At 40.0% G+C, this 55860-nt stretch overlaps 1 protein-coding gene across 1 annotated transcript; it reads right to left on the reverse strand.

Moving 5' to 3' along the window:
- Window positions 1-13014: 13014 nt before the first annotated feature.
- On the reverse strand, window positions 13015-50028 carry LOC111585651 (cAMP-dependent protein kinase inhibitor beta-like). Its single transcript, XM_023295202.3, has 3 exons — window positions 49809-50028; window positions 15962-16113; window positions 13015-14905 (listed from the first exon to the last, which is right to left on the reverse strand). The coding sequence occupies exons 2-3, from the start codon at window positions 16101-16103 to the stop codon at window positions 14823-14825; spliced, it is 225 nt and encodes a 74-aa protein (XP_023150970.1). The 5' UTR covers window positions 16104-16113; window positions 49809-50028; the 3' UTR covers window positions 13015-14822.
- Between the last annotated feature and the right edge of the window lie 5832 nt (window positions 50029-55860).

Raw genomic sequence — 55860 nt, forward strand, 5'->3', positions numbered from 1 at the left:
TTGTTCTGTTTTGGGTTTCTATAATGAGGCCCACAGATGGTTCTCCCTCCTCCTAATACAGCAGGCAGGGGCAGAACTCAGCGATGACCCTCTTTGTTCCTCCTGCCCAGAGAGAACAACAGTTTGTGACTTTGTAAGGCAGTTTGTCAGGTGTTATGAGGATTCAAACAACAGCACAACGCTGAATAGTGACTGATATTAGCTTTAAATGAGTGGACTAATAATGCATGCTAGTGGCTCAGAGGATATTGGCATTGGCTTTGCTTTGCCTCATCTGCAATTTTGAAAGCAGACATTCAGTGTAACAACTTAGCCATAACACTGCTCTTGATTGTTATTCTGTATAAGTACTCAAATCAAAAACAATATTCCGTGAATTTTCAAAGTATACTCATACACTAGGGCCAGTAATACATTCAAAATTTTGACCATCATTAAGGTTAACCTGTAATGTTTAACATATTTTTGTCTAAACTGCTTAACAATATTGATTCAGCTTGAATTGCTGAATTCAAGCAATTGTAGTTTGTCACTGTAGAATTACATGGTGAAGAAATAATTAGAAGCTTGTCAAACAAACTGCAACTGAGACCACATCAAGAAAGATTTGCCGCACTAAATTCAGAACATGCAAAAATAACTACATATAATAAAGACAATAGATCAAACTTTCTGAGCCCATTATTTGATTTACCTGAATTTTCTCTATGTATGTATGTTCTTTTCCAGGCTAAATTTACCGTGTGTCTGGGAAACCAACTCAGTGTGATATCAAAATGTACGATAAATACATTGATCCACAGGACGAAACACACCATTTTCACAAAAAACAACACATTATTTGAATCTTTCACACAATTTAAACTGGTGAATTTAATAAAATGATCAGCAACGCTTAGTATAATGCCTGCAAACCTAAGGGACACAGCTAGTCAGCATGTAGTGTTGCAGAAATCTGAATTACATCTATAAAACCTATACTGGATGCTTCTGTAGGAGGACTTTCATTAATCTCATTGCTTCAATGCACAGACATGAGAGTGGTATCAGTCAGAAAAACACACTTCCCAACATGTGAACTATTAGTGTATGTCTTCATCAGCCCCAACCATGTATAGAAATGATGTTTTTAATTAATATTTAAAACTGTATAAATTAAGTTTTTTCTTTTTTTGACCATGGTGGATATGTTTGTACTCTGATAAACTCCTGCAGGTTACAGTGCTTATGAGTCAGAATAATATAATTTGGAATATTTTTTGAGGAATGTATCATTCATCTGGTAGGATTTCAGATGATAAGACAATACACACAATAGCTTGAAATAAAAATGTTTGCTCAGAATTTTCCTTGTTATCATTTGTTTTGTTTTTTTACATTACATGAAGCTTTTATTGTTGGACAGGCTGAAGTCTTTTCGAGCTGGTTTCCATTTTAACAGTGCCTCTAAGTGACACTTTTAAAAATTTAACTCCTCAGACCTGGTATATGTCTTTGCTGCAAGTGAGAGCGCAATGCTCCGACTTGAAAATGGGAAGCAATCGAGTCTGAAAATAATCTGAAATGTAGAAGGTAATACTTTGATGTTCTCTTGCGTATTCATGCTTTAGATAAATATTTCATTTCAGCGTTGCCCTCATGTTTCCAGTAATGTACTGTAACCATCTCTGGCACAGCCTATGGTGAAATAAGAGCCCTGCCCACATGGGAGAGCTTGTTTTCAGCACTGTAAAAGCAGTCTGAGCCCTGGAGCCCGCTTAAGGCCACAGGGATGGGGTGATGGGGGTGCAGCAGGCAAGCTGATGGGAGGAGGGTTGAAGGATACAAAGAGTGATGCTGTATAGACAAGGAGCAACCGCTGACTGCAAAGTGATACTGGGTGGGGGCATAGATGGGACTAGTTGGTGCTGAATCAGGGCTTGTTACCATCACAGTGTTCTTGTGGGACTGTGATGTCAGCCCCAGGACACAGAGAGGAGGGGAGGCAAACAAAAGGATGAGAAGGATGAGAGGGAGGTGGAGGTGGTGGGGGATAATCACAGGGGAATTGATAAAGAAGACCGGCAGAGATGATCTGCAGATGGCTGCTGAAAGCTGTAGGCAAACAATGGCTGTCAATGGAGATGTATTAGAGAACTACAAATCTAATTTCTGGGACCTGATACCATTCATTTTAAAAATAAGATATAGAGCTACCACTTTTGACTGCTTATTACCTATTTGCCCAAACTTGCTCCCAAACTGCCTGAGCACTGAAAACTGATTTGTACTGTCAGATCAGTCTGGAGGTATGGAGGTTTGCTGGTGAGTGGTGGTGAGTGGTAATCATAATCCCAATCTGGGCGATTAGTGTTATCCTGATATTATCGTACCAACATCCACTCATACAAGCCAGATGTCTGCATGTTCAGCTCAGTATTATCTCAGACTGTCCAAGCGTTTTAGTGGCCCTTAGCTCTCAGCCCTTAGACACAATGCTGATCCTTTTTGCTTCAGTGTGAGATAACACAAGTCTCATACAGCTGCCTGTAAGCAGTGTAAGAAATACAGTTAGGGTGCATAAATAGGAACCACTGTCCCATCTATGCCCCCACCCAGTATCACTTTGCAGTCAGCAGTTGCTCCTTGTCTATACAGCATCCCTCCCTTCATTATCTCACCTTAGTTGTTGGCTTTGACATCTACCTTCAAGCATGAGCATTTGCAGCTTTTCCATCTGCCTGCATAATCAGAACAGAACAGATATTCAATTCAAAGCTGAAAAACACAAATGCAGGCGTTTCTGTATTCTTGCAGCTTAAAGGAGAACAGATTTTTTTACATCAAAGTCTACTCACAGAAAAGCCTGCATTCCACAGAAGTCAAAGTGCTTCTGTTTCTTCACATTTTTTTTAGTACACCGCATTTTCTTTTCTGAGCATGTTCACTGCACACTGACATACACAAATCATGTTTATTTGCAAAATTAGGGGAGGCTCATACTTCTAGCCCTGATATCTGCTGTTTGAGACTAAGGCTCATGGACCCACAATAGCTGTATTTATAGGAAATAGGTCAGAATTAACTGAAATTCTCCCTTAAGGGAGTCTAGATTTGCCTGATATCTACACGTATCAGCTGTGTGCAGACACACTGTCTTGGTATGCTGGATAATATAGGAACTGAAGTAGACATAGGTGAGGCAGCATTCCATACCATCCATTCATTATCTATACACCACTTCATCAGGGTCGCGGGGGGCAAAGTGGCTCGGTGGTTAACATGTTGGCCTTGCAGCTAGAAGATCCCTGGTTTGCATCCCATGCAGAAAGATCCCGGGCTTCATGGAGTTTGCATGTTCCCCCTGTGAATGCTTCTCCAGCTTCTTCCCACAGTCCAAAAACATGCTGAGGTTAATTGGTGATTCTAAATTGTCCGTAGGTGTGAATATGCTTGTCTCGATGTGTAGCCCTGTGATAGACTGGTGATGTGTCCAGGGTGTCCCCTGCCTTCACTCTAAGTCAGCTGGGATAGACTCCAGCCCACCTGCAACCCTGATGAGGACTGAGCGGTGTATAGACAATAGTTGGATGGATGTTTCATCAATGATTGCAAGTCAATCAAAACAGACTCAAACTAGGACACTATCACCTGCTGGACTGAAGTATTTTCAATTCTCCAAACATAACACTTGTCATTTAGACTGAAAAGCTGTTGTTTGGTCCCATCACCATTTTCCCAAAAGCCCTCTAGTGTATCCACATGGACTGTAGAAAATGACATGTAGGCAGCAATGTTGTCTGTGGAGAGCTCTCTCCTTGCAGCACTGCCAAGCATACCAACGTTGCTAATTTTTTTTCTGGACTTCTGAACATTAGCATTAGTCAATGTGGCCTGAACTTGTTTTGAATTTACTCTGAGTTCCTTTTTGGCCATGTGGACTGTTACACACATTGCTCTAAAAGTAATCTTTGTTGATTGACCCCTGCTGAGGAGGGCAGCAATGGTCTGGAATTTCTTCTATTTGTACTCAGTCTGTCTGACTGTGGATTCACACAGACTCTTCAGTGATGGCTTTAAAAGGGTTCGTAAACTGATAAACATCAACTCCTTTTCTGAGAGCCTTAGAGATCTCCTTTGTTTATGCCACAATACACTTCTACAAACATGTTGGAGATATGATGTTGACATACGCCTGTTGTTTAAATGAAACAGAGGGCTGACCACTCCTGAAACCTAAATTTATTGCTAATCCAAGAGGTTTTTGCGACTCATACAGATGTCATTGGTTCACTTTTTTTTAGTAAATGACTGAAAGTAACATTTTTGTCTCTATTTTTAACAGCTTGTGTGAAAATATAAAGATGTTTCAGGTCACATTTACACAAAAGTATAGAAAATTCTACAGAGGTCACAAGCTTTCAAACACCACTGTATGACATGCATTAATTCAATTCAATTCAATTTTATTTATATAGCGCCAATTACAGTCAAATTGTCTCGAGACGCTTTACAGAACCCATATGCCTGACCCCCAGAGCAAGCCAAAAGGCGACAGTGGCAAGGAAAACACCCTTTTAACAGGGAAAAAAACCTCGAGCAGAACCCGGCTCTAATGTGGGGGGACCCATCTGCCTGCTGGCCGGGCGGGTTGAGAGGGACAGAAGAGGTAGAGAGGTAGAGAGGTAGAGACAGAGGGGTAGAAGTAGAGGGATACAGATAGAGGGGTAGAGATAGAGAGGTGGGGGGTGGGACACAAGGACCATAAAACACAGCCACACATCTGAAGCATCCAGCATCCAGTTCTGGGACCAGGAACACTCGGAGAAAGGACACAGAAAGAAACAGAGTGAATGTAATGCAATAATGGTATATATAGTAAATACATAGGTAGTTAGAGAAGGGCTCAGTGCATCAAGAGAGGTTCCCCAGCAGCCTAGGCCTATAGCAGCATAACTAGGGGCAAACTAAAGGGACGTCAAGAGGGGAAGTCAGTTTTGCAAATGAAAACACCAGCTCACCCCGTCAGGGTCACCCAGTCAGCCCTAACTATAAGCTTTGTCGAAAAGGAAGGTTTTAAGCCTGGTCTTAAAAATAGAGAGGGTATTCGCCTCCCGAACCCAAACTGGGAGCTGGTTCCACAGGAGAGGCGCCTGATAACTGAAGGCTCTGCCTCCCATTCTACTTTTAGAGATTCTAGGAACAACAAGTAAGCCTGCAGTCTGAGAGCGAAGAGTTCTGCTAGGATAATATGGTACTATCAGGTCTTTAAGATATGATGGAGATTGGTTGTTAAGAGCTTTATATGTCAGAAGAAGGATTTTGAATTCTATTCTAGATTTAACAGGGAGCCAATGAAGAGAAACCAATATAGGAGAAATATGATCTCTCTTGCTAAGTCCCGTCAGTACTCTGGCTGCAGCGTTTTGGATCAGCTGTAGATATTTCAGAGAGCTATTGGGACAACCTGATAATAAGGAATTACAGTAGTCAAGCCTAGAAGTAACAAATGCATGGACTAGTTTTTCTGCATCACTCTGAGACAGGATGTTCCTGATTTTCACATATTTCTCATTACATTTTTCACCCAAAATGAAGCAGCTGTTTTGCTGCTATGCATATCATAATGTATGTTGAAAGCCAAATTTCAGCTCAGTGATTTATTACTTGCCTATGTTGCAACATTCAGTTCATTGCAAAGCTAGTTTATACAAGTATGCACATAAGGTTAATACCTTTGCAGCCTGTCATTTATGGCTGTTATTGGATTATAACTGGTCTTGTTGCTTCTGATATGCTGTTAATGAGGAAGTAATTTACTGTGAATCACAATGAAAAGCTCCGTTGTTAAAAGCTATGATTCTGGGGAGTGATGAGGTTGACTCAGTATATTCAGTTCACTCTGAAAACAGATTGATAGAGATTTGTCAGTGCATGTACAAAACACCTCTTCAAAGCAAGGTTTGCTATAAAACATGAGTATGGGCTCCTTTGAGAAGGCACTACAATCAGACTTCAACACCTAAGAAACAAACAATAAGTGCTATGCGGTTTAAGGTTTATATACACTACCGTTCAAAAGTTTAGGGTCACTTAGAAATGTCTTTATTTTTGAAAGAAAAGATTTTTTTCAATGAAGATAACATTAAATGAATCAGAAATCCTGTCTAGACATCGTTAATGTGGTAAATGACTATTTTAGCTGGAAACAGCTGATTTTTAATGGAATATCTACAAAGGGGTGCAGAGGAACATTTCCAGCAACCATCTCTCCTGTGTTCTAATGCTACATTGTGTTAACTAATGGTGTTTGGGGGTGACCCCAAATTTTTGAACGGTAGTGTAGATGTAGTCCCTGCTCCCTAAAAGTCTGAAAAAGGCGATCTGCCGACTATGGCTGATATTTAATTCACTGACCTATTACTGTGAGGAGAAAATATTGAGGAGATGTAACTGTGACAAAGGTAGTCCTCCCTCTGAGTCTGCCACTGAAGATACCCAATTAAGACAGGGCTTCAGCAGAAAGACAGTGGAGAGGTCAAGATTCAGGGGAAATTCAGATGTTTGTAAAGGAAATGTGGGACAAGAGTAGGGAGATGGAGTTTTAGAAAAGGCCAAACATGCCAGACCGCCAGAGATGGCAGCCTGTAATGTTGGTGCAGTGACTTGGTCTCCGTGAGAATGGGGTCAGGCTAATGCTCGTTTCATCTTATTCAGAGAGAGTGATGCCAAGCTGAGCTGTCTGACAGAGAAGGCTAGGAGTTGTGCTGTCCCACTGTGTGTGTGTCTAGGTGTGTGTGTGTGTGTGTGTGTGTGTGTGTGTGTGTGGGTGTGTATGCGATGCCAGGCTTACGCTGCCAGTCTCCGCCCCATCATTGCTTGGGTGATGTCATCTGTCTGAGTGTGTGAGCATGTGTGTGTTTGCAGCCTTGTGACCCATCCCTGGACAAAGAATTAAGTCACCACCATGTTCAGATGCAGCAAAAGGAAGGAAGACGGGAGGCAAATTAAGAAACAAAATCTCATGTGTAAATTATTAGGCTGACCTGAATTTTTGCACATTGGGTTTGCTCAGTTTCATTCCCCCTCTTTTCCTGACAGTCTTGGTATGCTCCATGCAATGAGGACAGGGGATTCAAATGCTGTTTTGGTTGTACTTAATTTGACTGGTGCATAGATTACACAGCAAGAAAGATATAATCGCTCACTGTCAATCTGCTCAATTGTCACCGACCAAAGACGTTGCTTTCTGCCTTTTGTCTTATTGTCAGAAAATCTACTGAAAATACCACAGCGCTGCCAAAATGGTTGCCTCTCATACCAATATATGGTTGTCGGCCCAGAGACATTTTACTTTAACCAGGAAAAAACACTTTTAAAAACGAGTCACGTACATAGTTTTCTTTTTAACCTCTAAAATGAGGAGTCCAAGGACCTTTTCTTGGGTATGTTTAATTCTCCTTACTCACTTTTTTAAGGTTTATAGTTTGTCAACATTCATCATCAGCAGAGAAATGATAAACACATTTAACTGTATTCAATGTCACTCCTACGTTGATGATGTCCTGCTGTATGTCTTTTTGTCAAACCTGCTGAACCTTAATGAATTTTTGTCAATTTTACAAGATTGTCTTAACAAGATAAGTGTCTGGATGTATCCTGCAGTTACATCACCACAAAAGTGAAATTCTTGTCTTTGGACCAAATGTGGCAGTTTTAGACAACACATAGAATCACCAACATTTGCTTCCAGAAAGTTCTGGGTCATTTGTGATTTCCACTCAAAATTTAAGTACACCTTAAGTCAGTTACCCTTTCCTTGTATTGTATCTTTATTGCCATGACAACAAAAGGCTGTTTAAGATATTTAATTGAACCTACTCAAAGATCTTGCCCTAAATCTAACTAAAAGTTTTTATGCCTTAACTTTTGTAAGACATAATGATAAACATTTCCCAAAGCATTGCAGTGTCATTAAAGGGGTATTTTTATTTTAGCTGTGACTTTAAACACTTATCTGTCTGCCAGTCTACTACTATATTTGCAACATATGGCCATTTGGGTTGGAGGATTTGTTGGGCTTAGAGCTGGAAGACAGAGTCAGAGTAGGGATAGCCAAAAGTGTGAACAAACAACTACACAAGCTTGTGATGAATACTAGAAGCATGTCATTGTTTTCTTTTAAGATATGTGAGATGTGGGGCACCCAGGTAGCTCATCAGGTTGAGTAGCTGACCCCTCAACAGGGGCGATTGTCCCCGAAGCAGCAGCCTGGGTTCAGTTCCAGCTCAGGGCCCTTTGCTGCAGGTCTTCTCCCACTTCTTCTCCCTACTTTCCTGTCTGCCTCGCTACACTAACCTGTCTAATAAGGCCAAAAAATATCTTTAAAAAAACAAAAGATATGTGAGAGTTGGTGATGAATGTTAAGAAATGGATTAGGAAATTACTGAACCTATGCTCCTGCGAATTACAAACTCTTTCCTTCCCTTACCTTGTGTTTCTGTTCTCTGTCTCATGTATTACATCTTTTCCTCTTCTCCCCATCTTTCCTCCTGAGGCTTCTATTTGTCGGAAATGGCACGTTGACTTCCACGTGAAAGCTCTTCTGTTTGCTGGGCCGCCTGCCTGCCTGCCTGGCATCCTCTGTGACCTACGTCTGCATGGCCTCAGTGCCAGTCTTATCATCCACCTCCCTCCCATTCTTTCACTCTCTGTGTCTCTTCCTATATGTCTCTCTAACACTTACTGTCTTCTCTGAAGCAGCTTTGTCGCTCTCTCTTTGGCCTGGTCGTGGGGGTTAGCGATGCACAGATGCACATGGAGGCTGTAAGGGTGAGAGTAGTGGAGTATCTTAAAGGCTGGTGCTGCTGTTCATTCATTTAGCTTCGATTGATAACATAGCGTTTGGCTCTAATCTGTCTGTAAGAGAAACCTCAGTGCATTTCTGTGAGGCAATTACATGTCAATTTCCTTGAGGAAAGCCAATAGCTAACCGCTTATGCCGAGCTGTTCAATTATGTAAGAAGACAGAGAGCTTTCCTCTCTGCTGCTCCTCTGTTCTGTGGGATTAGAAACACTGTCTAGTTATTCTGGATTTGTAAAAGTGGGCAGTCTGGTAAAAATAAATTAATGTTGATCATGGAATTCAAGGCTGGCAGTTCACTGCAGTCAAAGCTATTTTTAGCCATTGCTTCCACAATTCATGTCTTCTTGTCATTTCGGTTTTATTTTTATCATAGTGATTAAAAACTATCAGGTCAAATTCACACTGACTTGAGGGTACCAGGGATACATATTCACATGCCTCCTGTCCTCATTTTGCAGCTAAATGTTTCAATTCCTTCTTCTTTCCTCATGTTCTAAAAAAGCATGACTGCATACAATGCAATAAGGTCCAAGCTTCTCTCAAGACTAGGTCGCCCTAGCAACAAGTTACGTAGCAGCAGTCTGGGTGAGGGAGCTACCTCAGAGGAGAGGAGGATGCCTGAGAAGGGAGGTGGAGATGTGTGGGGGAATTTTAGCAAAAACAATTCACAAGTCACAAATAGATAACACATTTCTGTTTTGCTTGATTAAATAACCAAGATTGTGTTAATGTTTCATAAACAGTAGAGCCACTGCTAAGTATTTAATAAATAATGTTTCTCTTACATAATCTGCTCAGATGGACCTAAACATCAGCTAATAAACATTTTATATGACACATTTACTGTGGTTCCGTCTGCACAGAGACAAAGAGCCCAGGGTTGTCTGCATGCATGTTTGGTCTTATCTCCTGTCAGCAGGGAGGCTGGGACTCAGCCAGACAGAAAGTCTGCGTTAACACAATCGGTACATATACAGTCACACACCCTTCACTGTCCATCTCCACAGGTTAGGAGCAGCATTTGAACTGATTAAACCAAAACTAATTGAGAAAGTGTTCATTTTTGCCAAACTCCATCTCTGCTACAGTGTGAGCATCAAGACAACACTGGGTGTGTCCAATTCAAACTCCTCGCCGGATCCAAACCTGAAAGATGCATCCAAGAATGTCCAACCATAACCTTCAAATCATGGTTTTAATTAGTTTATGTATGTAAGATAGAACACTCATGAATTAAAAAAAAAAAATGTCTTTCAGCCATTTTCTTTGTACCAGACATAACAAAGAAATCCTCCCGTAGAGACATGATGTGGGGTGAATGATAATTTAGTGAATGTCTCCATCTGCTGCACAGCCGAAGAAACTGCTGCATTATGTAACATACTGGAGGGATGAGAATAAATGCATGTCTTGCCTTGTGCAACCTTCGAGCGCTCCTTGTATTCTTTTACTTAGCTCTTATGAAAATATATAAAATGATTGGAACTATTTCAAGTGGCTTCAGAGATAGTGATGGACAGCTATGTGTTGGTTAGCAGAAAAAGAACAGGTAGAAGAGCATACAATTTGTAAAACAGTTACAGCTTTTGTTACTGTTTTATATCATAAAGGAACCTTCTGATGCTTGTTGATATGGGTTTGTCTTTTTTGTGGTTATTCTGTAACTGTGTTTTCCAGTTGAGCATGAACTGAGTCAGTGATTGCTGTTCTGTACTTCTCAACCTGGCTGGCCAGCGGCAGATGGATTACCCCATATGAGCTGGGTTCTGCTCAAGGTTTTTTGCCACTGTCGTCTTAGAGCTTGCTCTGGGGGTTCAGGCATATGGGTTCTGTAAAGTGTCTTGAGACAATCTGAATTGTAATTTTGCGGCTATATAAATGAAATTTTATTAAATTGAATTGCTCATTTTAGGGGATGCACAGTGGCTTGGTGGTTTGCAGTTTCACCTTGCAGCTAGAAGATCCCTGGTTTGCCAGTCCAAAAACATGCTCAGGTTAATTAGTGATTCTAAATTGTCCATAGGTGTGAATGCGAGTGTGATTGTTTATCTGTATATGTAGCCCTGTGATAGACTGGTGACCTGTGCAGGGTGTACCCTGCCTTCACCTTGAGTCAGCTGGGATAGACTCCAGCCCCCCATGACCATAATGAGGATTAAGTGGTGTATGGATGGATGGATGGATGGATGGATGGATGGATGGATGGATGGATGGATGGATGGATGGATGGATGGATGAATGTTCATTGTGGGTGCCTGAGGCATGATGGATGTTTACATTCCTGAACTTAAACACAAACTTTTGTTGTTGTTGTTGTTGGCAGTGGTGGTGTTTTTTCAGTTGTTTTTTGTCCTTTTTTTTTGATGGGTAGCACAGATGTGCTCCGAAAATATAACGGTCCATCGTATTTCTCGACTACATTTCCCAGTGTCCTCATTTTGGATGTAGTCTGGAAAACCATGATGCTATTGTTGTGAACTAAATGAAAGCCAGAAGATGTCCCATATAAAATATCTTAAATAAGGGTGAAAAGGTTGACCCACTTTGATGTGATATGTGTAAGATAAAAAGGTCACAGCTAGTCATGTGAAACTGAAGAATGTGCTTTTTCCATAATATGACGGTGTATCCTTCATGTCTGGTATCTACATTCTCTGTCATGATCATGTGTTTTGAGTGTGTTGTTGTGAATCAGGATCCAAAGTGTAAAGCGTTGTATGGCTTACCTTCTTCTGTAAGTGATAGCGTCCACATGAACACTGTTATCGCCCAGATGATAAGCGTGATGGTTATTCCACATTATTTTTGGATATGTGTTCTGTGTTTTTCCTCCCTTTATGAAATTTAATACAGCTGTGTTGGATAAAAGATAATGTCTGCCATTTCTGCTTTTTAACAGTATAAGAATCAGAATAATTAAAGGTATGGATGTTTGGTAATCCAGAGAGCTGCTAATGTCAATTACACACAAATACACCCACTCTGTTTATCTATAGACAATTTAATGTACTATTTCAAGACTATTCTTCACACTGTTCTATTCTTTTACAATTTGTATTGCCTGTTTAGTAAAAATGAACAATTTTGTGAGAAGTTCTTAATATTTCATATAATTAGGTTGTCCCCTCACAGATGTTCCTAAAAATCCTTTGGTAGGCGGGATCCCTGAGCTGATCGGGATCGTCGATGATGATGCAGGTGGCACTTTCATAACCTGTATCCCCTCTGATGACGCAGATGCATCAGAGTTGCTATTCATGGCGGTGATGTAGTTGTGATTATTCCCATACCATCCTAATGTGAAGATGATGAAGAACTTAAGCTGAAGATGAGAGTGTCTTTGGGGAATTTATGGGTGATCCTCCATTCTCTGAGGATCAGGGTGTGTGTTGGTAGTGATGAAGATGAGTGTGATAGTGATGAAGATGTGTTTGGTAGTGATGAAGACGAGTGTGGCAGTGATGAAGATGTGTGTGGTAGTGATGAAGATGTGTTTGGTAGTGATGAAGATGTGTTTGGTAGTGATGGATGGAGGATTGACGGAGAGAGAGGCAGGGACTTTGTAGATTTCCACATTCCAGAAAAAGCAACCATGGATAGTTACATCTAAGCCATTTTAAGGCTGGAAGGGATTATTTTAATGAGAAAAATGATGTTCTAAATGTATAACTTTACAGAGATGAGTTTTTAGGGGTTTAATTACTGACTGAAGGGGACCTTAAAACTGCCATGGATCCAATAGAATTTGTCCTCCTAGGCACTTGACAATTCATTCAGTAACTCTTAGTTATTAAATACATTTAAGCAGTGGTGGTGCAAAAGGTTAAGTCTCTGGACTAGCAGTCCAAACCCTGATGTGGCCACTGTCGGGCCCTTGTGCAAGGCCCTTAACCCTATGTATTATGGCTGACCCTGCGCTCCGACCCTGACTGGTGATATGCGAAAAGCAACATTTCACAGTGCTGTAATGTATTTGTGGCAAATTATTTATTATTATTATTTTCCAGTCTGCATAAGATGGTAGACTGATGTTCCCTGATGCTAGTGTAGGTGGGCAAAATGGTATCACATTCATTCAAATACTGGCCTTGTTTGCAGCATACCGCCTAAAGGCCAAGAATCAGGACTGAGAGGCTTGCATAAAAATGAAATTATCCAACACGATGTGATATATGTAAAGCTTGTGGATTTAATATGGCAATTTTTTACCACCAGATAGAATCAACATAAAGGATTCAATCCAGCTAAGTAAAATATATGCACCACTTAGGAGATCAGGACACTACAAAATACACTTCTGATTCATCAGCCGCTAAAAAGTGTTGATCATACAGCTTCAGATAGACCATGAACACTTTCTTGTTATAGTAGTAGTAGTAGTAGCAGTACAGCATCAAAACAGAGGCTAGGCCGCAGAGCACACTAGGCTTTCCTTGTTGCATTTGTGAAACACATCCACATAAAGACACGGCCACTGGCAACACATCTTCAAATAGAGACAATTACAGAACATCGTTTCTTTGCAAATACAGTCTGGTTCTCATAGGCAGCATGTATGACACACAGGAGTTATACTACAACACAGTATATACACAGTAGCAGTGAGTGGATAGCTGGCAAAGTGTGGACTCTGTTGTTGCTGCTGTTTGTCGCTCTCCATCCTGCGTCCTATTCACAGCTCTGCTTATGTGTTGATGAGTGCGAACAGACTTTTCCCCGTGCAGAGAAGCAGAAGGCAAGCGTGCTGCCATTTTCAGCACTTGAAACACATTGTGGCTGTGGTGGTGTTGCTTGGTGGTTGCTCTTGTGCCCAGGCAGCAGCCATATGCTGCTATCGCTGCAAAAAAACCCAAAAGCTTGAAGTTGACGCAAAACTGAACATTTCTCCAGACAGACTGCAGGACAGTTGTTTTTTTTCTTTCATCTGCAGTCAAAGCAGTAAAGGTGATACTTTCTATAAAAACTGAGGAAATATCAGTAGCCCAAAATTAGGAGATAACAGTATTTCACAGAGAACACAATACACGTTTTCAGCTGTAAACTGCCACCAGGCACATTTTCAGAAGTTTGGAAAATGAAGCAGCCTTAAGCAAAAACATATGAACATCTTTTCTTAGTGTCATAATGAAGCAGTGTGTATAATGTTGGCAGTGGGATACTGTTTTCTAATGGAATGTCTCAAGATATGGACTTCACATTGCATGGATTCCAAATTATCACATTGGACCATATGGATACCTACAAAAGGTTAATGGAATCCCTGGTTGTTGTTATTTAGATCAAAACAGTCTGGTGATGAGGGGTAAAAACTGTACATTTGCAGTGTAGACATACTGTACAATGGCCTCTGAGTTAAAAACATACAGTAGATCGTGCACATTAGGCATGAAACCCTAAATGGGCCAGACAAGACAAAAAGTTCCCAGTTTTTTCAGCTGTGTACCAGTTTACACTGAGCTGGATAAAAAGCTTTGAGCCCCAACAGGTTGCTGTCCAACTCCCACCACTGTCAATGTAAAACAACACACATCACTACAAAACAAAAATCAGGAGGAAATGCAAGGAGATGGAACATGTTCCTGTTTTCTTTAGTTTTAAATAAATCATATAAAAATAGTAGTGTACAGTATACAATCTGTCACGATCCGCTTGATTCTCAGTGGAGTATCCATGGTGAGCATAGAAATCACTTGTACACACACACACACACACACACACACACACACACACACACACACACACACACACACACACACGAAGTGAGATCCTTATTAGATAGTTCTGAGTTCCGAACAGTCCTAAGCTCCTGGCTCCAGTCCTCTGGGAGTCGGTCCCTCCGTGGCACAGCAGCTTCTCAAACAGAGTGACTCTCCACAGATCATCACTCATTCTCCCAGAGGTTGCCCTCTGATCTCATTCCTCATCCTTTCTCTCAGGTTCTCTCTGCAGGTCTCCAAGGAGGTAAATAAACGTGTCCCTACGATCCCTCTTTCCCTTCTGAGCTCTCCGGTGGCCCTGGGGGCTCCTCTCCCGTAGGTGACTGGGCCCCGCCTGGACCATCTGCACACAGACCCAAGATATTACTTTCGAGGGTGAAAAGAAAGATTTACTTTCCACAGCTACTATGGACTAGTGACACTGACATACCTGAAGTCATTTTATAGCTTATTTTGTGTGAAACATTTGCATAGCCTTGATGTAACAACTAAGGTCATGATCATGAATCTAGAGCTGTAGATGGACATGCATAGTATCCAGAACTCAAAACAAGTTGGAGCATGTTTTTTTTTTTTTTTTTAACTCAGTGCTTGTACACGTAAACTGTAATGAAACGCTATATCTGACAACACAGACCTGGATTTCAGGGAGACAGAGAAGATATGCCACCTCAATATGTAGAACAACTACAACATCCACTGAATATACAATGAAGGATTTGATGTTTAAAGTTTCCTGGAGGATGATCCCTACACCTCCCACATCCATGACTGACAATTAAACTGTTAAATAGTCACAAGACAGTTTGCAAGCCAACATTTTCAGTATGTTTATGAGCAATGCCAGATTTGTATTGAGTACATTTTTAGAGGCTGTGGAATATATTGAACCACCAACGTTAATCTGCTTCTTACCTGTGCAGCCCAAAATGCTCAGTGGCTTAAATTTGGCAAGTCTGATAGCAACAATCCTCATAGTCATGATGAATGAATCTGGATGGTTGTGGCATGGAATGGCCAGTTAAAGCCATTTCCCTAGTGGCAATCTTAGCCCAAAGCTGGCCATCTGCTTCTAACTGCAGCTGATTCTCAGGCCAAAACAACCTTCCCTAAGTTCACCCCTAAATCTTTGCCATATCTGGCATCCACAAATGGACCAGAGCCAGGCCCCAGGGTACCAAATACCACAGCCAAGCTTTCAAACACCTCTAGGTGTGAGCCCTGGGTCAGATCTGAACCTGAAATAAAGTCCCCTCATGTTACATTTACATTCTCAACAGCTAAATAAGACCTGTCACACATTTGGAATGTAGCAAAAGAACAGGAGGGAGCTTCCATCACAATATTTTCGATATTTTAGTTGAAAATAGTTTGCCTTGTGCTCAGAGTTGCAGTTTACCTTTGAGGGACAGCTCAGCCAGCTTAAGAGGCAGGTCACCAGGGTTCACACCTGCCGGAGAGCCCAGGATGTCAGGCAGGGCATTTCTCCTCCCCGAGCGACCCGAGGAGGCAAAGTCCAACACTGGTTCCACTTCTGTCATCTCAAGACCCCTTCAAGATAAACAGACGTACAGAATACAATGTTGTAATTTTTCCTACCCTTGAAAATAAACTACATTAAGAAACTAGAAAAGCACTCAGAGAGCACAGAACTCCGTCAAGTCTGCTCATTCCCCCATATACCATTGTCTGAAATACACCATTTTTATTGGAAATGCAGCATCTGTTAATTAGTTACTGATGATCAGAAATCACAACCACATAGAATGTGGTCATTTAATATAGATGTACCCACAAACAAAATGACCTTGCGCTGAGCACAAGCATGTGTTATGCATGTGTACGTTATGTATGGATATTGAATCGCGTGACGGGGCGGCGGGTATTGATGGGATTCAGAAATACCCCCACATGTTAATCAGTTGTTCCTTGTATCATTTCCAATGAACCCAACATCTGGTAACTGGATAAGAAAGTGTCAAAACTTTTTTTTGGAACATTTTTTTCCTGCTTGCCGTAACATTTTCTAATACAATACTTCAAAATGTGCATACAGATACATTATAGAAACATAACTATAACCTATAGCCAGCAGCAAAAGACATGAATGGAATTAACATTTTCAGACAATAAAAATGCAAAAACCAGCCAACATAAACATCATTCAAAGATAAAACAGGTACAATGTAAAATACAAAGAAAAGTGACTAGCATCTAAAATCACAGCTTGTATTATCTGTCTTCTTGTTTGCGCTTCTTGGCTTTAGAGTTTGTTAACATGACAAATTATCTTCTCCTGTTTCTTTTAGTTGGCTCGCTATTACTGACAATTTTGTTGCTAGGAGGACACAGAACTGCAGTAAGGCTGAATATTAGCATTTGAAACACCACAGTGGCACAAATGACCTAGGACTAAACGTCTTTGACTCGTAAACATGGTTTTCTTTTGTCTTCTTTATGGGCAAGATAAAAACGAATTGACAGTGAAGTGACAAATATGCAATGAAACCCTTAATACAATCCTTCGCTGTTTTCACTGCAAATCCTTGAAGCTATTCACAGTGTTTGCTGAAATAACATTGTACTGTAGGACAGTACCTAAGTTCAACTCCAAGAACATTTTAAATGATCTTGCTAGTCTTTTATTCTTCCCTAAGCTGATGTTTACCCTGAAATTTTAATGACTTGAAATGACTGATGTCACATTCTGACTCATACAAAGCCCAACAGTGGACATTTATCTTGACATTTCTCTGAAAACAAATTGTACCTAATCTGTTTAGAGATTGGAGCATCAAGAGAAAAGATTTATCATTGAAGCGGAGGATGTGTCTGTCTGGTCTCATGGCAACCAGCAGCTGGGGAGTCAGCTCTAGGCTACACTGGTGACAGGCTGAATTACATCCCCTGTCTCACACACTCACACAAGCACACACCAGTACAGCACACACAAATACATCAAGTCGCTGTTGCTATGGCAACTATACAGAAAAAGCACCACTGGCAGGTAAACATACGACTGGAATCCATTCTGTCACTATCTGACTTTCTCTTCCCAGTCTCCCTCTTTTGTTGTGCTGCTTTGCTTGAAATAACCATACCATTCTGTCGAGCAAAATTCCATTTCCCATCGTTCTCTTTCAACAAAGGAATGAGTTGATGTGAGTTGATGCATACTTGCAATTATACACACACACAATCTAGATCCTCAGAAAAAGGGGCACAGGTTGGCCATCTGTTAGCCTCAAGCGCTATTGTAGCTGAGCCATTGAGTTCATATGAGCTTTTAATAATTCCATGAGGATGAACATGTTTCCTCCAACACTATCACATAATCTCAGAGAGGACCTGCTCCTTGGTATAATTCCCAGCTGCGGACTTTAAAGCAGGCGTCCCGAAAGCTGGAAAGGAAGTGGAATTCCACTAATTTAGAGGAAGTTTATGTAGCTTGGAAAAATAGTCTAGTAATTTATAAAAAAAAAAAAAAAAAGCTCTTCGTAATGCCAGGACAACATATTATTCATCTTTAATAGAGGAAAACAAGAACAATCCCAGGTTTCTCTTCAGCACTGTAGCCAGGCTGACAAAGAGTCAGAGCTCTGTTGAACATTGTATTCCTTTAGCTCTGAGCAGTAACGACTTCATGAGCTTCTTTACAAATAAAATTATTATGATTAGAGAAAAAATTAATCTGGCCCTTCCTACAAATGTCACAGATGTATCATCGAGTACCGCTTTAGAATGGCTTCTTCAATTCTCTTAAAGTCCAGTTGCATTGATTTAAACAACTTTGGATCACCCTAGTAGTGTTTGGCTATCTGAATAATTAATTTGAGACATCTGACTTTGAAATTTCACAAATATAATGGATGTTGAGTTTTTAAATTTAAAAAATGACACTTTGAACTGTGTGTAGAACACAAGGTGTCCAGGTTTCACTGGAGCTACTTGGAGAGATCGCCCTTGCAGACTGTATAAAGTGCACAGTGTGATCCATGAGCCCTGAGCTCATATAGCACCGCCCATCCCCTGTATGTATCCAACCTCGCCTGGCTTTTGTCATGTCCATCTGACCAATCAGAGCACACTGGGCTTCTCTGGAGGGGCCCTTAAAGAGACAGGAGGCAGCAATATACCATGTCCCAGCAATAATGTGTTGTTGGAACATTAAGGATCTAATATATTCTAGTAGATCCAAAAAATAAACTGTGAACCTATATTTGTACATAACATGGCTCTTTAATACTGGGAGATGCATTGGGAGGATTTAAATAAATTAACTTTGTATTTCCCAAAGATCAAAAAGGTGTCTCAAAACCTTCTTCTGCATTACCAGAATAAACATTCTGTTGAAGTCTTTATTAATTTATTATTTTGTTGACTTTAAAATAATTAAAATGAAACGTATTGAGTCCATAAAAGATGATTAGTCAGAATAAAGTGTGTTCTGAAAGTCTAAGACTACACTGAAAATCTATCATATTTTCATGTCAGTATGAAAACTCAAAGCTTGCTATGTAAAAGAATTGTTTAAGATTCTTCTCTATTTTAGGTCTGCAGACAAACCAAAGCAGTTTACTAGAAGTGACCAAGTTAACTCCTTTTGTACAAAAGGTCAGATTTCCTCGGGTTGTACACACGTGGACAAAATTGCTGGTACCCCTCGGTTAATGAAAGAAAAACCCACAATGGTCACAGAAATCATTTGAATCTGACAAAAGTAATAATAAATAAAAATTCTATGAAAATTAACCAATGAAAATCAGACATTGCTTTTGAACCGTGGTTTAACAGAATTATTTTAAAAAATAAACTCATGAAACAGGCCTGGACAAAAATGATGGTACCCCTAGAAAAGACTGAAAATAATGTGACCATAGGGACATGTTCAATCAAGGTGTGTCCTCTAATTAGCATCACAGGTGTCTACAAACTTGTAATCAGTCAGTCAGCCTATTTATAGGGTTACAAGTAATCACTGTGCTGTTTGGTGACATGGTGTGTACCACACTAAACATGGACCAGAGGAAGCGAAGGAGAGAGTTGTCTCAGGAGATTAGAAAGAAAATTATAGACAAGCATGTTAAAGGTAAAGGCTATAAGACCATCTCTAAGCAACTTGATGTTCCTGTGACTACAGTTGCACATATTATTCAGAAATTTAAGATCCATGGGACTGTAGCCAACCTCCCTGGATGTGGCCACAGGAGGAAAATTGATGACAAATGGAAGAGATGGATAATACGAATGGTAACAAAAGAGCCCAGAACAACCTCTAAAGACATTAAAGGTGAACTCCAAGGTCAAGGTACATCAGTGTCAGATCGCACCATCCGTCGTTGTCTGAGCCAAAGTGGACTTCATGGGAGACGACCAAGGAGGACACCATTGTTGAAAACAAATCATAAAAAAGCCAGACTGGTATTTGCCAAACTGCATGTTGACAAGCCACAAAGCTTCTGGGAGAATGTTCTATGGACAGACGAGACAAAACTGGAACTTTTTGGCAAGGCACATCAGCTCTATGTTCACAGATGCAAAAATGAAGCATATCAAGAAAAGAATACTGTCCCTACTGTGAAACATGGAGGAGGCTCTGTTATGTTCTGGGGCTGCTTTGCTGCATCTGGTACAGGGTGTCTTGAATCTGTGCAGGGTACAATGAAATCTCATGACTATCAAGGTATTCTAGAGAGAAATGTGCTGCCCAGTGTCAGAAAGCTTGGTCTCAGTCGCAGGTCATGGGTCTTGCAACAGGATAATGAGCCAAAACACACAGCTAAAAACACCCAAGAATGGCTAAGAGGAAAACACTGGACTATTCTGAAGTGGCCTTCTATGAGCCCTGATCTAAATCCTATTGAACATCTGTGGAAGGAGCTGAAACATGCCGTCTGGAGAAGGAACCCTTCAAACCTGAGACAACTGGAGCAGTCTGCTCATGAGGAGTGGACCAGAATACCTGCTGAGAGGTGCAGAAGTCTCACTGACAGTTACAGAAATCATTTAATTGCAGTGATTGCCTCAAAAGGTTGTGCAACAAAATATTAAGTTAAGGGTACCATCATTTTTGTCCAGGCCTTTTTCATGAGTTTATTTTTAAAATAATTCTGTTGAACCACGGTTCAAAAGCCATGTCTGATTTTCATTGGTTAATTTTCATAGAATTTTTATTTATTATTACTTTTGTCAGATTCAAATTATTTCTGTGACCATTGTGGGTTTTTCTTTCATTATCCGAGGGGTACCAACAATTTTGTCCATATGTGTATGCTTCCACTGAAGCAGTGTTCAGATGACCCTCAGCTGGATTTGAGAGAATCTACTAGCCATCTTTATATGTTAAAAGCATGTCTGTGCCTTCAGTTTCAAGCACAATATTGCTCACTCCGAGGCACTGTGACAGTATGAAACATGACGTCCAAACTGTCAGCAACTACATTAACACAGTTTCCATATTTTTAGAAAATTTAAGTAATGCAAATTATGTCCATTTTCAGGTACTGCATCAGAAAAGTTAAAGGAAATGACAAAATTAAAAGACCCATCTCCCAAATTTTGCAAAAAGTTTTTAAACTTAAAGAGTTAATATGTTTCATGGGAGATGGAAACATCTCTTTCAAATTTGCTCTGATCATCTGTTTCTGAATCTTTCATTGCTTTTGTGTCTGGACTACATGAAACCTGTCCAATACTAGCAAACATGAAAGAAAAATGGCAGCGTTCCTGTTCGTAAACAATCACTGAGAACTTCTCTTTATTTTTCTCACATTGATGGCCAAAGTTTTGCTTGCAGTTGGCAAACAACTGCTTTTGTTTCTGAATTTTCTACTCTCTTTATTACAGCCATGTTTAAAATAGTTTATACCACCTTCTGATGACACTACACAGCCTAAGTTCACTCAAATTCACCTGACAATTTTATGGAAACAGTTACTGATTTTTTTGCTGTTTACTCGAAAATATTTTGTGGAAACTCGATCAGTTGGAGCCAAAGCAGGATCATACAGGCCAAAACACAACATCAGTAGATCAATACATCCACACCTTGTTCACTGAGAGATGGAAAGGCAACTTCAACACAGATGCAGAATTTGGAGTGATTTGGTGGTAAAGTCATACTAGTGATAGGTGCACTAGTAATCTCAGACACCAGGGACCTGTCACATATCAAAAAATGTATTTAAAAAAGTAGTTTATTGGCAAAAACAAAATGGCAGAAAGTGCCATGTACAAAAATAATTGGTATATGTGGACCAGTAACAAAAGGCCGCAATAATTGCATGAAATAAGCACGTGCACTAAGCGTAAATGCCATGCTTCCATAAAATTTTCTACATTGGTTGCAAGCATTACATCGCCATTACTGCCCACTGTTTGAATTACATGATTTCAATGCAGTGGTTTTCTGCAGTGGTTCCATGCTACCTGACTGAGGAACTGCCACCAAATGTTTGTCTGGATGTACCCAGCTTCGAATATTTACATAACAGTAGTGGTAGGAAACATGTTAAATGGTCCATTAATGTATAGTGCAAAGGGGTCACCTGTTGAATGTCGACTGTCTCAGTGTTACTAAACAGCACAACTTCCCATGAAAATTGAGAGGGTGTGTCTTTAGTGTCTTCTATGATTACTTCACTTTGAGCTCTTCGGATCAAAGTGCTCTCTAGTAAACAAGTCAGTGGCTGCTGTACTAAACTGGGTCTTTCCGTAAAACTGTCTTGTTGGCATCTGGAAGAATCCAGAATATTGTTCCAAATGTCCCTTCTAACATCCAATGTGGCAAAGTTCCTTTGTGTCCTGAATCAGAGATCACAGTTCAGCTGAACGTCTGACAAGAAGTCTAATCAGGTCAAGCAGTAGGAACAACACGTCGTCTCTGCCTCCTTTATTCTGCCTGACAGGCTTTTCAACTGAGCACCTGATTATCAACAAAGAGCTTGGTTTGTTTGATAATCTGAGTAATTAAATTTGGGCTATGGCTGACATACTAACTTGCTGTAACACCAGGGCTATAATGAATGGCTATATGGAAAATGACAGGTTAAGAAGCTGTTTAGAAATATTGTGACAACTGAATATCACTGCAAAAAATGTAGCTTTCATTGGCTTCAGTCCTCAAATGTCAGTGCCAATAACCGCCTTGGAAAACCCCTGTTAGTCCAATCCTGATTAGAACATCTGGTAACTTTCATTAAGCCATTGGATTAAACACTGAACCGGCACTGACCCATCAAGTGAACCAATTTAGTTTGGCTGATAATCCAACAACACTTCAGATAGGATTATCTTGTCAAGAAAATTGACCTGGATACTATGACGCCTGGGCCAGCTCAGTCAGACGCACAAACAAGCTGTAGGTATGTTATGCAATAGGTGCTGCAACAAAATTCTTTTGTTGGGAGAACTTTCAGAGTTCAAAGCTGCTTTACAGTGAGGTTCCAAAGACACTTAGCTCTAAAAAAGAGAAGAAAATCTGCCTTTTCTGCATTCAAACAGAGCCCATTAATGCTGCAAATTGCTACCTGGACTATTTCTAAGCACAATGACGTCTATGATTACACAACAAATTATACAGTGTGCACTTGAAACATCCTCGATCTTCTGAGGCAGCTGTGTAAATTATCCTCACATCTTGTCAGTTGGATATGTGCAAATAAAAAACAGCTCTTTCAAGTTTGAGCACCCACTAAACACATTCAATGTCGGAGGCAAATTGTGAGTACAGCACATAGCATTGTCTTCAGTCACCCTCACAGTGCTCTCAACACCAGCAAGAGTGGGTCTTTTCAGAAGAATCCTTGTTGGCTTTTCAAGCTAGTGCCTCATTCAAAATGGAAATGCAAGTTTCAAGACCAGAAGCAGGAAAGTTCATCTCAGCAGACATTTTCACTGGCAGTGAATGGACTCTTTCAGCAAAACAGACAGAGCAAAATAAAGGAAATAACAGTGGCCAACAGAAAGAGATCCTGAGAGCTCAATATCTTGGACTTTGTGTATCAAGGCAAACAATGCTGATATATTGTCACTTTGGTTATGTAGACAAAATTTCAAAAATAAACTGCATTCAAGACTCTGGCAAATAATTGTTCCCCTGATACACAGAAATGCTACACAGTTTGTAAAACACGACTGGAGACGTACAGTTTCGGGAACATCGGGAGAAAATAAAAGTAAACAAAAAATAAATCTCATGATTTTTTCAATGTATGGACAATCATATATTTCACAGAAAAAAATCTTCTGGATGTAAAAACTAACACTAGTGCATTTATCAGTGAAGTACAAAAATACTAGTATTGCACAGATTCTTGTGTGTGCAGAATAATTGATATAGAAAAAGAGGAAGTTATACAGTGAGTTTGTCTAAATACCATACATATTTGCCAGAATTCTACATTAAATGAGGCACTTTCTGAATTAAAACTTGAGTAAGGAATAGAATAAAAAGTACAAAAACAGAAAAGAGAGAATTTGACTCTGATTTTCAACGCCAACAAGCAGGACAGAACCGCTGTACTGAGGTTCAGTTCTTAGCCTTTGGAAAAATGATTTGTCACATAAGATTATTAATTTTCCTAACTGAAAACAAATTATCTCTTGGTGCACTTTGTTTTACCTGCATTACTTTTTCTGGCCCGCTTAGAGGCAGTACAACAAGCTGTGAACACTTTGCTAATAGCTAATGCATTAACTCATAATTTACAGCAAACAGTTTTCTTATCTGCACATCCAGCAGACTTGAATCAATATTAGGATTTCTATCAACTTGATGATTGTATTCACAGTCAGTGAGATTTTAGATGATTCTGGTCTATATTAGGGTTTTCAGCTCAGAAATGCTACATGCCAAGTTTCCAAGCTAATTGCTAACTTTGTCTTTGTGCCATCTGGTGCTGAGCAGACTGTCTCTGAAAAGAGCTGCTGATGATAAGGTCACAGAACCAAAGCAATTGTTCTATCTGTAATACCAAAACACTGTGCTGAAAGACCTTAAAACTGTCAGGATCCCCGCTTCAGCCCTGGCTTGGTTCCCCTCTTCTTCTCCCTCTCACCTGTCCAATCACCACTTCCCAATAAGGCACATTCTTCCACGCACCGCTGGATCATACACGCTCATTCTCTGTGTACCTGCTGATCTCTGAGCCGTCTCCTAGCCTGCCTTCTCCAAGCCACTTGCCAATCTGATCCTGCCCACAGCCAGCCTTTACCTGCCGCTGACCTCCGACCGGTCCCCTGCCGGCTACCTCATGGCGGGCTGCCTGACCACCTTGCATTGGCAACCCACTCTTGATTCTGCCCGCTGCCTGCTGCTGGTCGTCCCGGTTTCCCCCCTGCCAATGCCATCACATGGTTCACTTTGCTGACATGGATTGCTTGAGCCTGCCAGCCCTGTTAGTTTGATTCCCCCCTTTTTGTGACTACCTCATTTTATCAGTTTAGTTTAGTCAATTCATCTCTTGTTTTATTAGGTTTCCCTGATGTTCTTTGTTTAGAATTTTTGTACGTTTTTGTAGTTTAGTGTTTCTTGTATGAGGTTTGGTTCAGTTTTTCTCCTTAGCCTAGTTTCCCCTTTCTTAATTGGTTTGAGTTCGTCTTTTATAAAATAAATTCTTTTGAATAATCTCTGCCGGACTTGTGTCTGTCACCCCTGGCAGCAACAACTGCAGTTACACATTTGTGATAGCTTGTGATCAGTCTTTGACATCACCATGGAGGAATTTTGACCCACACTTCTCTGCGCTGTCACAATAGATGGTTTTTGAGCATGAACTGCCCTTTTAAGGTCTTACCACAGCATCTCAATCGGATTCAAGTCTAGTCTTTGACTTGGCCACTCCAAAACCTTCATTTTGTTCTTTTCGAGCCACTCAGAGGTTTACTTGCTTGTGTTCTTTGGGTCATTGTCATGCTGCATAAACCATTAGTGTTGAGCTTTAGGTCATGAACTGATGGTGGATAATCTCTGGGAGGATTTAGCAATAGAGAGCAGAATTCATGACTCCATCAGTTATAACACGTTGTCTGGGTCCTGTGGAAGCAAGGCAGCCACAAACCATCACACTACCACCTCCATGTTTCACTGCTGGTATCATGTTCTTGTTGTGGAGTGCAGCATTATCTTTACACCAGATGTAACGGACCCCTGTCTTCAAAAAAGTTCCACCTTTGACTCATCAGTCCGCAGGATGTTATCCCAAAAGTCTTGGGGCTCATCTAGATTTTTTTTTTTTTTTTTTTTTTTGCAAAAGCCAGACAAATCTTTATGCTTTTGTTGGTCAGTAGTGGTTTGTGCCTTGCAACTCTCTATGGATCCATTTTCTCTCAGTGTCTTCTTTGTTGTGGAATCATGTAGCCAGACCTTAACTGAGGCCAGCCAGGTCTGCAGTACTTTTGACGTTCATCTGGTTTCTTTTGTGATCTCCTGGATTAGATGTCAATGCGCTCTTGGAGAAACTCTGGTAAACCACTCCTGGGAAGGTTCACCATTTTTCCCTTCTTTCTCCTTTTGTGGATAATGTTTCTAACTGTGGTTCTCTGGAGTCCCACAGAGCCTTAGCCATGGCGCTGACACCCTCCAGAAAGATAAATGTTAATGATTTTGTTTGACATCTGCCCTTGAATCATGCACTGCTTTTTGAGACCCTTTAGCTACTTCACAATACCATAAAGGTTTTATTTAGTGATGTCTAGACTCAACAAGCCTGACAGTGAGTGTGTCTGGTCAGATTGAACCCAACGGCCAAATTAATTTAGTCATTTGGTAGATTGGTAGCTAAGTAGGGAATTACTTTTTCATGCAGAGGAAGGTGGGCTGGACAATATTTTTTTTCAATAAATGAAATCAATATTTAAAAATGGCATTTTGTGTTTTCTTTGGTCATCTTTGTTTCATATTAAAATTTGTGTGATGATCTGAAACACTGAAGTGTGATGAATGTGCAATAATAGAAGACTACTATAGGGGGGGCAAATATTTTTTCACAGGACTGTATGAGTATTTTTAACATGTTTAGACAGATTCAACTTCTGTATATCATATACATGAAAGAAATCGTTTAAAGTCACTCTGAGTAAATGACGTATGTATTTTCATCTCTTAGGGAGACTGCAGATGTGTGGGAACAGCATTGTGTTCAGTAGTAAACCAGGACAAAGAGCTGGGAAAACTGCTCTCTATATAGGTCAGGAAAACTCCAATTTCTGCTGCTCAAGCCTCACAAAATAACACATTTATAAAGCAGAATATGACAGTAACTTAAATATGAAAGTGAAATGCACAATTTCAGACACCCCTTATTTTTGCTGGATTACAATAGCCAGTTTTACACCTCTGTGTCAGCTGATAATGAAATATAAGTTTGAGTGAAACTGGTATAGTTTTGCTCACAGATTTGATATTCTAGACAAACTACTGTTATATCAGTATCAGACTGTATGTGTTCATCAGTGAAACAGTGACTAGAGTCATGAGACAACAGTATGTTAAAGAGTCAGTGACAGATGTTTGAGCATTTCAATCACACACAGGCCAAATTATTTTAAACAGAAATGCACAATGTAAACAGTTAACAAAAATGACATTTTCTGTCTACTGTGCCACTCATTAAATTATTTCTAAATATTTTTTGTGAGGCAGTTTCTTACATCACCTGCCATTTGTATATACTGATACTGATGCATCTGTAATAAACAAATATGAGCTGCTGTATCTACCTGACTGATTTATCACTCTAGCGCTTTTGTGTGCTGATTAAAGACTCTCCAAGCAAACTAGAATTAGTTCCAATTAAGAGCACCACGTGACCACTGCCTCCTAAGTCTACAGAGTTATTTGGAGGACATTTCTTGGAAAATATCCAAAAGCACAAATCCTAAGCCACAGTAGTGTTCAGTCTTAATGACTTTTTTTCTCAAAATGTTATTAGTTATTGAATTAACAGCCTCTGAAAAAGCAGATTATTAATATTTTAATAAAGTTGCAGTTTGCATATTGTGTAAAACAAGAATAGATATTCTTCTTTCAAATTGCAGCTTTTATCCTTTTATTAAGTAAAATCCAAATAAGTACTTTACTGCTCTGTGTCTCCAATATAATTTAAACAGAAACAGACCAAAACAACACAAAGTCAATAGGAACAAAATGATTGACAACGTCATTAAAATGTAGAATGATAGAATGAAGCAACTGAGAAATATGACAAAATATACAGGTCTGGCTTCTGCAGTTATCTCAGTGAGTAGGATGAAGGTTGAAGGTTAAAGTCCTGCATTAAAAAATACAAGTATTTATTGGTCAAGTCCTGGACTGCAATTTGTTCTTCATTACGGATTATATGTTGCTAAAATCCTGATCATTTGTTAGGTGTGCTCATGTGTGTGAGTGCGTGCATGTGTGAGTCCATAGTAAGACCTTAACAATGCAGTAAATTGCCATTGACTCATTTTTTAACTTGTATAATTAAACAAAGTGTCAGATGTTATACTTGATATTTTTTGCATGCAAATTAGTAACTAAAGCAATCTAATAAAGACCAGTACTCAAGTATAGTAGGAGTACTTCAAGTTTATACTTAAGTACAGTACTTGAGTAGATGTGTCTTTTTATATTCTTAAACTGCACATTACATATAAGCGTTTGGGAGCCTCAGTACAACAGTATCAGCAGTAGTAATTGCCTTTATAAAGCCATATTTGTCAAAGCGTTCTACCCTCCAAACAAGAGACAATGATAGATATCAGTTGTGGCTGCTGCCTGAGGCTGACCTCTATTCTGCTTCTCATCAGTCCAACACTCGCAGTGTGACAGCAACAGCCGCTGCACACAGCCTCTTTATAGTGTCCACATGACAAATCACGGTATATAACGCATAATGGGGCAATAAACAAATGTAACATAATCTCATGTTCTAGACATTTGTGGCATCATTTAAAGAGATGTTAAATTATGCATCAGCAAGTTGTTAGTGTTTTGAACTGACAGTCTACTCTGCTTGGTAGGAATGTGGGATCAGTAACAGAATAATCCAGAGGCAGGTTCCTTCACCAGACAGCCTCATCACAGCAAATCCAACCCTATGTGTCAATCTGGAGTGTCTTGTCTTTGTGTTGTATCCCCCTCCTTTCCTACAGTCATGGTATTAGTCAGTCACTAAGACTGTGGGGGTTTAGGTCAGGAAACTGCATGCGTGCCAGCTGAGGAATTGCACAAGAAATGATGTTTACACAGCCTGCACAGACACCAGAAGTTTTAGATGAATAAATAATGCCTGGGATTAAGTCACTCGCTATTTTTAGTCCCTCATACGCATGATTATTCCCCGTCTTTCTCCCCACTTTTTTCACTGTTATCCTAAAGCTTAGCATGCTCTAGCTGCCATGGAAACTGCACCATTGTTATAAAGGCTGCAATATAGTGGAGGAGGGGAGCCACAGAAGAGTAAGACTGACTTCTGCTGCATTTGTGTTGTGTTTTTCTGCTCATGGAGACCTATTTTCTAATGTTGTCATACTAATATTAAGTTTGGGGAAAGTGTGATTATTGCAAAGCAATGAAAGAACCAGGGAATGTAGTATAGGGGAATATAATTTGTAGAAATTCAGTCGTTGAAAATGTACTGACAGCAATGATATTATAAAACGAGAACCATGCTATGCTAAATTAACGAGCTAAATGCAAAATCTCGCAACTGGGAAAACATGTGAAGGAAGGGCACATGCTTCACACATTACATTCTCATTAATTTGTGCATAGAAGGTCACACATACAGTATGCACAAAAGCTGGAAGGTGAAAGCCAGCTCAGATTTCAGCAGTTGGTTTTCAAAAAAGCTGTTTTTATGCTTCCTGAGCAGCAGGAGTAAAGGAGCAGACAGAGAGAGACAGAGAAGGAGGCAGGGAGGAAGAGAGAGAGGGGGAGAGAGACAAAGAGGTGAGACTGATCTAATGAGACAGCGTGATCACAGCCTCCCCTCAGATCTTGCAAACATCCCAGGCAGATCTTCCCGTCTTTTCTGCTGATCTGCACAGCCCTTCTCACTATGGCTGCCTGCTTTCATGTTCAGAAGCTAGACAATAACACATCAGCACAGGCTTCTAGTTTGTACATAATTTGCTTAGGCTATGCATCTTTTGGGAGAGAAACTGTCAAGGCCTTCTGCTACAAGTGTCAGCATCTACAAAATTACTCAAACGATGCTCTTGGTTTGCAAAATGCAAAAATTTTAAGGGATTACACTGTGAGCCAGTCCCTCTAGTTTACCTTTTAGTCAGAGAATCTGATGGACAAATGTGTTGTTATTTTTATTATCAATATGATCACCTGGAGTGCCTTGTGGTAGTGACAAAGTCTGCTTCAGGGGGTTATCTATCTAAAGTGAATTCAGTTCTGCGGGAATCACTCAACTGATCTGACTCCACACAGCAACTGTCCAATCGTACCTTAGCAACTGTATGCTATGTATGGCAAGTCTTCACATGCCAAAGCCCCATGTGAGGTAATCTCATGAGAGAGACAGAGCTGGCAGGGTGGTGTCTCTGAAAACATCTAAAAACACATAAGCAAACTGGAAGGAATAGATTCAACAGTATTTAAGTTTAGCTGCAAACACTAGGGCAGCAGGCTAAGTAGATTACTTCCTGAAGTACAAAGCTATTGTTACTTCTTAGACCATTACATACTTAGCAAATGAATTAATGACATTAGCAAACAATTTGGAAAACAATTAACAAAACAAACATGCATGTATGCATATGTTCTTGTGTCTGGGCATTTTTTTATGGTAATCATCCAAAACAATATTACTAGTGCATCTCAAACAATATTTACAATACAGAAATTACATTTTCAACTTCTGAAAAGTATTCATTTATATGCTGAAATATTGGCTGGGCTCCTTTACCACAAATGACAATACCCCATACGGGATTTTGTGGAGTTCAGGCAAGGGGAGTTGGCTGACCAATCAAGCACAGTAATACCATGCTCAGCAAACATTTGGTAGTTTAGTTTAGTACGTGCTGCTGGAAAACGTAATTGGCATCTCCATGAACCAGTCAGCAGATAGAAGGAGGAAGTGTTCTAAAATCTCCTGGTGGAGGTGATGGCTGTATTGACTTGAGACTACTACTACACCAACAGATGACATATCACCCAAAATCATGATGGACTGCAGAAACATAACAGTAAACTTCAAACACCCTGGATTCTGGCCTGCCTCAATCTGCAAACTAAATAGAATCTCCATGTCACCTCAGTGGGTCATTAACTAGTCAGGATGCCTGTGCCACGTAGCTTCACTCATATTTATCACAAAATCATTTGCATTAAAACCATTTTACAGCTCTGAATCATAGCAGCTCTGTACATTAAAAATCCAACTAGAAACTGAGTTGTCAGCATTCTAATGTTGCTAATGTTAATTAGCTGATTCACAGTTAATTAACGGTTGTTAGAACTGACACCACACTTAATGAATGAGCGCCTTGCTTTTCTCTGTGCCTCTTAAAATGAAGACTTGTTGGTGAATTTTGGTTCAATATGACCTATATTCAACATAAACATTCCACTCCTCAAGTTAAAACTGTCTCTTTCCTTCGGTCTAACACGTACCAGACATGATCAAGTAAAGAAGATAGTAAAATTGACAACTTATTACAGCAATTCAATGTATATCACAATGCTAGTACGGGCTAATATTTGCACCTGGATTGTGTTGTGATGCTGTTGGCTGTGTACACTACTTTACTTGTTGCAAATGAAACTCAAAGGGAAAGAAGAGGTGCAGTCAACATGCCCATTTTGTGAGGTTTAAGTCACTTAGTGGTTCTAAATGTCACATGCAGAACCTTTAAGTCTGTCACACTGTCAACTTGAGCTGTATATGTGCCATGCTGGATCTAAAAGATTTATGAGCATAGCAGGCTTAGCAAAGGGTCTAATATGTTCAGAAATTGAGGGAAAAAAATGAAACAATGACAGTCACAGTTATCAACTTTAAGTCTCACTAAAGTCCACAGCTGAAAATTACAAGCACTCACTGACAGCATTTTGCTGAACTGTTTACTGGTACACAGGTCCAAACAGCACCTCACGTCACAGTCCATTTCAGAGCACCTACAAACTGCTGTCTCTGCAATTAACTGTGTTTAACGCGCAATAACAACAACAAGCCATTATATGAAATGAGGCCAGCAAAGTGGCCTCCATGTTGCCAAATACGAGACAGATTGAGCAGCTTTTCATAAGGGTCAATCACAACAACAGAGCACCCAGCTATTTACAGCAATTAGCACACTTGACAGAAAGCTGTGAAGAATGGCTGGCAGGCAGCAGTGGCAAAGGCCTCTGGGATGATTGCAAGAATAGAACAGACTGTTTTGGTGGGAATATGACTTCTACAAGTCACATTCTGGTTCAGTTCAGATTATCAACTAATCCTGGCCATACACACACACATCCTTTCCAATTTCCTCTATTAGAGATTGCCCCAGCACTATAGAATGTTCTATTTTTGCCTGTGGGCAGATGCACATATGACACCAGTGCTGCTATTGATTTCTACTCAGTCGAATTAGACTGAGTGAAAGTGAGTATGGATGGGGGCATCTCATTCCCATATTTTATTGTTTGGTTTGATTGCAGTCCTTTACAGGTGAACAGCACCAATTGTATGCATTACAGACAGTTTACATGTTAGCTTATATAAACACTGAAACGTCTTCTTGAGCTCTGCAGGAAATTTGTCGAATCTGATACAACAACCCTAACGATGCCTGAAGACTGCATATTTTTAATGTAAACTATAGTAAACCATTATAACAACAATACCTAGACTGAATATGTATTACAAATATCTGTAATTCAGTTCCACATTAATGTCTATTCATGCCAACTGATTTATGACTAGTTGTAATTCCAATTTCATACATTTACAGATTAATTCTGACTCGTCATAATTTTATCTCAAGATATTTTTAATTCCCCACAATGCAAGATATCTACATAAAGTTTACACTGGTCAGAATGATGCTGTAGATATGTGGAATTCTGCCTAATCAAAATGGGACTATAGATGTTTTGAATTAGAGTTTTGTCTTAGCAAAATGATGTTACAGATATCTGTAGTTACATCAGAAGACACAGCAAGCTTTTGAAACATACTGTGGCAGTGCAGCTGTTAACACATATGAAAGGCCATTTTACTGTCCTGTCAGAGCAGCCTGAGGCCAAAGTTCCAGTAAATCTCCATCATATGTTTCAAATAAACAAAGATCTCCTTCTCCACAAACTCTTTGCAGATAAACTCCGATCTTTTTTTAGCATCTTCTAACAAATTTATCCACCAGAGCAGACACCATATTACCAGATATTAAATGTTCAGATGGCTTGTGATAGGCTACATTACATGTATGAGTTTGAGAAGCATTGCTATTGAGTTGCGTTGTCTGAGAATTACTGGATCTTGGACTAAACCAGACAATAAAAGGATATATGTACCTCTCAATTTTTGAAGCCACCTATTAAACATTTAGACTGCAACTTTGCTGATAAAAAAATAATAATGAATTACATGATGAAACACAGCTTTAAAATTACAACTGAAAGTACTACACTGGCATAACATATGTTACACCTAAATGATAAACTGAACTAAATTAATTTAACAGCTGTGGCTTAGTAAAATTTAGTACAGCTCAATTTTCACAACCTGCTTGATCCAAATATTACTGAGCCCCCCAGGAGACATGTGGTAGATAAATGTTGAATAAGATAAATGTTATTGATCCCTCATCTGAGTAATTTGCAAAAGTGAGGACTAGATTGATAAATGGTGCACATGGATTAGTAAAGACTGGGAAAGCCCAAGGCAACATCTTCAATGCACTATTTTTCTCTGAGCAAATGTCCAAAGCACTAAGACTCTACCTTGGTATAAAACAGAGAAATCTTTACAAGAGAACAGTGACCGTCACAGAACATTTGATATTTTTTCATCTCCTTTTTTATTAAAATAATAGAAACAAAAATAATGTCTCTTTCAGCATATATTCAATTCTAAACAAGTAGTACTAACTGTCTGAATAAAGGCTTTCTATCAGTTGGACTTCAGTAGCAGCAGTAAGGTCAAGAGAATGAACCTGCTCCATATGTCATGCATACAATGCATGTGTGACACCAGGAGGACAGCATGCATTGCCATCGTGTCAATATTTCAGCACAAAGCCTGTTGTTTCAAAGAGTGTAACCAAGGCCATCTTCCACCTCAGGGGCTCTATGGAGCACACTATCGTGTCAACAGCGATGTGGCCCAGAGGTTGCAGCTGCACGTACTGCTCCGACACGCTGGCCACCACCAATAGGCCTCTGGCACTCACTGATGACAACCCTGGCAAATGGGGTATCGACTGACACACACAAAAAAATTCTGTAAAGCCAACACACATGTGCACTTCCACCCTGCATCAGCAGTAGTGTCAAGCTCTTGTATAGGATTTGTGTTATTAAATTTGCACTCAGGAATAGGAGAAAATGGGTCTGAACTTAACAGAGGACAGTTCTCAAATATTTTCTTCAGCTCCTCCAGTACAATCCCAAGGTTTTCCAAGATCAGATTGGACATAGGGCTGAAATATGGTCTGTCTGTCCATATCAGAAATCCATCACACTAGAAGTCACAGTGCAAAGCCTGCCATCCCGGGATGTGTATGTAATATTGGGGTAATCCTGCACTTTTTTGGTGCAGTAGTTTCCATTTTGTATCAATTGAAAAAAGAGTCAAAAGATAGAAGTACAGTTGTGGCATTATGTGGGGGTGCATGTCACAGAAAGAGTTAAACAGAGCCCCAGTGAACTCATGTCCGAAAGATGTGAGGAAAGAATGTTTCTAAAGTTATCTGACCATCTGGCTAGCTGTTCAGATGGAGTATAAAGCTGGCCATATAGTTCCACCAGCATGTTCTCGGTCTGCCTTCACAGTTACCCTTAAATATCTCTACAGTTAGGTGTCCAGGAGAAATCCTAATTTGATACATCCAAACTTGCTTCTTTCAAGGCAAAAGACAAGACGTGATACTGAGCACTATATTTCACCATTACCTAGGATAAATTCACTGTCCACAGAAAGAGATGAATCTTCAGATCCTCTGCCTGTATTCAAGGTGCCTAGGCTTGCAACCAACAGAATGGATTAATGTGCCTATTGTTCAGATAATTATGCATTTGTTCCAAAAGTGCACATCACATTTTCCTCAATATAAAGTTATCAAACTTGTTTTTTCCAACCTACACATCAATACTAAAGATAGTCATATTTATGACTACAACACCTTTAAGGCTGCATGAAGTCTTCTTTTTTTTCTTTTGGTGGTAATAACTCTGCCATTTGGTGATGGGCATGTAGTATGTACAGTGAGTGTATCAGAGCTTTTTGGCTGAAACTGCAGCCTGGTGCAGTTGGAAGAAAGCTAATGATGGTGACGTTCAAAAGCTAGCTGTTCACTGTGCCTGTCTGCTGTTTGGTCTGATTATTGGGGAAAACATCTATTTGCTTGAAAGTGATAAAAGCAGAGTTGCACTGGAAAAGCAAAAATAATGACACTGAAAGAGACTAAAAAGCTCCATAATGCTGAAAGAGGGTTTGATGTGAAAAACCACCAGTACAAATGATACACAGTTATTATTTATGCAATAAGAAAAGAGTTTGGCCACACAGCATTGAGAGATGATGTTGTCTTAAAGGTCCCATATAGTGCTACTTTTTAGTAAATTATTAACGGTCTCAAATGTTACCATAATGTGTCCTGGTGGTTAATTTATTCATGTATAATGTCTGGTTTTAGCCCAGTTCTAAACAGGTTGTTTCACTGCTTGTGGCTTTAAATGCAGCTGAGTTGCTGCTATTTCTGCCTCCTTCAGATGGAATTCTCTGCATCTGTCAGTGACAATGTGGAGCTAAACAGCTGACCACATGGCAGTCGACAGACATGAATGAGTGACTTAGACCAGGACTTTCTATCACTTTTATTTTTTTCTCTGAATGATCATTTTACATGCAAATATAACTGAATTCACAGCACAGCTGTTGTCTTTAACTTATGTGTATGAGAAGTTTGTCAGAATTTGCGATTACAAAATCTGTATTTTAGTAATGCAGAGTCGCAGCTTAGAAATGGCTCTGTGCTGACTGCTTGATAAAATGTAGTCTTAAAGAGCTGCCTTTCAGTCATTTTTCATGCTTGTTCTGTTGTCTGATAACAGACCCTGAAAAATATGCCAACAAAAACGAGAACAGCTTTACCAGGAAATTAGCTAATATAAAAGACAGTATATGTGAGCACAGAGAGCAGGAGAGAAGTGCACATAAAAATACTGGCTGAGTTTGTGTTTAAACACAAGACAACATAAGAACACAATAACGCATACAGTCCTTGTTTATTAGTTTAAATCAGTCTTAAAGTATCCTCTAACGCATTATAGTTTTATACAGAGCTCTGACCTGTAGGCAGAGGTAATGGTGACATTAGCCATGCAATGGGCTAACACTAAAGAATTTGTTATTGCAGTGTAGGCATTACCATTAGTAATAACAGTATTACACTCCTCAGAAGCTGTGAGTGCATAAAGACTCTAGCGTTCACTTTTGCACTGTGTGCTTCACTTGTGGGTGAGCCGTTCTACAGTTGCCAAAAGCAGCCCATAAACGTAAATAAACCTGGTGAACTGGGTGACTGTGGGGCAACTGATCATTCTGAAAGGCTCACCTGGAATCAACGGTCAGACAGGAGACAAAAAATTATGCAAACTTGTAGCTGGACAACTCTTGGGTCCTCAGTTTCTACTCACTAACTCAAAAAAGTCTACCAGATTGGGCAGCTGGAAGGCTATCTAGTTGAAGGGGGACTTGAGGAATACAAGTAGTAAGCATTTTAATTTTTTCACAGCTTGTAATTTACACCCTCAAGTTTTCAAGACATGCAAAACACAATAAATTTATTTGTATTGTAAACTTGACATGGCATTACAGTGTCAGTTGATTCATAGTCCAATAGGCACTCTCTGCTAGCTCTGGTTTTGGTCTCGACCAATCCTAAGGGACATATCTGGCTCTTTAGCTGCAAAACACCTCCCGGTGTTTGGCAACTAGATGCTAACTGATATCTGTCTGCTCATCAGGTTATGTGAGGTGGCTTTTCTCTGAAAACCCTTTTGTTGTGCTGTCGACAGTCAAACAGTTGAACAACTGTTGACAGCACAACAAAAGGACTTTTCCTCAGCTTGCACTAAAAGGTCAAGAAGAGTCGCAGGTCCAGCTAATCATTTTCTTTAGGTTCATCACCGCAAGCAACCCCTTTCACACTGTCATTTGAAAAACTATTTGCCTCTCTATAGATATCTTCTGTTTTTGCATATTTGTCACAGTTATATGTTTCAGGTCATCAAACTAATTTTAATATAAGACAAAGATAACTAAGAAAACACAAAATACCGTTCTTAAATGTTGATTTCATTTATTGAAGGAAAACTACTGTCCAGCCCCACCCAGCTCTATGTGAAACAGTAATTGCCCCCCCAGCTACCAATCTGACAAATGACCAAATTCATTTGACAATTGGGTTTAATTTTACCAGACAAACTCACATATGATTACTGCCAGGCAATGCGGAACTAAACATCATTAAATAGAAACTGTCTGTTATTGTGAAGTAGCTAAAAGGTCTCAAAAACCAACACATGATGCCACATTTTAAAGAGATTCAAGAACAGATGCGAAACAAAGTCACTGACATTTATCAGTCTGGAAAGAGTTACAAAGCCATGGCTAAGGCTCTGGGACTCCAGAGAACCACATTTAGAGACAATATTCTAAAATGGACAAAACATGAAACAGTGATAAAGCTTTCCAGGAGTGGCCTGCTGAACTGCAGGCCTCACTTGCCTCAGTTAAGGTCAGTGTACATGATTTCACAATAAGGAAGATAATGGCATCCATGGGAGAGTTGCAAGGCACAAACCACTACTGACCAACAAGAATATAAAAGCTCATCTGGCATTTGGAAAAACTATCTCAATGAGCCCCTAGACTCTTTGGGTAACATCCTGTGGACTGATGAGTCAAAAGTGGAATTTTTTAGAAGACATGGGTCCGTCACATGTAGTGTAAAGCTAATACTGCATTCCACAAGAAGATCATGCCTACAGTGAAACATGGTGGTGGTAGTGTGATGGTTTGGGGCTGCTTTGCTTCCACAGGACCTGGACGACTTGTCATAATTGATGGAGCCATGAATTCTGCTCTCTATCAGAAAATCCTCCTGGAGAATATCCACCATCAGTTCATCACCTAAAGATCAACACTAATGGTTTATGCAGTATGACAGTGACCCAAAGAACACAAGCAAGTCCACCTCTGAGTGGCTCAAAAAGAACAAAATGAAGGTTTTGGAGTGGCCAAGTCAAAGTATTTATATACAGTGACACAATCAATATTGAAAAATGCAGTTTTTTTTGGTACTCTATTCTCCTTTGTCATTCAGTACGATTCTTCAGTAGATCAAACTGGCAACAGCCAAGGACAAGATTGTTTTGATTTCTTAGTGATGATATGTAAACTTTTCAAACACTCCTTCCTTGCGTGAAGATGCAAATGCACAAACTTGCCAGGTGTAGCCATAGAAAAACACCTTCATTAAAAACCTTGCTGAATGTTGTCCATTATAATGCAACTGAAACAGCATACTCCCACTTATAGTCTCTCTATTTGCCAGTCATCAGAAAGAGCTCTTCAAATGGTAGATGAATGACAAACTGTTTTGAGATGCAGTGCCTGTTTCTAGGGCAGAGGGAATTCCACGTGGTAATTACAGGGGAAAATGAAGCAGCTGATTCTATTGTATGGTCTGATACACTGAAAAGGTCACTGATCTGTGGATTGGATGGATGCCTTGGAAATTACAACAAACCCTTTGTCTTCACAGAATAGCCATCGCAATTTATGTACTGTTCTTTTCCCATCTGATCAGCACGGACAGGCTGGCAGCAGGAGAGATGACATTGATGACCCACAATCCTTTCCTATAGAACCAGGCAGTGGCATGCTTGGGGGGAAGTCTATTGAGTTATACTGCCTCTCAGGCTGGGCTGCTGGGAAAACATGCATGTAGAGGATGAGGTCACAACAGTCTAACACAACTTCTTAGAGGAAAAGGCTTTCCTCTGTTCCTAATATCATCCTCTATCAGCTACATCTCTGCAAAACATGTCTACTGCCACATGTGTCCTCCACTGTCAGGTGGGAAAAGAACTGACTGACAAGTTTTAATGGCACAAAGATAAAAGTAGCTGTAGCCAAATGGCAGACAGTCATAGGTCACAGTAAAGGGCAATGGGTTTTATAGAAGCAGCGGTCTGGACTGCACTCTTATAGGTCACTGGTCAATACAGAGGAATAATGAATGACTAGCATTTAGCCCAGCAAATTACTGTTTCCACCCTCAAAGTGGTGCAGTCCACTGTGGGATTTGCATTTAGTGCCTGGTGGTAAAATTGTACGTGCCAGGTGACACTGGGCTGTTGTTTTATCTTGCTGCAGAGACACAGACTTGAAAAGGGGAGAGCACTTTTCTTTAGACAAATACCAATTTGATGGCAGGCAGCCAATGCGTTAAAAAAGTAGGTTTAAACTGCTCAAAGAAACATATGTTCGTACACACAGTGCACACAGTGTTGCATCACACTCAAATCTCTGAATCTCCAAGTGCTCCTACTAAGCCAGTCCAAAGACATGGCAGGTTAACTGGTGATTCTAAATTGGCTTTAGGTGAGTATAAGCATGTATGGACTGCTGGGACCTGCCCAGGGTGTCAACTGGGATAGACCCCATGATCCTGCACAGAAGAAAGCAGGTATAGATAATGACTGGATATTGAACAAAGCAATATGACAGTTTAAGAGTAGTTATTTTAAAGTCAGCATACATGGTACTACAGAGTGCACCTCATTTAGGCATGTTGCTATTTTTCTAAGTTAGACTTATTATATATAAAAGATGGATACAGCAACTGTAATGTCACAACCTGGTTTATGGATTACCATTGCGAAGCCTCCAGTTTAGAGTTTGGCTGCTGCTGTCTAGCAGAGCACATTAGACCATGTAACAAGCAAGGGCTGGATCTGACTGAGGATTAGAGGACACTGCACATGCTGATACAATAGTAACCCGTCAATCACAGGGTCACTATGCCGCAGCATACCCTGATTTATCATCTATTTACCCTAAGTAGGACCATATTTTTACAAAATTAACATCATCCTACATTGTAGAAGTCTTGAAATTAGCCACTGAGACCATAAACTTGTTAGAACAATGTTTACTGAGTTAACTTCCACATTAATTTCACATTTCAGACCTGTTATATCCATCTTTTACATATAGGCTACAGTTTACTGTTACTGTTTTTCTGCCTCTGCTAGCGGAAGATCTGTAATTCTGATAACCTAATGCAAATGCCGGGGTTGTTGGTTGTTTTTTTCTTTTTTTACCATTAATCTTTTAGGCATGAATAACAGATTTTAATGTTGCTGTGCTGAAATTTCTGTGAGCTTAACAGACATACTGAAATTGTTAAATACATCAGATATGTGGGCAAGTTTTCAAAAGTATGAAATCAGGAGCACAAAATCAAAAATTTGTATCTGTAATAATGTTGTCTACCTTCTTACATGTTGCGTGTACCAACTTTGGTATCCAATATGTAGGGAAAATAAGGAGACAACTTTGATTATGAATCAGTGATCATATAAATATCCACTATGTTGTTCCTAAGTCTGTTGCTGCAAAACAGATAAGAATGTATATGACAGTGTTAATGCTATGGAATTATGCTACTCTAATGTGTCTGGTATGACCTGACCTGCTGGCAACTGACTTCATGTGTAATAACGCTCCACATCATTGAATTAAGGTTGAGTTGAACCCACATGTAGGGTGACTCACCATTCAGCACTGAGCAAGTCCAACTGACTGAAACATTCACAGTCTTGCACTCTCTGAAGTTTCTGCATGCTTTTACTGTCTGTGCAGCCCTGTAATGTATTAAATGGATGTATTTAAAATCTAGACTCTGAATTCCTTTTTTATTTTGTTTCTAAGTCCTCCTCTGTTACATTATAGTGACAAGAGTCCAATACAGCAGCCTAGCAGTAGCCAAAGCTGTTAAATACCATATTTTCACAAATATAAACATATATGCCTTCAATATTTTATTCTCATTAATAGCACTAGAAATTAAACTGTGCAATGATGTGCAAAGCCTGTTAAAATCACAAAAATGTTTGCACCCCAGTAGTGTACCTAGTAGAGCTGGCACATCATGTACTAAGGCTGAATCCTTACTGCATCTTTCCAGGTTCAATTCCAGCCTGGACCCTTTGCTGCATACCATCCCTCTTTTCCCCTTTCCCTGACTCTCTCTGGCTGTATCTATCTAATAGAAATCAGATCCTAAGAATAATAATATATATATATATATATATATATATATATATATATATATATATATATATATATATATATATATATATATATATATATATATATATATATATATATATATATATATATATATATACACACACACACACACACACACACACACACACACACACACACTATCAGTCAAAAGTTTGGACACATCTTCTCATTCAATGGTTTTTATTTAATTATTTTCTACACTGTAGATTAATACTGAAGACATCAAAACTATAAAAGAATACATATGGAATTATGTTGTAAACAAAAAAGAGTTAATCTTTAGTATTGATCTACAATGTAGAAAATAAAACAAATAAAAAGCATAGAATGAGAGGGTGTGTCCAAACTTCTGACTGGTAGTGTATATTTCTAAAAATATTAAAAACTGCAAAGTTATGGTGTTACATTAGTGGGTTGTTTAAAAAAAACATATTGAACAAAGTTAAAGGAAAAATTTTCATCAGTATAAATAATTACAAAAATAAAGATATGAAAAGAACTTAATCACTCATCTGTTTAAATAAAGCCTTTTTTTTTTAAAATTAAAAATAAAAAAAGAAAGAAAGAGAGGTTTTACTTTCGCTGTTTAAACCAAATACATTCACCTTGGTCACGGTCAATAGCAGAGGTCTGACGTTAGAGTGTCTTGGAAAACAGTGGAACCCACTGGAATCTCTTGGTGTTGCTTTCTTTTGTCTGTCAAAAGGTGTGCTCAGATTTACTGACAAATTGAGACAAACATTAGAGATATATATTTAAATTAATTCTGATTTGGTCCTGTAATAGCTACTTCAAGCCTTACACCATCTGTAATGTGGAAATGTAAAGTGGACAGCGTACACACACAAGGTTCTGTTCATACTGAAATACGTCCGTGTCAGTCTGCTACATACAGTAATATTGCCCTTCATATCGAACACAGACAAACACACAGGGCTCCTGCAGCTGTTTCTCAAAGGCTAGCAATGACTTTACACTTTTTACAGGATATAGCAGCTAATTTGCAAATTGGACAGGAGTACCATGCCAATGTGATTATTCCCAAGGTCTGCCAAACACAGTGGACAGATATAATGCAAGCTTTTGGAAAAAATTATTAGAGGTTCCTACAGTGTTTGAACACTATTGATGGAAAGCATGTACAATCAATGCTCTTCCAAAGGTGTGGATGACGGAGAGTCTGCTCATACAATCTCTCCTCATGACAAGTTTTTTTTTTCAAATTTTACCAGTGTATTTGGTGTGCTTGTATATTGAACAGTCTCTGAGGTCAGGAATTTTGAGATGTATGCACATCAAGAGGGGTCCAATGACCCTCGCAGACTAGAGTTGATGATGAAATTTACTACTGCAGGCACAGAAAACAAATACAGTTACTATTATAGAAAAAATGCAGCTTTTACATTAATTAATTGATGATATACTGTACAGTCACAGGAGATATTTTCCTGCAATGCTTGCCAGACAGCACCTGCTGGCCAAGCATTGGGGCTCCGTGGGGATCGGTCGGGCACAGCCCAAAAAGTAACACGGGGGTTGCCGCCCGGTGGGCCCACCACTCACTGGGCAGGGAAATGGGGTCGGGTGCTATGCCAAGCAGTCTGTAGGTAGGAGCAGGAGTCTAGGCACACCGTCCCCTGTTGGCGTAGACTAGCTCTGGGGACGTGGAGCATCACCTCACTGGCATGGAAAGAACCTGAACTGGTGCGGGAGGTGGAGCAGTACCAGCTAGATATAGTTGGGCTCACTTCCACGCACAACAAGGGTTCTGGAACCAGAATCCTGGAGAAGGGTTGGACTCTCTCCTTTTACGGAGTTGCCCAGGGTGAGAGGTGCCGGGCAGGTGTGGGGATACTCACAAGCTTCCGGCTGAGCGCCCCTTTATTGGAATTCTCCCCAGAAAATGAGAGGGTCGCCTCTCTACGGCTGTATGTTGCAGAGGGGAAAACTCTGACTGTTTGTGCTTATGCATTGAACAGAAGCTCAGAGTATTCAGCCTTCTTGAAGTCTCTGGGTGGTGTCCTGGAAGGGCTACCGCCTGGAACTCCATAGTTCTCTTGGGGGACTTCAACACTCACATGGGTGATGGCGGAGAAACCTGGTGTCTGATTGGGAGAAACAGCCTGCTTCATCTGAACCTGAGTGGTGCTTTGTAATTGGACTTCTATGCTAGTCATAGACTGGCCATAAAAAACACCATGTTTGAGCATAAGGTAGCTCATAAGTGTACCTGGTACCAGAGCACCTTAGGCAAAAGGTCGATGATTGACTTCATAATCATGTCATCAGACCTGCGGCCATATGTCTCGGACATTCGGGTAAAAAGAAGAGCAGAGCTGTTAACTGATCACCGCCTGCAGGTGAGTTGGATCCGACTGCAGGGAAGGCTGCTGGACAGGCCTGATAAACCCAAACGTGTAGTGAAGGTGAACTGGGAACGTCTGGCGGAGGCACCTGTCTGTGGGGTTTTCAACTCCCACCTCCGGAAGAGATTCTCCTGCATCCCGGGGGAGGCTGGGGACATGGAATCTGAGTGGGTCATGTTCAAAGCTTCCATTGCAGAGGTGGCTGGTAGGAGCCGTGCCCTGAAGGTCACTGGTGCCTGTCACGGTGGCAACCCAAAAACCCGCTGGCAGACACCAGCAGTGAGGGAAGCCGTCAGGCTGAAGAAGGAGGTCTTTTGGGCTTGGCATACTCGGGGGTCTCCTGAAGCAGCTGACGGGTACCTGTTGGCCAAAAGGGCAGCAGCTGTGGCAGTCGCGGAAGCAAAAATTTGGGTGTGGGAGGAGTTCGGAGAGGCTATGGAGAAGGACTCTCAGTTGGCCTCAAGGAAGTTCTGGCAAACCATTTGATGTGTCAGGGAGGAGAGGCAGGGCTGGAATCCGAATATTCAGATCTCAAAATAAATATCAGGATACCACCGTCACGACCGAATATTCGGATATTCTGGTCCAGCCCTAGTTGACCCTCTTTACTCTTGCGGAGCTGCTGAGGGGGTCATGGGAGTTCGACCTGCCAGTCCATATGTGTCTTGTGGATCTGGAGAAGCCTACCATCATGTCCCCTGAGGGGCTCTGTGTGGGGTGCTGCGGGAGTATGTGACACCAGGCTCGCTAATGTGAGCCATTCAGTCCCTGTACAACCAAAGTGAGAGCTGTGTCCGCATACTCGGCACAAAGTCAGACACCTTTCCTGTAGGTCTTGGACTCTGCTAGGGCTGCCCTTGTCTCCGATCCTGTTCGTGGTGTTCATGGACAAAAACTGAAGTTGCAGCTGGGGTGAGGAGGGTGTAAGGTTTGGGGACGTCAAGATCGCATCTCTGCTTTTTGCAAATGATGTGGTTCTGTTGATTTCCTCAGACCGTGACCTTCAGCATGCACTGGAGCAGTTTGCAGCTGAGTGTGAAGCAGCAGGGATGCGGATCAGCACATGTAAGTCCGAGGCTATGATTCTCTGCTGGAAACTGGTGGATTGTTCCCTCCAGGTTGGGGGGAGTTGCTTCCCCAAGCAAAACAGTTCAAGTATCTCGGGATCTTGTTCACAAATGATGGGAAAATGGAGCGTGAGATGGACAGGCGGATTGGTGCAGCGGCAGCAGTAATGCAGGTGTTGTATTGAACCGTCATGGTGAAGAGGGAGCTGAGCCGCAAGGTGAAGCTCTCAATTTACCAGTCCATCTACGTTCCAACCCTCACCTATGGTCATGAGCTCTGGGTAGTGACCAAAGGAACAAGATCGCGGGCACAAGCACCTGAAATGAGCTTCCTCCAGAGGGTGGCTGGGCTCAGCCTTAGAGATAAGGTGAGAAGCTCAGACATTCGGAGGAGCTTGGAGTAGAACCACTGCTCCTTCGCATCAAAAGGAGCCAGTTGATGTGGTTTGGCCATCTGATTCAAATGCCTACGGGGACGATTCCTTTGGAGGTTTTCCAAACACGTCCACCTGGGAGGAGATCCTTGGGCAGACTGAGAACTCGCTGGTAGGATTATGTATCTCATCTGGCCTGGGAAAGCCTAAGGATGCCCCAGTGTTGTTGGGGGGAGGGATGTCTGGAATGACCTGCTTTGTCTGCTGCCTCCACGATCCGGCCCCGGACAAGTGGAAGACAATGGTTGGATGGATGGATGGATGGATGGATGGATGGATGGATGGATGGATGGATGGATGGATGGATAGTCTGTAGGCTGTGTTGTACGAAGTGAGTTTCTCCTGGACTGTGAGAGAAGCAGCAGAATGTTGCTGCAGTCATATATTTTATGAGATTTAATTTATGAACGGCAATTAAATGACAACAGTATATTTTCATATTTACTTCGGCAACTTTACTATTTACTTTTACAACTTTACGACATTTGCTACATTAAGGTGACTGTTATGAGGCCATCGTACAATTTGTACTGTTCACTTATTAATCAAACAACTTAGCAGCAGCTTGGTCACAAATGTGGATAATCCTAGACTCACGATTTATTAAGACATGGAGGTATTCAACTCATAAAGTGCAGACGCATAGTGGTAAATTTAGGTAAAATGTAACTTCCTTAACAATGCCTTCGGAATTTGAACTTTGGAACCGGTTCGAAGTTGGAATCGGTTTTCAATGCCTAGCCCTAGTGCTAACACAGAGCTGAAAGATATTCAAGTTGTAAAGACATAAAACAAGTTCAGCTGCCCCACCTAATATTTAATAAGCTACCACCAGAAAATCTATTTCATTTTTTGCTTGACAAGTGACAGTTTAGTACAGATAATACATTAACTACGTGTGGTGAGAAAATGCAGACTGCAACACCTAGCAGACTAGCAGACAAATCTGCACTAATAACACACAGCTACAAAAATATTCAAGTTTTAAAGACAGAAAACAATTATTCTGGTGCACTAACATATATTTAAGAAGCTACCACCAGGAAATCATGTTTTAGTCGATCAATGACTAGTAGGATTAATGATTTATCAAAGTTGTTGATCATTAATCCAGTCACATTTTCAACACCAAACCTGACACATAAGGTTGGTGCAGACACTGCTAGCTACTGTAATAACAGCAACTCTGTACAGTCAGTACATTACCTATTTCTTGATTACAAACACAGAATGCATGGAAAAAGATAAAATACTCAAGCTGTAAAGACAGAAAACAAGTCAATCAGCACTACCTTGCATTTAGGACATTAGCACTCGCAAAGGTTTATCATTTTTGCTTGATAAACTACTAAATTACACCTAACCTTGGTCAATAAGGTAGCTATTTGTTGTGAATATGGATGCATTATTGCTTGATAAACAAGAAAAGTACTCCGAGTGCAGTACTCCACCAAGGCTGCTCAATCGTATGATTTCTGACGGATAAATCTCGACAAGTCCGCAGCGGTGGATTTGTTTATTTATTTTATTTATTAGTTTATTTAATAGGGACAGTGCATATTAATGAACACATGCAACAATAGCAGTGTAAATATGCCAGATTATAGCAGAAATGCTTGTAGTAGGATTGCAATCATGTGATCGTCAGCAGGCAGTTGATGTAGCATTCACTTGATGTCATAGTTACAGTGACGCCGTGCCGCTATCTCGCAATGATACAGAACTCTTTAACAAATCTGTGGATCCAGACTATAAGCCGCATCACTGCCAAAATCTCATGAGGGGGTCCTTGTGCCATTTCTGACCATCCTTGAAAATTTCATCGTCACATAACTCCGCTGCATTCCTTGATGGACTAATGACTTATAAGACTAACCAGTCATCAAAGTTGTTGTTGATAACTTTCCAATTGAGAACAAATCACACAAATACAGTATATCTCTGCACCACACCTGTCACTTATGGTTTGTGCATAAATTGCTAGCCACCATAACTATAGTCACACAGCACTACATTACACTTAAGATGCTAGTGCTAGCTAAATTTGATAGTTTTGCCTGGTAAACAACTAAATGAGTGTTAACATATGACATGGTTTATTAGCTATTTGAAGTGAATGTGTGAGCATTATTGCTCAGACAAGTTTATTACACCAAACTTTACAATTTTTGAGATTGCTGATTTGAAAGTGGGAGCTCAACACAACAGAACAGCTTTAGACAGCCTCAGTGTAAAATTATATGAATAATACAGATTCTATAGTGCTCAAACCTAAAACACACTCAGTCTGTTTGTCCATCTTGGCTCTTCAATTAGTGAAGTGTTAGATAAGGGATAAAGATAAGCTGCTCCGCAATGTCGAGGCCACTGACGATTATGCAGAATTTATAGGTAAAGCATTCACCTGTTTACTGATTACAGAGGCAGCCTTTGTTCCTTGTAAAAGATAAATATAGAGCTGAAAGGGGCTGTTCAGGAGGTTAGAGATAAAGGACCGAGCAACGTCTGGCACCTCTGCAACTCCAAAATCAGAACGGGTGGGAGGAGGGCATGTGGCACGATGTCATCATCTGTGTCAACACAGTGACATAAAGCCTGATTTCCACGAAAGAGCAGGATGCAGAAAGAAAACGGATGATAGGAAGTCAGATGATTCACCCAGCGGTGACAGAACAGAGCAGGCTGCCTGCAACAACAGTGTGAGCAGAGCACCTTCACTTCCCATGACAAAATATTAACCAAAGGAGTTTAAATATGACTACAACTGACTGTGCTCCCATCACTATGATGCCGCTGCTCCCCTCTGCATCATAAAACGCTGACACAAGTACATCTGAAAGATTACTAATCTTCTGCTTATTTCTATGATATAGTCTGCCAACCTCAGTGGCATGTGGGTCACTGCTTAACTAGGATATGTGTGCATTACATTTATATTAATGGTTAACTTAGAGCTGCGCTAATTATTCCATCTGTGTAAACAACAAATAAAATGACAAAAAACAATGTCAAAAGTGACACCTGTAGTGAAAATTATCACCCAACTCTGCATTTCCCTTCATTTTTACAATGTTTTTAGGCTTACTTAGCTATTTGTTTTGGTTTTCTGTCCACAAATATATTATTGTAGTTCGCTCCCACCAATCTTGTTAGCTCCACCTTTAGTAAATAAAGGTCTGAATGAGGCTGCAAGAAATGGAATTACATCTCAGATCCCCAAAATCACAACTTTAGATGAATGCAAATATTGCTGATTGACTGCTGGACCAGCAAACAGGCAGTTACCATAGTAACTATAATTTGATAACATGTCAATATTGTGGTTACAGTTTGTTTCACTGCGTCTAAACTTAATGCAGCTTTAAAATTATAGCCTACACAATACATTTTGTTACATTAAATGTTGGTAATGCAAAGCTAACCAATGTAAAAGATTAGTGGTGCATATAGGTTTGCTTTTATAACAGTTTTAGAACAGAATCAGAGGGAATTATGGGTTTTTATTATCAATGCTTCAAGAAGAACTTAAAACTTAGTGTGAGCAGTGATAGTCAGCAAATGAAGTTCTAGCATTGTCCACAACATTTGATTCATGGGTGGTCCCTGCATCACCATGGAAAAAAACACTGAACCACTGAACTGAGACCAAGCACTGAGACAGATTTTCTTCAGCTATGACCTCATGGATATGTAATTAACATAGGGGGAAATCATAAATTAAAGGAAGTGCCTTGGAGCTAAAATGAATATTAAAGATAAGAAGGAGCTGCTGGTACCCTAGCAGACCCAGACTTCATTTGCCTTACCTGGCATTGTATAAAACAGTGATGTTTCACTAAAGAGCTCATGCAAGAAGACAGGACTTAACAACAGACAGACAGAAACTCAGGGTTTAAATTATGAGCTTTTCTGAAGTAACATTTTTAGCTCCACATTTCATTGAGGAAGATGACATGAAGAGTAAAGCTAAGGGTTTAATAGATTTACGAGTTTATAATGTCTAGCAGCCAGTTAGAGTTATGAAATAATATTTTCATCACAGATTGTGGTTGAACAGCCTCTCATGATGGAGTAAGTGGTAAATTGTGTCTATTTTAGGACTGCAGAGTAGTTACATTTAAATCACTGGATACAGGCACACTATGCTATCCGCCAAGCCTTTGTTTTGACCTTCCAAAGCTAATATTGCCTTATTTTTTTACTTGCAGGCCTGTTTCATATTGTAAGCAGTGATGTGGGTCATTTGAACTGAAATTAATTCCTAAACAAGTTTCTTGTTTCTTGTTTCTATTTTTTTTTTTTTTTTTTTTTTTTTTAAATTTCAAATCAATTCCAATGTATTATGGCCGTGGTTCCAGTTCATCATCTGAAGGTCACGAGTTACACAGCTTTTAATAAACCACAGGACATAATCCAGCTGTCATAGAGCTCTCTGCTGGGAGCCGGTGGCATTTTCACATCCACAGCTGATGCACACAGCGCTGTGAACTCATGTGGAGGGTGACAGGTAGCTGGAGCTGACTGTTCTCCTGCTGTCACCACAATAAGGAGCAGTTACATCTGAATAAACCTGCAGCTGATGGCTAATATGACACGGGTATAACACACGGAAATGTGCTGTTTAACCTCCTACTGTTGTTGTTTTTTGGATTTTTTGTTCAGTTTCAGTGCAGAACGGCTCCATCACGCTCTACTAATTCCTCCCTGCACGCCTATAACCTACTGTAACCAGCAGACTGTCCTCTGGCCGTGCAGCAGCTTTGTTGGCTCTCAGCAGCAGCGGCCGGTCTGATGTCCTACCTGTGGAACAGGTGACAGGGTATGTGCGCAACGACGGACACTCACCAACTGATGACAGTGTGCTTCGCCGAGGAACAAAAAAACAGGGAGTCCCAAGTTGGAACTAGCCGCCAGCCACCATCCTCCGCTGGGCCAATACAGAGAAAGTGCGCAGTGTCAGCGAGTCCGTCCGGTACAACACATTCCTCTGCTTCATGGAGCGGAGCCGCCGGAGCCGCGACACAGCGGACTGGAGAAGCTGCCGGAGCGCTTCAGTGCGCGCGCAGCAGCAACAGGAGGAGCGACAAGTTGCACGTGCTCAGCAGACAGGAAGAGGTGCCTTCAAAGTAAGAGCAAGGCAGCGCTCAAAAAATAAAACTGAAAAAAATGGCAATGTGATACAAAATACATAAATCTACGTATAAATCCATCAGCAATTAAAGGGAGCCGTTTTCTGCAAACACACATTTTTTTCCGGTGTACGCGGAAAGGGCGGCGCTACGTTACAGGAGGTGGTCTGCATTTTTATGTGTCTACTGCTGCAGCCATGGAAAACCAAAAGTACCATTAATTTTCTGGCATACCAGGCAGATCAAACCACCCCTTTGTACAACATCAAACCCTAAAAAATGTTGCTGCACAGCGCTCTAGAATAGAATAGAATAGAATAGAATAGAATAGAATAGAATAGAATAGAATAGAATAGAACAGAATAGAATAGAATAGAATAGAATAGAATAGAATAGAATAGATAAACTTTATTGTCTGTTTCAAATGGTAACAACAGGAATTCTTCTTTTACAACACTACTTTCTGCTTCATCAAAAAATGGCATGATAGCACTTCCTTCTATCATGCACAGCTAAAGTTCAAAGTATCTATGACCAATCAGTATGTAGCAAAGACAGATAAAACAATGCTTCAACAAAAAGTGCCTGCCATTGTTAAATTGTGTTGTGTTTGTGAGTTATACAAGCTTCTGAATGCAGGGGATTCAATTTTAATAGAATCACCTTACCCCACTTTGCAAAAGTGGACATTTCAGGCTGCAAAACGCTGTTTCAAGCCATAAAATTCATGAGGACTGCAGCTTTTGAGCCACAATGTTTACAAGCATGTCTTTGGTTCAGAGTGTCTTCAGATGTGATAAATATGAAGGAATGTAAAAGCAAAAGCTGTTTCAATTCATTTTGTCTGAGGGAACTGACAAGACACACCACTTGGCAAAAGTGGACGTTTCAGCCTGCGAAATGCTGTTTAAGGCCATAAAAATCATGGAGACTGCAGCTTTTGAACCTCAGTGTTTACAAACATGTTTTTATGCTTTTTACTGCAGACTAATTAGCAGGATTAATCTGATGTGATCTGGTGTTTCCTTTTGAACTGTAAATCATAAGGTGATTCCATAATTTTTTTCTCAGAATTGAGTGATTCCATACTTTTTTCCTATTTAGCAGCATCAAATTATCACTTAACATTTGTTTTCAAGGAAACAACAAAACACATTAGTAACAACAAAATACTCCTCTTAGCAACTTTATTTAGTTTGACAGCCCCAAAATATCAAAACATTTCATGGCAAATATAAGCACTTAAACAAACCTTACACTGGCATAAAATATACAAGGAAGAATCTGTTGTACCATACTTCATTTGAACATCAGTCAGTTTGAAGTAACAGCTCATTTATGTTCAAATCCTTCACAATTCTAAAAAAAACAGACCCTAAATGCACGGTAATGGCGATCAAAAAACAAAGTGTCCATTAGTTTTCCACAGAGCAACACAATGTCAGCTTTCACAGGAATAGCCTTTCTCTTACAAAACACAGGCATCTCATTTGCTACCTTTGTAGAAGTGATGAACTCTAAAGGTATTCTTTACCCTGATGTTTTATCCACTCAGCAGAAAACTGGTAGACAATGCAACTCCAAGTTTTAAAGCACTCTCTAGGCCTTCTTTCAGTTCACAAAGGGCAAGGGCCCGCTCAACGCTGCTTGCAGCTTTAATTGATGATTAAAGCTGCTTTAATCATCAATTAAAGCTGCAGTTAGCCCAGTACTCTTCCAAGGCTGTTCAGTCATTGTATGATTTCCGACGAATAAGGCCCGATAAGTCTGCAGCGGTCGATTTGTCATAGGATCATAATCATGTGATCATCAGCAGGCAGCTGACGTACCGTTCATTTGTTGTCATAGTTACAGTGACGCCGTGCTGCTATCTCGCAATGATACAGAAATCTTTAATAAATCCATAGATTCAGACTACAGGCCACATCACTGCCAAAATCTAATCACTTACTCCTTGTGTCATTTCTGACCTTGTCTGAAATTTTCATCCAAATCCATTAGTCCCTTTTTGAGTAATGTTGTGCACAGACAAACAGATTAACAGAAGGACAAACATACGCCAATTGTCACATAACTCCGCCATGTTCCATGGCGGAATAAAAAAACTAGCCTTCTTGAAGACCGAAGATACTTTTCTGCTTGAGATGCTGACACCTTTCCTGGTCTCTTCCGACTCTGACTGGAAGGTGGAATCAGATGTAAAAGCATTAAAATTGATGAAAGGTCGCTGTCCTCAACTGGTAACACAAGTCTGATATTAACAAACTTCAATTATGTGGATCTTCAACAAAATTCCTGCATTGCAATCTGCATTGACTGACAATTTTTTAGTACACCCAAAATACAAAGCAAATTAAGACAGCATACATTGTATGAATCTAAAGCTATGTTATTCTGACTTCCTGCAATGTTCATTACAATTACATGCAAATGGAGAATTATGCAAATTGGGTGACGACATCATTTAGCAACTTGTAGCGATTTTTAGGACAGCCAGTAGCTACTTTCTGTACTCAGGACTTGGCAACACTGAACTATTTCACCATAATATTTAACTACAACTTTTCACCAACACTAGGGGGCATTTTACTTCTTCTGTGGTTGAAACAACTCTGAAAGAGTCAATATACTTTGACACTTCACATTTAAAACGAGCGTTTTACTGTATAGCTAGCTAGCCTGGTAAACAAGATGCATCATTAGCTGTGATGCTAACTGTGTCTCATTCTCTGGTCTATACGCTTGGGTTCGTCATACATATTCTTCTAATCTATGTATTAAACTGCTAACCATCAAGAAAATAGGTTTTACGTACTGGATATACTGGATCTCAGAATCTACTGTTGGTCAACATATCAGCGAAAACACTAAAACAAGCTAACAAACAAACAAAAAAATATCTAAAGAATATACACTCACCTCCAAAATTATTGGAACAGTGAGGCCAATTCTTTTATTTTTGCTTCAGACTGAAAACATTTGGGTTTGACATGAAGCAATGAATATGACACAAGAGATCAACAATTCAGCATTTATTTCTAGGAATTACTGTTTAGGGTTTAAGTCTGGAGATTGACTTGGCCACTCTAAAACCTTCCACTTCTTGTCCCCGATGAACTCCTTTGTTGTTTTGGCAGTGTGTTTTGGGTCATTATCTTGCTTCACGAGAAAGCATCTCCCAATCATTTTTTTTGCATCTTTCTTTAAAACTCGCAGACGAAATATTTCTGTAGAGTTCCGAGTTCATTTTGCTGCTGCCATCATGTGTTCCATCATCAGTGAACATTAATGAGCCCGTCCCAGAAGAAGTCATACAATCCCAAACCATGACATTACCTCCACTGTGTTTCACAGATGAGCTTGTATGTTTGGGATCATGAGCAGATCCTTTTGTTTCTCCAAACTTTAGCCTTTCCATCACTTTGGTAAAGGTTCATCTTTGTCTCATCAGTCTATAAATTTGTCCCAGAATTTTTGAGACTCATTTCTGCACTTTTTGGCAAATTCCAGCCTGGCCTTCTGATTCTGCTTGCTAATGAGTGGTTTGCATCTTCTGGTGTAGCTGTACTCTTGTTCATGAAGTCTTCTGTGAACAATAGATTGCGATACCTTCACTCCTGCCCTCTGGAGGTTGTTGCTGATGTCACCAACAGTTGTTTAAGGGTATTTCTTTACAGCTCTCACAATGTTTCTGTTGTCAACTGCTGCTCTTTTCCTTGGTCTACCTGTTTGATGTCTACTACTTAGTACACCAATGGTTTCTTTCTTCTTCGGGACATTCCAAATGGTTGTACTGGCTATGGCCAATTTTTATGCAATGGCTCTAAATGATTTCCATCTTCTCTCAGCTTCACAATTGTTTGTTTTTCACCCATAGACAGCTCTCTGGTTTTCATGTTGGTTACACCTCTAACTATAGATGCAGTCTCCACAGGCAAAACCCAAATCTGAAACTGAATACAGACATTGAGGACTCTTTATTGTTTGAATAATCAATGTAATAGGACACACCAGGGCAACAAAACACATCTGTCAGTCACATGTTCCAATACTTTAGCTCACATGAAAAATGGGTGAGTTCAAACAAAAGTTGCTATCTCCTAAGCTGTGTATCAGCTCCAGATGTAAATACCTGGAAGTAAAAGTTGAAATGTTGATCTCTTGTCTCATATTTATCAATTGATGTCAAACCCAAAAGATTTCAGTCTACAGCTAAAATAAAGGAAGTAGCCTCACTGTTCCAGTACTTTTGGAAGGAAGTGTATATTTGCACCAACACATAATGACTAAAAAACAGAAAAATGTCTTTTAAATAATCCAAAATTTAAGAAAAAAAACACCAAAACATGTCAAACAAAAAATCTTTCAAAGCATAAAAAATATTTTAAAATCTAAACTATATACAAAATAAAATGAATTAGAAAAACCTAAAAGAAAATATTATTTACATAATATCAGACATTTCTTATCAAACAGCAAAAAATAAAATAACGTATCTTAAAGAAATACAGCAAAAAAAAAAAATTTAAACATTTTTCAAAACATGCATACAAAACTTAAATAAAACATCAAAACATCAAAAATGTCAAGACTTTTGGGTTGTAGTTTAACTACTCTTATGATCCATTGTGTCTAATTTTCATCTTAAAAAGCTGTCGTAGTGAAGCAGAAAGAACAATATTTCCCTCTGAGATGTGGTGGAGTGAAAGAAGAAAGTAGCACAACATGGAAATACCCAGGTGAAGTACTTCAAAACTGCACTCAAGTAGAGGAACTGAGTAAATGTACTCAGTTACTTTCCAGTTATGTTTGTATCTCACTTAATGTTGGTTGATGTAGAATATTTGATGTGATGGAGACCAACTGTTTAAATCCAGCAGGTGGAGACATTACCTCACATCAGAACCTGAAAACAGAAACGGATTCAAGCAGCACAAACCTTAAATCACTTTCAGCTTTTTATTCTCATAGAAACAAGAGTTTGATCTGCAGAAAAGAAGCTGCATCACTGTGGTTGTCATTGGAAACTACACATTATTTTACAGGTATAACTACACTTTTCCCATTTCAAAAGGCCTGTAATTAAAAATGTGTCCTCTGATGGAGCTCTTCAATCATTTGGATCTGCTGGAAACTATTCTGTGTCCTCACCAAATTGCATGGCAGTGGGAGTTTTATTTCTGGTGATATTGAACCATTTAAATAGCTTCAAAGGTTTTAAGGGTAAAACACATAAATTCTCAAAATACTGCTAAAATATTTGACAGACTTTTAGGGTTGGTAAACTCTGAACATCATATTTCCTGAATTCTGTCTGAAATAATGCAAGTCGACCTATAGACTGGTTGTGCTGTTAAGAATTGAGAGACACTAGCTTCTAGATAGGAGGTTTGGGGCTAATCTAGAAATGCTACTGTCTACTTGTGGCTAGTTGTGCAAGTGTTAGACACTTGTTGTTACTCCTTTCACATTTTTGTTTCAGTAAGGACGGGAAAGGCGAGTTTTGTTTTGAAAGCTTTCACATTGTTAATGCAGGTTAGTGTAGCATGTTTAAAACTTCCAGTAGAAGTCCTTCTTTTGTTACGATAATTTCATTTATTAGAGTAGCGCTCTCTCCTCAGTTCCTCCTGACGTGTCTGAATTATTATTAATAAAGAAACCAATTTCAGGCCCCCTTCCTATATACTGTATGAGTATACTAGGAGAAAAGCAGGCTAATGGTCTGTTCCGAAGCCAGCACAATTCAGCACTGCTACCTTTTGGAAGCA

Source organism: Amphiprion ocellaris, chromosome 15 (genome assembly GCF_022539595.1).
Source record: "Amphiprion ocellaris isolate individual 3 ecotype Okinawa chromosome 15, ASM2253959v1, whole genome shotgun sequence".
In the NCBI taxonomy this organism is placed as follows: Eukaryota; Metazoa; Chordata; class Actinopteri; family Pomacentridae; genus Amphiprion; species Amphiprion ocellaris.

Excerpts from the sequence above, each read along its gene's own strand:
- LOC111585651 (XM_023295202.3), bottom strand. The coding sequence starts at position 16,103 with ATGACAGAAGTGGAACCAGTGTTGGACTTTGCCTCCTCGGGTCGCTCG. Across the intron at positions 14,906-15,961 it reads GGCTGAGCTGTCCCTCAAAG|ATGGTCCAGGCGGGGCCCAG; the intron begins GTAAACTGCAAC and ends GTCTGTGTGCAG.